This window comes from Numida meleagris, chromosome 6, assembly GCF_002078875.1.
Source record: "Numida meleagris isolate 19003 breed g44 Domestic line chromosome 6, NumMel1.0, whole genome shotgun sequence".
Taxonomy (NCBI): domain Eukaryota; kingdom Metazoa; phylum Chordata; class Aves; order Galliformes; family Numididae; genus Numida; species Numida meleagris.
The window spans coordinates 53,067,248-53,138,416 of NC_034414.1; the positions used below are offsets into that span (position 1 = coordinate 53,067,248).

A 71,169-nucleotide genomic window follows, 5' to 3' on the forward strand; every position below is an offset into this window, starting at 1 on the left:
GACAACAAAAACTCTTTGTCAAGCAGCAACATCTCTGCATCTCATCCTCAATGGGAACCACACTGGCTCTGCTCTTGCTAATGCAACCTTCAGGTAGTGACTAGTGCTCCCAGTTCGGTACCACTGGGCACTCCCTAAGGGTCTGCCCTGTTCCACTGGCGAAACCATTAGAGAAGATGTTCATTAGCACTGGTTCCAGCAACAAGTCCTGAGGAATGATCAGCTGCTGGCTGGGTTTTTCCTTGCCCAGCCATTTGCATCATCTATTAGGTGATGTCCACAACAGCTGTGATGTTTGCCAGACTCTGAGTGGAAGAGTGGAACAGGAGCCTCTACCCAAGGGCTCTGTCTCCCCACAGGACAATAGTATGCTGAGGAATTAAAAACTCACCTCCAGGGCCTGGTCCAGGTAATTAGCTCACCCACACCATGGGAGGATGGACACTTCTTCAGGCAGCCCCTAACAGTCAAAATGAGTCCAGGCTGTCAGCATCTTATTTGCTATATGGAAATGGCCAGCCTGTTCAGTCAGTGCTCTGCTTCAGTTATCTTCCCTGGGAGTGGTGCAAAATGCCTCAGAAAGCAGGTCTCACACATTTGTCTGTGCCTGTCTGCATTCATACGCCATCAGCCAGGTCTGCTGCATCACCCTGGGCCCCACCAGCTGCAGGGGCTCAGCACTACCCAGCATTGTGCTCATTTGGTGCTCTGAGTATTTTTCTCAGCTAAGAAAATGCTCTTTGCTGGTCTCAGACACACACTGAATGGCATTTGGAGTAAACACCTGCCACTGTCTTTTTTTTTCCTCCTCTCCTTTTCCTGGTAACATTATGTTCTCCCTGAGAGGAAAAACATTATCTTGGTGCTGGGATGATTCAATTACTCAGCAGTAGGTCAGAGAAAAAAACAAACACTGAATGCTGCCTCTTACATCCTCTAAGAAAAACCTTGCTAGAGCATGGAGAACTGGAGCTTCAGGCAACATCTTACTGGGAAGGACCATAGAATCATGGAATCATACAATCACCAAGGTTGGAAAAGACCTCTGAGATCATCCAGTCCAACCATCCTCCTATCACCAATATTTCCCACTAAACCATGTCCCTCAGTACCATATCTAAACATTCCTTGAACACTTCCAGGGATGGTGACTCCCCCACCTCCCTGGACAGCCCGTTCTGGCACCTGACCACTCTCTTGGAGAATTTCCTTATATCCAACCTGAATCTCCCCTGGCACAACTTGAGGCCATTCCCTCTAGTCCTATTTCTAGTTACAGGGGAGAAGAGGTCGACCCCCACCTTAGGACCAGTGGTCCTGAGCCAGCGAAGTGGACTGTACCCTCCTTTAATGCCTTTTCTTGAAAAAGGAGATTGATAAACAACCTGTGGCTATGCATTCCTCTTCTCAAAAACAGCTGCAATAATTAGCCTTAGTACCAGTCCTAACTATTTGTAAACCACTGCTTGGAGGGAAGTGTGAAATTCAGTTAGCACACAAAAATCCCAAATTTCATGAATGACTGTGCCTGCATTTGGAGAATCTCATTCTCCCAGCACATTCTGGATAAGCGAGAGGCAGCTACAGATGTCTCCTGCAAAACCCTCCTGTAGACTGGCATAAAACCTTCCCGTGATTTCCTTCGAAGGAAGATTGTGGCAGCATTCATTACCTCAGCTTGACACTTTCCCTGAATGTTGGCACACACAAAGCGTTGCAAAAGCTGGTGAGAAACTGCTTTCACAGAAACTTTCATGCCAGACCTGTCCATGCTGTCATCACATTGTAATAGGAGAGGAGAAGCAAGGAACAAAAATAATGCCCAGGCAATTAGTCAGAGTAGATGAAAAATGAAGGGAAAAGAATGCACTCGTAAGAAGCATGTCAGGTTGGGTCTTGCTTGGGGCATGAGCACATGGAAGAATGTGGCCACCAAAAAGCCCTTTTGCTGAGGTGTGCCTGCAAAGTGCACTTTGGGAATAGGCTGAACAAAATCCCTCCTGACTGAGGCTGCTTCAGAGCAGACTAGACTGTTCTTATAAACCTCTGAACTGCCAGAGATAGTGACACCCCAAATATGTCACTGCTACCTGAGCCATGCCATAGAATCACAGAACCATTAAGGTTGGAAAAGATCACTAGGATCACCCGATCCAACCCCAGCCCACCCCCACCATGCCCACTGTCCCTCAGTGCCACATCTCCACAGTCCTTGAACACCTCCAGGAGTGGTGACTCCCCCACCTCCCCAGGCAGCCTGTGCCAGCACATTGCCACTCTTTCTGAGAAAAATTTTTTCCTAATATCCAACCTGAACATCCCCTGGTGCAACTTAAAGTCATTACCTCTCATCCTATAACCTTGTCCTATGATCTGTAGCAGGTCTTCCCCAAAGTTCTCTCCCCATGGTTTAAGTAGCCCAAGTGATGGCCAGTCTGTCACAGCTCCAAGTTAAGATCTATTGTTCTGGCAGTACTGAGTGTGATAATCTGTTCCTTCCCAGATCTCCTGCAAGGTGGGTTTCTGGCTGAGTTGTCCATTTGTTTTCTCTGCTTTATAAGAAGCACAAATCAGTGACTGCACTGGCTTATTTCCAGTGCAGGCTCAGTAGTGCAGTCCCTTAACTGACCTGCATATGTACTTTTGGATAAGGCTAAGCTAATCCATCTGGGACCTCCCAGCTTGCAACCACCCTGCCCCCTCCTTTTGCCATCATGGTCTGCATGCACAGGAAAAATGCATCAATGCATTGTTCAGAACAAGCTGCAACAAGAGGCAAGCGTGGTCAAGGGCCCAAGACCCCAGAGCAATGAAACAGCGTCAGTGGATGCAGCCTTAGGCACCTACTCAAAGGTGGGACACAAAATATTTGTGTGTGTGTGTTTGTGTGTGACAAGCTGACTCTCGGACTGCTTTGTTTGATTTTCTGTATGGTGCCTAGATCAGATTCCCCTCAGGTCAACAGAAACCTTTTCAGGGATTTCAGTGGGAACTGTGTCAACTTCAGCAAAATTTTTCAACAGCAGAAAATACAGACATCATCAGAATTATGGTATGTTTTATGAAGATCCTAACTTCTACTTCCTCACTTGTAGTTTAAGTGGAGGAAATATTTTCTTAGGGAGGAAACCACCCCATCAGAATCATAGAATCAAGAATCACAGTGGAGATGTTGAAATTCAGCAACTGGTGGCTTATTTTGCTGCTATCACATCTGAAATCAGTTGAGATAAGAACAGAGAGAAAAATATTGTCTGAGAACTGAGATAGCTCCTCCTGTTCATCTGCCAGCTGTGTGCTTTGTAGGATTTGCTGAGATGGACTATAATCACATCAGTGGGCTGGCATCTATCTGCAAGTACTGGCTTCTGAATGTTGAGCAACACTGCACTGTGAACTGAAGCAATTTGGCAAGACCGGTTCCAGGAAGGTTGCTCTAGGATAACCTTGGTTTTTATTCCTTAAAACTTTTCAGATGCCTGTTGTTTGGGCTGAAGTTTTATCCTCTTTGTAAACAGGCTAAATACATGGAGAGCTAGTCTGGCTTTCAGAAACATGTCAGAAAGGAATTTACCCAGCAAGGTGAATGTGAAGGAGATGTTGCTTTGCTCGTGCAAAAAAAAAACCCAAAATTTTCTTTCTCATTTGGCTTAGGAACAAGACCCAGAGTTAAATGGTGAAGAAACTTTTGGGTCATGACTGTGAGTTTTCCCAGGAGCATGAAAACAGGTTCAGGTTTACTCTGGCTTCACTGGTGCTTGCAGAGAGCCAGAGATAGCAGGAGGAGAGAAGACATCCACACATTAGGCATTTGAGCATGGTTCCAAATAACTTTTATCTCTCCCTCAGCCACGCTATACCATGTAAGTAAAGCTTTCAATGAGTAGTTACTGAATGCACAGTGCTTGTCCCCCAGGAGCTGCCTGGGAACCCTGGAGCCCAATGGGCAGAAGGGCAGAACGCTGCCAGCTGTGCTGGCACTCAGAACACAGACATCCTTCCAGCAGCTGAGCTTTTGCAGACAATTGCCTCTGAGCATCTTTTACCAGAAACCCAAAAATGAGAGGAAGACATTGGTTTTAATCTCTAAGTCCCCCCAGCTCTAGTTGCCTTGCTTTGCTCATCATTGCACTCCCTCACCCCAAGTAACCTGCTGCCCAGAGGGATTTTCAGCCTAAATTAAACTCATGGATGCACAAGATGACTGTGGAGTTGGCCTAGTTTATTAGGGGGAAAAGAGCAAGGATAGGAGCACTAGGCTGACCTTGCAGTGTAATGACAGTGAAGTCTTGCTCGGCCACTCAGTGGTATTCTTGCCTCTGTGGGGAAGACCTCAAGGTCTCTGGCCTCAATTAATATTGTTCTTTGCTTACTCTCAGAGTTCCTTAAACCCTACTTAAAGCTGCAGTGGTGGTTGAGTGAAACCCAACATCCCAACAAAGAGCACCTAGACAGGAGACTCCATGGAAATCCAGAAGAAAGGGAGGAAATGAAAAACCTGAAGCATCTTCACCTTAGAAGGTATCTCTGTTCAAAGAGGGGATATGGCACAAAGCTGGGAAGAATCTGAACTCATTTCCCAAGCACTCATGATGGGCTGTCTCCTTCATCTAAAGAAGCTCTGGGAGGCTTGGGGTGCCAAAGAGGCAAAGCGACAGGAGAGTCTCCAAAGCAGGAGCCATTAGCAAGAACAAAGCAAGCTATGAGATTTTATCAGTCCCCATTTCAGAGCAGGACAAACTACCTCCTTAAGTGCCTGCCAGTTTGGTTTTCCCAAGCTGGGCTCCTGAACAAGTGTTTTATTAGAAATCTTGTCTAAAATTTGAGCTCATGCCTTGTCTGCCAATCAAGTTTGTAGAACTTGATCTCGTAAAAAAAAGATAGAAATATAAGGAGATACATGCATGTAAAATACCTCTCTGCTGAAATACCAGCATTTGTTGTAGTAATAGCACAAGCAACCAGATGGGGAAGAGAACCACGTGTCACCACCTGATCCAGGATGAGTACTCTATGCTCAGGGGCTAGAAGTTTGGACGATGTGTATAAGTAATGTAGGGAGGACTGATTGCGATAGTTCCTCTTTCAAAGTTCATAGCATTGCAAACGGGTCTGATTCATACCCATCTCAAGTCACTCCCCATTGCCCCCCATGCTTTCTACAACCAGGCCAGACTGCACAGGAAGACCATTTGGTATGCAAGTATCACTTCTCTAAAACCCTACAAGAATCCAGAACTAAAAATATGATTCACAAAACCAAAACAGAGCAAAACAAATCTCCATGCAAAACCACAGAACCATACCCACATGATAGGAAGGCGGTGCGCTGTCACCAGGTTGCCTCTAGGCAACGATTGGCCATGGGCCCAGAGCAGAACCTTACACAGGTCTGCAGTCTTCTCCTTTGCCCATATAAAGTGTGTTTGCATTGACAATGCCCAAACATACAAAAGTCTGAAGTTTTAGCAGCAGGATATGAGGACTCTTTGGGTAGACCTGGAATACATCTATCCTCACATTCTGGGATGGGGAGTTGGTGTTCCAAAGGCCTGTGCTTCACTGAGTGTTCATTTAGAGTTCCTGGATAAATACAAAGTGACAGCAAGCACATCTCTTGCTCAGGTTGTTCACAAAAGGCCCATCCCTTGTATCCGATAGGCATTGAAAGGCTCTTACAAGGCTTCCTCCTCTGAAAGTTTGGTCTTCTGCCAGTGTAATGTTCTTCAGTGCAGCCTGATTTGTTTCCATTCAGGTGGTTTGGGTTAGTGAAGTCCAGAAACAGGACACGGTAGAGAAAAGGCAGACACTGACAGCAGTGGTTGGGCAAAGTAATGCGAAGGAGTACTGCCCTGGTCATTATAAGGAATCAACGGTCTTGCCATGGTTGTGGGGAATTCATTGGCACCCCAATGACTGATATAAGGTAAAACAAGAGTTACAAGCTTGCTTAAAAGAGATTTCAGTCTCAGTCAGGGATGCAGACACTGAGCACTGCAGATTGCCTAAAGGAATGCAACAGCAACAGGGAAAGCTCACCTAACACTAATAAATCAGCCTCTGCAAGCCAGACTCACAAAGATTAGAACTTCACTGCTGCATCTCCATGGAATTCAAAGGAAGGCACAAATACATGTTCAGAGCAGGATGATGCGGGGTGATACAGATCATTTCGCAGTCAGGGTGATCTGGGACAGAGCTGTGCTCACATGGCCCCACTGTATGGTTTTTGTGTAAAGAGCAAAGAACACATGGCAGCTAGGAAACGCAAATCAGTTACAAGCCAGAAGACCAAACAGCAGTTCCATCTGGTGTGATCAGTGTCATTTACTCCCCGTGCACAAACCGGGTGTAAAGGACAGGGAAGTCAAACATCTTTTACATGATATCCCCATTTTAAACAAGGTATGACTCAAGACGGTAAGAGGTCATTGTCACCTCCTCTCCAGTCCCTTGGAAAAGGAGAAGGTTTGGAGGGGAAGATACATTTGGTTCTTTTTCTGAAGCAGCTTGAATGCTCAGCCCACTCAACCTGGGACACTTCTGTATGTTAATACATCCCATAGCCCAAGAAAGCATCTTGTTGTCTGATATCAGTACTCCCTCACGAGAGCAGCCTGGGTAACCAGCTAGACCTCCATTCATCACTTGAACAGAGCTGACTTCAGTGGAGCACGGCCAAATATGAGAGGCTCCAGACTTACACTGAGCAAATACACCGCAAGCGAAACCTGAATAAGCCTCTATCTATTTGACATATCAGGCACTTGCTGTTTAATTATACAGATGAGTAACACCAATGAAAGGGTGCTTTTTCTTTGCAAATTTGTTACAGGGGAATGAACATGAATTAGGTTGTAAAACAAAACTGTGGAGTAAACAGTGTAATTGCTGTCTTCTCATCTGTGGCAATCAATGATCTGTAAGCCACTTTACATGGCTGCCCCAAGCCATTTCACCATCTTGCAGTCTGAGGGCAATAAATAACATCTTTACAAATGACAGAGAGAAGAATATGTACTCCATTGTGGCACCCAGAGAGAGCTGTGCTACATCAACAGGGACCTCAGCCACATGAGTAAAATCTCTTGTTGATGGAGGAAAGATGGGCAGAGTGAGGCACTTTTGGTAGAGGCAGGCCTTCACTCTCAAACTTATTCATTAAAGTCATTGGAGGGGACATTTTCCAGAGGTCACAATTTGTGCCAAACTTCCATTTTTTAGAAGTAAGTGGTTTTTACTGAGAGTTAGTAGAACACTCAAGCTCTTACGTATGTCTCTTTGGCATGAGCTTTAAGTGCAGCAGGACTCAGGGGCCACGAAGAGATTTACATGATTTGCAGGGAATATTTTGGAAGTGGGAATGTTTCTTGATGGCAGCTGAGGATACAACTGTAACCCCCCCACCTCCTTTCCCACCCCCCCGGTGCAATATCTCCACGCAGCACAACCTCCTCATGGAAGTTGTGCCCTATATACCTGCTCTGTATAACAAAGTTTTTGTTTTAGATCCTGACTGCATAACTTCCTTAATCAAGCAGTCTTCTCAACCACTGCTGAAAGGATCATCTCCCAGTCCTCATTCCTCCTTCCCTTGGGTGCAGCCATGTTGCACCTCGCTGGTGCCCAAGTGTCTCCATATCTATGCAGCCATGTTGCAGAGCTGTTGAGGAAGACGGCCAAAATGAAACCTAGTGTGCTGAGCAGAGCTGCCCCAGCAGATCAGAGGCTGAGAAAATGTTTTTTTCGGCTGTTGTTCCGTAGTTAGGGACATATCTTGAACCTTTCCCAGAAAATGGAGAAATGAAATAGGTCTCTGGCTCTGACACAGAGTAGCACTGAAGCAGACCCAACCTTTCCTCTCACTCAGCTGAATGTCTGAGCCTCTCTCTGCAGATCAGTTGCCTTACGCTGCTTACCAGTGTCCATTTTCAGCATGATTGGCTCCAGCACCATGACCATGGTGATGGTTGGGATGTCCCTAGAGCCTGAGTTCCCACAGACAGAGGGTGGCTGAGGATACCAGGCTGGGCTGGATGCTGGGAGTGTGTTCCTATCCTATAAGACACTGATAGTGTATTCACAAATGAGTAGCAAACACAGCACGTAGCAGGTTGAATCAGTGTAAATCTCTGACTTTCTAAGAGGACATAATCTAAAATATCTGACTTATGCCAGAGAGGGAGCTGATTTAGGAGCTCTGTATACCAGAGTGTCAGGAGACTGACTCCCATTGTATGAAGCACCAGAGGCTTTCACCCACCCTATAGTACTGGTGCCTTGTGAGACCTGCAGCAAAAAAAAAAAAAAAAAAAATCATGTCAAGAAGTATTTGTTTCCCCTGGAAAGAAATGTATTGATAAATCCCTCAGAGGCCTCTGTGTGAATGAAGAGCTTGGTCTCAGTCAGATTTTATCGGGGAAATACAACAGACAGGAGTCTCTAGGACACCTCCTCTTCCCACAGAAATGGCTCTCCTTTCCAACTGCATTCACCATGTGGTTACTGGAACACATTTTGAGCAACAGCCAAGATGATGGTCCATATCCCACTGCCCAGCCAGTGTGCTGGAGGGAAACTACATGATGAAGAGAGGAGATTTTGTTTCTCAATCCCCAGTTATGCTTTCTAGCATTCCAGACCTCTGTGGGGCAACTGAGTAATTTCATCACCTTGCTGAAAAAGGAAACAGAAGGAAGAAGATGAGGTGGCGGGCCAGGCTGCAGGTGTGAGAGGGTCAGGGCTTGAGCTCACAAAGATGAACAGTGCAAGAGCAGCAGCTTTGCAGCAAGCCACCCACAACTGACCACAATCAATGCAGAGCAGGAAAACAGATCTCTAGTGTGGTGGCCCAGTCACAAAACCTCCTTACTTTCATCTTCCCCTTGTAACTACGCTTTCTGCTCTGTGGCTACTGGTGTGGTGCCACCAAGAAAGCCACCAAGATGGAAGGAGACTGGCAGGCAGTCTCACCACTTTCCTAGCAATCCCAGCATACGCAGTCCTCTCCTAATTTTAGCAATTTATTTGGCAATGTCCAGAAACCCTTTTATATCTTCCTGGAAATTCAGGTAACCAGGTACCTAATGGGCTCTAAAAACAGTCCCACCACCATCCAGGTGCAGAAGTGCAGACAGATGTTGGGTTTCCTGGCGGCCCCAGTGGCTGTGCCACATTAACACCTTCTACTAGACAGAATTTGATAGTGCTTCCTCTCCGAAAGGTGAAAACCTTGAAAACCTTCACAGACCTTTCTGCTTGTGATCTCTATCAGCATCTTCCTGTGCTAGCAATGCTCCAGTTTCAGCAGCACCCTGTCCCACTGCCATGGTGCATAGATGAGTGTTTGCATGATTCCCTGCTCCTAACAGCTCTACTGTTTGCTGGTTTTAACTAGAGTCCAAATTTACCCCCTCCATACTCATTCCTTATTCTAAAAGTGCCCAAGATTCACAGCTTCCTCTTTGACTTCTTGGAATGTAATCTCAGCGACAGCAGAGAAAGTATAAACCTCATTATCCTCCGTGTAATGCACTGCCTTTACCCACACAGAACTCCAAACAGTGACTTCCCATTCATTTCACACCATGTTTCAGACATTCTGCATACATCTTGGTTTCTGCTTCTCTTTCTTCATTTGACACAAATTAATCTCTTTTCTATATCCTGTTCTCACCAAACTGTGGGTTTCAGTTAAAAAGTGCTAAAGGGAACTTCTCTTTTGCTGAATTCTCTTGCTGTTTGTTCATTCCTTCTCTCCTCCCACCCTACAGGTGACCTGAGCCTGTCTGCACTGCCCTCATCTGCTCCTGGGAGAAAGGCAAGGCTCCTTCTCCCTGTAGAAAGAACAGATGCTGCCCCCGGGTCTGACCCAAGGCCTGCACTTCAAGGCCACCCCTTGCTGGAAAAGGCTCCAGCTTCCTTGTTGGAGCAGGGGGTAAGGTCCAGTAGAGAAAACTGCATAGGTTTTCTCTATGTGGAAAAAATCATCTCTTTCCAGTCAGAAATCTGAAGGCAGCTATCCTGCTCCATCCTGGTCTGCTATCAAGCTCCATCCATGCAAAGAGATTGGAGTATTTGCGTGTTCATAAAGGTTCTAATTTTGATTAGGTGAAATAAAATTGATCTTCCTCCTCTTTGTCTCAGGCCCACAGGAAGCTGAGCTCAGAGCAGAAGCAGTTCTGCTCCTTTGCTTATGAGTAATGCAGGTTTGAACTCAATTCTCAAAATACATGTCTCACCAGCTTGGAGCTGCTTGACTCCGGTTATTCTTAGCCCTCAAGTCACTGTGATAAGAAGCTAAATTAAACTGATTTCCAACACAACAGCAACAAAAAAAGCATACTGAAATGAAAATATTTATCGTAACTGCTTCTGGAAATGAGAAAGCGTTCTTCATTTTCAGGGGAAACAAGATGATGGTTCGTTAAGAAACCACTTTAAAGCTGACACTTTACTGGTCTGGACCTTCTGGAGTGAAAGATGAGTGCAATGTGTTTGCAAGAGACCCTGCCTCCATACTCTCATCTCCGTGGCAGAGAACACACCAGGCACGTGGGATCCCATAGGGCTATCGCAGTACATGACTGCCCATGAGCAAGCTGCGTGCTCAGGGAGAAGATGGAAAGAAGAAGTCAACTGAGTAAATCCCATGCCCAGCATGTGAGATGTGACAAATCTGCTGTTCTGATCTGGGAGTGTCTTACACAGACATAAACATCTCCAGCAGGGTGAGCTCAGTGGAGAAGCAGCCCCTCTTCTGGCAGAGCTGTTGGTGCGGGTTGGAGATGTGAGCTATGTGTTTCCCATTCATTTTCAGCATCGTTCATGGTGCTGGAAAACATTGCTCAGCTCCTACACCTCTCTCCAGCTTTTGTCTTACAAATTTGTCAGATAATGCCACGTTGAAGCTTTTGGTTTTGCCTTTTTAAAAGCTGACAGATTTAAAGACCAGTTTTCCTAAGCTCTTTGTGAATGTTTTAATAAATAAACAAAAATTGAAGTTAGTATTAAAGGCACAAAGATCTCTCTCCCTGCATATCTCATGCTGTTTCTGTCCTTACATCATGGCTTTTACTACATGAATATTCAGGGAGCTCATGGCAGCATTTAGCAGCACCAGCAGGATCTGGTCTGATCTCCTATAGGACAGCCTTTGGGATTTAGGTCTTCTTGATCCCCTCCACCCCTGTCTGCTGGACATTCACTTAAAGTTTAATAAAAAAGAGAGTGGGAGGACCAGACCAAGAGATCTGTAACACAGACCTGTAGATTTGTCACATCTATGATGAGTTTCTCTGGACCACACAAGTGTTGGCACTGCTTTGGCTTTGCAGCTGCCAAAAAAAGCCCATTGCAATGACCTATTTCTCACTTTGGGTCTGGCCTTGCAGGGAGAGGACTGATTTCTCCAGCCCCAAGGCAATTCACTGCACAAAGCCAGGGCCACAACCACAGTTTTCAGTGTTCATCTAAACAGTTGGCGATAGTAGAAATGAAATAAGCACATAGCAGCACAAACTGCTGGTAGCAGGAAAATGAGAGTTAGACAGACGTTTGAAAGCTCACCAGCAAGCAAGGTATATCCTGCCCTACCCTAAAACCGTCCTTTCAAACTTTATGACTCAGAGGTTCACCATGAATCACTCCCTTTTTAGTTTCCTCCTGCAACCAACAGAAGCACTTAATGCTACCCCGGAGAAATGTGCAACGAGAACCAACTGTGGGCTGGGCCAGCTGTGGGGTGACGAGTCACCAACATGGGGCAGAAATGCAGCCCACCTGGGGGGACATGCAAGTCTCTGTGCTGCCTAAAGCCCAGGCACCAGGACTAAATATGCTGCTTCCTGAAGTGAATGCAAAGCTCTGGGGCTACTGATGCTGTTACGAGGCTGGAAGGAATGAAGGATTAGGAAGTGGAGGCTCATACTGCACCAAGCACTGCAATGGGGAAAGCTGATGATCCTCCTTATCCCACCCTCCCAGTAACTCCAGCTCTGTTTCGGCTCCACCATTCAGAGCTTATTCAAATTCAGCTCAGTATTAGTCTTTTCTTTGAGTAGTTTTCTGATGAGTAATCCAGTTACATCAGTGGCTGAGTCACAAAAAGCAAACCTTTATGCAGCAAGAGCAAGCTATGGAAACTCCCTGTCACATCAGCTTTATGACCGCATTGTTCAGACAGTTCAGAGAAAGCAGCTTCTCTATACCACAATTAGCTCAAAATTTGCCAGTGGAAGGGAATGAATGTTTTGAAAATGTTAGCAAGTGATTAGATGGTACCTTAATTGAAAAGAGCAGAGCCAGAACTGCACATGGGAAGGGGGACTGATTCGCCTGGTCTCATGGGATGTAATCCCATGGGGAAACAGATCTTCATGCATTTGCAGATTCTGTTGCCATCTTCCTCTTTAACCTTGGGAAAACTGGAGTTTCAAGGCCTAGTACTAATCTGAAAGAAACTTAGCACACAATTTGCCCAATTTTTCAGCTAGGGGGGAGAAGACAGCACTTAACCATGGGACCATGTACACCCTATACACAATGTGGGACTGTATCCTACCTTTGGGAGTAATGAATGCTTAGGCAATAAGGACAAGGCATACTAATCCTATTACTTCCCTAATACACTTGCAGTTTATGGGCTTTCTTAGCATTACATGGGATCTTCATAATTAATATCCCCAATGAACTTTTCTCCCTTGAATTTGCCTAACCACTTTCTGAAGTCATTTATTCTTCAGCATGTACGCCAGAACAGGGAGTTCTACAGTTTATAGGCAGACTGTGTAAAGAAGTATTTTCTTCTTTCTGTTTGTTTAAAAGCTGAGTTGTCAGAAAAAAAAATCATTTTGAGATCTCAGGTTCTCATCTGGGGAAAATAAATCACTAAATAAACAGGTCTCTATCATTTTGTTCTTTGTTCATCTTCTCCATTGCACTCACTACAACACAGTCCCTACCACAGCCCCCTTCATTCTCCCCCCTTCCCAGTCATCACAAAGCATTCTCAAGTAGGAGCAGTCCTATTTCTTCTCCCATTCTTGTTGCCATTCTCCATATCCTTTCTACTTCATCTTAATTATTTTCAGCAAGAGAGTTAAGAACTGCATGCATTGTGTGTGCAGCATCCCAGGTGTGAAAGAAAAACGTTTCTAGAGGAGCTTGTTGTTTCCCTTTTGTGCTTTCTTCCTGTTGGAACAATACCTAACATCTGATTTGCTGTTTTCTCTCTGCTGAGCACTGAGTTGACATTTTCATAGGGTTATTTGTGATGAGTCTAAGCTTTTCTTTCCGAGTGGCAATATCTAATTTTAGACCTCACCACTGTGCATGGTTACGATTGGTTTTTTTCCTTAAGTACATGAATTGGATCTGCTATTTTACCATTCAGTCAATAAGCATTATGAGATCCTTCTGTTTTTCTCCCCTGTCAGTTTTAATTTTTATTATTCTCTGTAAACTCTGTATCATCAGGAAGTGCTGTCATTTCCTTACTCACTTCTCTCCCAGATCATTTATGAATACACTGAAAAGGAGCCCAGCACATATATCTACAGCAGTTTATTAGTCCATTCTCTCTCAGTTGTGAAAACCTTTTCCTTCATATGCTTTAATCATTAAGTCATTAGTCCATGAATGTGGCTTCCTTTTATAGGCTGAATGATTGTTCATTTTATATCTGTCCCTTTGGCCACACTGTTATTCTCATCTACCAATTTTCCCAGGACATTCTGAAGCTTTCCAATCTACACTTCCATAGCCCCATCCTGAAGGACTTGGCTGTTGAGTTCTACAAAATACAAACAAGCCAATTTATAGGAGCACCATAAAGCCTCAGCGCTGATGGTAGTCAAGTATTTATGCATTCCAGAGGAAACGCAATATACTGAGTCATATATGCCACCAATCTCCTGCTGGAACAGATCTCTGTGTTCTTGGCCCAAACACTGAAACATACCAAAATTCTCAAGTTATTAGAGAATGTTTGCGTGTGGTTATGCCTTGTGATGTACATAGGAGACAAGTCATTCATGCCAAGCTCTGACAACTGCCACTGTGAAAACCCTTGCCTAATGACAATCAGTGGGCTGAATGTGATCAAAATGTCCAAGTAAAATCTTTTTCCCCCATTAAAACAACTGATGATTTTGAAAGAATCTAATGTGGATCGCTTTCTTCTTGATTACATGTAGTTATCCAAACAAAATCTCAGATGTTTACATTGCTAGCACACTGTGCCTTAGGCCAGCAATTTTCTGTGTTTCCAGTACAGCAACATAAATATTCTTTGCATTACGAGCATAAATCACAAAATGAACTGAAAAGCTCCCACAAAGCTTTGTGGACAACTTACCACAAACAAATCTGCAGGCAATCACTGCCATATGTGATTAAGCAAGTGCTGCTACTCTATTGTTGGAACACCTCAGACATCAAAGGATGGGCTTGGAAAGCTGTATCTTCTTCCTTTTACACAAGGAACAGAAGTGTAAGAGTCAGTCTATATATTTACTGTAACATGGAGTTCAAGTTACCTACAAAGACCAAGTTCTTCTTTGGCTACTTGTTTGCTGGCTATAAATAGAACAGGAATTCAGCCAAGAAAAGGTTTTTAGAAGAAGTTACAGGGACAAGAAAGACAGGTTTAGAATCAATAAAGAGATTTCCTCTATATTGATGGCAAAATCTTTTATTTCTTTGAAAATGAAATGGAAATCCTGTTCCCTCAGAGTGGACATTAGCTTGGCCAGGAGAAGGGAGACTCAAAATAAACATTTCCTTGTGGTCAGAATGTTAACAGACTGGTTACATCCTCACACTGAATCCAACTATGACCCTTTTTTATTTACATCGAAGCATGATGTATGCATGTACAATAGCCAAATTAAAAAATATTCCAAGCTATTGTTGAGTACAGGTTATGGAGTCAGCCTTTGTTCTGCTGCAAGCACCAGCTTTGAAAGAGAGCCTTTGTAAAGGAAAATGGCCTGCTGTTTGTGTCAGTTTCCCTGCCCAAAATGAATTCTGCATTTCTCCCAAAAACACACACTAGGCTTAAGTTTCCCTCTCACAAAGGGGCTCTGTCTGGGTGCCTTCACTTAGAACACAGATTTTATTTATTAAAACTGAGCATGAAATGCAGTGCCATGTTGATACTTACCATGCAGAACATGCTGCTTCTCAGCAAGCTAGGACGGTGGAAATAGTGATGGTGGGCTTCCTTCTCCTGCCATCGTGCTTTCATTCTTCCACCACCTTGGGTAACTGTCACCACCATCTTAGCACCAAAGAGCCCCTGAAAACAAAAGACTCCCCTCCTTTGCTCAAAATCAGAACAAAGATCTTCTGGAGAGGCAGTAAGACAGTCTTTTGCAAACATCATATCAAAAAATATAGTGAAACGGGCTTTGCAGATGGTGGGGGGCTACCAGCAGCTCAGAGGAGCAGGTGAGAAGAAAGATCAGAGGCATAAGAGTAGATGCACCACGCTACACCAAAGTCTCCATCCAACTAGCTCCACATTTAGTCTCTTAAGTGGTCAAACCAGATGCCTCATACTTGCTAGTCCTGTCTTAGTATAGCTTATAATGATACACACCCAAATACCTCCCCAGCCTCCAGCATTTTGCATCTTAGAGACTTCCAGATCCACAGGTAGTATCTTAATAGCCCTCAGTCCTTTTTTCTTCCATGAATTGGTCTTCAGTGATTTTTAACATCTGCGACATCCTGCAGCAAGGCATTTTACAACTTAATCTCATTTTATGGAAGAATCATCTCCTGCTATCAACTTCTGTCTTGAATTTCTACTAGTTTTCCTTGAGGATCATAACTCTTTTGTTGGAAAAGACACTATATAATTGCATTATGCTCTGCTGGATCCAGCCAGAACACCCAAAAATTTGTAGGTACCAACTCTTCCCAAAGATCTTTTTCCAGAAGCATGAAACTATTTTTGCTACATCTACACCTCCAGTATTTTGAGGAGGGCAAAGAGGCCAAAGCTGTGACATTAATTTGGTAGTAATTTGGCAATAATTAGTTCCTGTAACATGCATTTTAAGAGAGTTGCTTTTCTTTTGTATGGCTGTGGATTGGTCCTCCAAAGGTTGATGGAGTTTCCATCACAACAATCAAACCTACAGAGCCCGTGAACCTTCATCTTTTTTTTCAATGTATATGAAGTATACCAAAGACACAAGTATAACAAAGACACAAGTTGTAGGGGGAACCAAATATACACCTAAGAAACAAGGAGGGAACCATTGGGAGTGTGACCTAGGTACAGGTACATCAACCAGAAAAGGAAAGTCCAAGAAGATGGACTACCTCTCCTAGTAAGCAATACAGGCAGGCTGGTAACAATGGACGAGGAGAAGAACGAGGTACTCAACAACTATTTTGCCTCAGTCTTCACTGGCAACTGCTCTTCACACAGCCCTCAGGTGAGTGGGTCAGAAGGTGGGGACTGGAGCAGCAATGTCCCTCCCACTGTAAGCAAGGATCAGGTTCACAACCACCTGAGGAAACTGAACATCCATAAGCCTAGACATAGTAAAGCTTCTGATTCTGTCTCCCACAGTATTCTCTTCGAGAAGCTGGAAGCCCATGGCTTGGATGGTTATACTGTTTGGGTAAAGAACTGGCTGGAGGGCTGGACCCAGAGGGCGGTGGTGAATGGAGTTAAATCTGGGTAGCGACTGATCACAAGTGGTGTTCCCCAGGAGTCGGTACTGGGGCTCATCCTGTTTAATGCCTTTATTGATGGCTTGGACGAGGGCATTGAGTGCACCCTCATTAAGTTTGCAGATGACATCAAGCTGGGAGGAAGTGTCAATTTGCCTGAGGGTAGGATGGCCATACAGAGGGATCACCACAGGCTGGAATGATGAGCTGAAGCTAATTGTATGAACTTCAACAATACCAAGCGCCGGGTCCTGCACTTTGGTCGTAACAACCCCATGCATTGCTACATGCTTGGGGAGGAGTGTCTAGCAATCTATGTGGAGGAAAAGAATCTGGGGGTCATCCGGCTGAATATGAGCCAGCAGTGTGCCCAGGTGGCCAAGAAGGCCAGTGGCATCCTGGTTTGTATCAGACATAGTGCAGTCAGCAGGACTAAGGAGGTGATCATCCCCCTGTGCTCGACACTGCTGAGACCACACCTCAAGTGGTGTATTTCAGCTATGACACCGTCATAGCAGCTATGAAACAGAGGGTCATCTCCACTGAGGCATATTTTTATGAGTGCTCTTGTGAAAATGCATAGCTAATGGTGGTGATTACGTTGAAAAATAGTGAGTTTTTAGCTGAGGATTTTCTCTATCAAATAGTGTTATTGCATTCTTTGTAGCTGTTGTAGTTCCCATGAAAATAAATATGAGGTATTACTTTCGGATCAATCATAAGAGCAGCTCTTGGTCACCATCCAAAATGGGAGGGCAAAAATGTGTATCACAAACTTTTTCCATTTCTTCAGGCTACAAAAGGATCTGTGAGTAAAAGGAAAGGATAATATGGGACCAAACCCGTGAGTGGTCGCTGAAATCTGCTTCTGCTATTGCAAGCAAACCCCTCATCAATTGCTTTTCATACAGCAATGAAGCTCTCTTTTAACTCAGCCTAGGGTTTCTTTTCCTTTCATCTCCTGACAGAAATATCACTTTTCTGACTATTAAAGAACCTCTTCCTATCTCCAGAGTACATGTGTTCGTTCCTCATTAACACCCATTTATTCCTGTGCCTGTACAGTTCACAAGCTTCAGGAGCTGGGGGGATTTTGTTCCTGCATGGCACAGACACCTTTCCTGAAATGCTTTAAGATGATCGCATCACCTCTCAACCTTCATTTTGTTACCCTCCATCAACCAAGCTCTTTTAATCTCACACTGTAAAACACCACTGTCATTCCCAATCTCTTCATCCTTTTCATTTTACATTGACCATTCTGAGAATTATTGAGAATTACCCACAGCATTACAAAGGATGCCTCTAGCTGAGTTATTAGCAGTGGGGACCTCCACTCCAGCAAGCTGGACATAAAAGCAGAAGGCTCTCCTTCCAGAGCTGGAAACATTTCCAGACTGATGAATCTTAATGCAACCAGCATGAGGTAGCCTATGAGGTAGGGACAGGGAGCTCATGCCACCTGCACCTGCAGTTTGGTGAAAGATATACCACCAACGGATGACATAGGTGTATAGATCATCTGTGAATGTCCTCTCCAGGGTTTGTAACCAGTCCCCTTACCCAACACAAGTGACAGAAACAGTGACTTTGCTGTACCTGGAAGAGTATCAGGCACACTGAGTAAGATAAATTTATAGGGCAGCCAGAGCACTGAATCAGTACAAAATGATCATAGAATCATAGAATCATTAGGGCTGGAAAGAGCATCTTGTCTAGCTATCAACCCATGATGACCTGTTGGTCCATACTTTGAGAAGACTGGTGTGGCTGGATGCATCAGTGCAAGGACCATGGCACTATAACGTCCCACTGCACAGGAAACGTGTCCATTAATCCTGTACAATGCACTAGGCTGCGATCATGTGTATTATGTGGAAATCAGGAGGCTTTAACCAACTCGTTAAGTGCAGTGGACTTGTGTTCTGGAAGCTTTTAGCCTCTTCATAACCACATGCGAGATGCAATCGTTGCTGTGGAAATAAACAAGATGGCATATAGAGAAAGAAATGCTATCAAGTGGGGACGAGGCAATGGGAGCAGATGAGCCCTTATGGAACAAAGGGCTCTCTCTTTCTCCAAGCATCGTGTCTAACAGAACAAAATATGAGGCAGAGTGACTGAAAACACCTTAGAAAAATTGACTGTGCTTAGCTACGTTATATAATAGGACATCAGCAGGTCTTTATCTAAATTACACAATCGGAGGCACATCAACCATTCTGTGTTTCCAGCCTTCATAAGTGTTCTTTTTTTTAATCTGCCTCCCATTACAGCATCTGAAAATGTCTGCCTAAATCCTTGTGTTTATATGCACCATTATTGACTTACAAACACGAGATTGCTCCCCAGCGTTCTTCCTTAATCTCCTGTGGCTCAGGGAACACGAAAACACTGAGATTATCGTGTATTTGATATTACAGATAATGTCTTCATCTTCAAGGCTCTAAACTCTCCCGTGGCCCCTCCGTCAGGAAAATTCAACACTTTGCAACTCAAAACCAGAAAGCACTTTTCTTCTGCGTCCTGACCTTTGCTGTAACCATTGCAAATGGATGGAGTGGAGAAACAAAAAGATCCCAAATCCTTCTGTGCAGCACATGCTCTTAACCTCGACCGCTGCTGGAAACAAGTTCTGCTTTAATCCAGGCAGGGACAAACACAAAAACAGCTCTCGTCATGAGACCTTGGGACGACAATTCCTGCAGCTGTGCAGTGATGACATTCTCAGCACAGCAGATCTCTATTTAAATCCAGCTAATTGCTACAAAGAGGAATGTCTGCAGAAACGTTCACATCTAACAGGCATTCCCGAGCTCTTCTCCAGCTCTGTCTCCATGTCAGGAGCCCTACATGTTATTGTACTCCTGAGGATGGAGCATAACCATAAGTAAAACACAAGGAACTTGATGTGGGTCCCAGAACAGCAGGAAGGAATAGCTCAGAGGAGAAAAGAGATCCAAATTTTGACGTAGATAATGCAAACACAAAGCAGGGAAGGCCAAGACTGATTGGACAGTAGTTTGCTCCACTGAATTATTTATTTTTTAAGAGCTCAACCCAGCTGCAGTCATGCTTCTCTTAACCCTTTCAACATTATTTGCTGCAAGGCTGAGCAATGAGGGGCAGCTCTGCTATCAGGATGGGAGCCTGGGCCACCCCCACGGTCACAGCAGTTTTGGTGTAACCAAAGGGTGACTTAGTGTACGTGGTAGACTTCACATGTTTGGAATAGAGTTGGAGTGATAGTTCTAAATGGAAATGCCAGTACAGACACATAAAACTTCTTTGCTGCTTACATTCCCTCTAGGCAGAGATCGAGGAGCCCAGGGAAAGCTCAGGCTGCTTTTTGAAGATACAAGATCTCAAGGTGCAAAGCACATTGCAGATCCACAGTGCCCGCATCCCCTCGGCCACACCACGCCTGCATCCAGCCCTGGACACACATGCACAATGTGGCTTTATCCCAACAAAGGAGCATTTTTGCGCTCACTGTTCGCCCCCGTGCTCATATCTGCTGCGGTCATGTTGGTGGAAACAAGGAGCTTTTCCACAGAGTCTCATTTTCTCTCCTTGTCTTGTGTTTGCTCTTCGCTCCTGCACAGTGGCTATCATTTTTCTTCCACAAGCAATTTTTAGGGTCATGATCACTGTCCATCTCATGTCTAGATGAGGAAGCATAAGTGACAGATGTCAAGCGTGAGAGTAAGGACGAATTAAGCAGTGACACATGGGGAGATTCAGACTGTATATAAAGAAAAAGTTGTTTATGATAAGGGTGGTGAGGCATTGGCACAGGTTGGCCAGAGAAGTGGTGGATGTCCCATTCCTGGAGACACCTAAGGTCAGGCTGGATGGGGCTCTGAGCACCTGATGGAGCTGTAGGTGTCTCTGCTCATTGCAGAGGAGTTAGACTAGATTAACTTTAAGGGTCCCTTCCAACTCAAAAAATTCTACAGTTCTATGAAAGGAAACAAGCTGTCTTGTCTTTTTTCTACCCTGAGTATAAGGCCATGAAGAGATGGTTTCCTGCACACAGCATTGAAGCTTCCCTGCCCTTCCATGGCCCTATGGACATATGTGATAAAAAGAGTAAATGATCCACTGCCCAGCACATGCAGACAGTGTAGGAGAGAGGGCTCCAACCTGATGCTGAAAATGCCCAAAGTGGTCTCATGCAGGAGGCAGAAGGAGGAAGAAGATGCATGGGTCCCACCATGGTGTGAGCAAGGCGCCCTGCCTGCCCCCCATGCAGCCAACCCCAGCTGTGTGCCAGGACAGCCCCAGGAGGAAAAAGGCAAAGGAGAAGAAAAGTGGATTCGAATATGAAAGATTTGTGGTCCCTATTCTTCACACATCGAAGCAGCAAAAACATACAGAAGAGAGATGCTGGCTAAAGCAAAGACAACAGGAGCAGCAAAAGATAATCAGTATTTCCTAAACAACAAATAGCTCTTTCAAAATCAGGATAAATCCTCAGAGAAAGATTTCAGGAGATACATCCATTTTTTCTTCAATGCGGATTTGTGAAACAAATGATGTACCTGTCTGAGTATCACATAAGATACTGGTTGCAAACATTTCTTTTAAGTAGAATTACTGATGAGCTATGTGTTCTAACTGCCATCCTCAACAGATGCAGCCTTCTCCCATTTCTTTCCTCTCTCACTAGAAACAAAGCAGCATTTAGGAGCAAAGAGTAAAATCTCTGGTCTCATTTTCCAATTTGAAGCATCCGAGGTGCTCATCACTGTGTTCTTCCCCTGTAACTATCCTCCAGGCTCCCGTAATCGCACTTAGCAGCATGAAGCTTGGCACTCACCAGCTTGCAGCAGCTCTCTGCAGCACACTGATCAGGATTTTTGTGTCAGCTCTCCCTCTCTTCCCATGCATAATTTTTCCTGCCTGTATGGCAAAGCCACAAGCGCATGGCTGCCCCAAACCAGCACAGAGACGCTACAGGAGGCAGCATCCCAACCTACAAAGGGAAAGGATCTTTGACACCAAACTCTCCCCACTTGGCTGATAACACATAGGCTTAGCTCCAGCACTACACCACTCATCTGCAGAGCTGAAGCACTTTGTTAAGGCTGGGGGAGCTGGGGCTGTTCAGCCTGGAGAAGAGAGGGCTCCAGGGAGACCTGAGAGCAGCCTTTCAGTATCTAAAGGGGGCTGTATGAAAGGAGGGGACAGACTCTCCTGCAGGGTCTCTTGTGATGAGACAAGGGGAAATGGTTTCATACTTAAAGAGGGAGATTTAAACTCCCTCTAAGGAAAATGTTTTTTTACAGTGAAGGTGGTGAGGCACTGGCACAGGTTGCCCAGGGAGGTGGTGGATGCCCAGCCCCTGGAGACACCCAAGGTCAGGCTGGACGGGGCTCTGAGCACCTGGTCGAGCTGTAGATGTCCTTGTTCATTACTGGGGAGTTGGACTAGATATCTTTAATGGTTCCTTCCAACTCAAATGATTCTATGATTCTATGACCTAACTGCAGCCTTCTAGTATAAAGGGAGCTTATAAAAAGGAGGGAGATCAACATTTTGCATGTTCTGATAGTGACAGAACAACAGAGGATGACTTTAAACTGTAGGAGGGTGGGTTTAGATTAAATATAAGGAAGAAATTCTTTACTCAGAGGGCAGTGAGGCCCTGGCACTGCTGCCCAGAGGGCTGTGGGTGCCCCATCCCTGGAGGTGCCCAAGGCCAGGCTGGATGGGGTCCTGGGCAGCCTGAGCTGGTGGGAGGCAACCAGCCCACAGCAGGGGGTTGGAGCTGGGTGGGCTTTAAGATCATAGAATCATAGAACTAGCTAGGTTGGACCTACAAGATCATCCAGTCCAACCATCCACCTACCACCAATAACCCCACTAAACCATGTCTGTCAACACTATATCTAAATGTTTCTTGAACACCTCCAGGGACGGTGACTCAACCACCTCCCTGGGCAGCCCATTCCAGTGCCTAACCACTCTTTCAGAAAAGTAGTGTTTCCTAATGTCCAGCCTAAATCTCCCCTGGTGCAACTTGAGGCCATTCCCCCTCGTCCTGTCACTAGTTACAAGAGAGAAGAGGCCGACCCCCAGCTCACTACAACCTCCCTTCAGGTAGTTATAGAGAGCGATAAGGTCCCCCCTGAGCCTCATCTTCTCCAGACTGAACAATCCCAGCTCCCTCAGCCGCTCCTCATAAGGCCTGTGCTCCAGACCCCTCACCAGCTTTGTTGCCCTCCTCTGAACACGCTCCAGGGCCTCAATGTCTTTCTTGCAGAGAGGAGCTCAAAACTGGACACAGTACTCGAGGTGCGGCCTCACTAGGGCTGAGTACAGAGGGAGAATGACTTCCCTGCTTCTACTGGCAACACTATTTCTGATACAAGCCAGGATGCCATTGGCCTTCTTGGCCACCTGGGCACACTGCTGGCTCATGCTCAGCCGAGCATCGACCAATACCCCCAGGTCCGTTTCCTCTACACAACCTTCCAGCCACTCTGCCCAAGCCTGTAGCGTTGCCTGGGGTTGTTGTGGCCAAAGTGCAGGACCCGGCACTTGGTCTTGTTGAACCTCATCCCATTGGCTTCAGCCCAGAGATCCAGCCTGTCCAGATCTCTCTGTAGGGCCTCTCCACCCCCAGGCAGATTGACACTTCCTGCCAGCTTGGTGTCGTCTGCAAACTTACTGAGGGTGCTTCTCAATGCCCTCATCCAGGTCATCAATAAAGACATTGAAGAGGACAGGTCCCAGCACCGAAGATCCCTTCCAACCCAAACCATTCTATGATTCCATGACTCTAAAGGCAAAGACACCCCTGTCCTCTTTCTACAACGCTAGCAAGGAAGCAGCCCAGCAGCACAGACTGGCACACAGGCTCGCTGCCCGAAGCACCCGACTCGCGTCTCAGTCCCGGCCGCGAGCAGGGCCAGGGTGGGGGGGCTCAGCCTTCACAAACTTCCCCACCAGGACCGCAGCCGAGCCCCCCTTCGTCGCCCCGCCCCCGCCCCGCCCCTAAACCGGGCGCGGCCGCCGCGGGCGGGCGGACGGGCAGAGCCCGGCGGGTGCGGGCTCCGGCGGACGTTGTGTTCCCGCTGCAGGCTGCGCGCCCGCCGGCCGCAGGAGACCGCTGCGGTAAGGGCATCGGGACCGGGGGGATGCTCGGTAGGAGCCAGCGGGAGGAGCTGAGTTGAAATTCCCCCTCCGTGGATTGCAGCACGGCCGGGGGTCCTTCTCCCAGGCTGTGAGCAAGGCGGTGCGAGGGGAAAGCCCTCCGTGCCCGGTCGGAGGCATCGCTCAGCCGCGGGGGAGCCTCAAGTGCGACGGCGCTGCGCGGGGGTGGGACGCGGCGCGGGGTGCGGTGCCCTGTGCCATGCACCGCCGGTGATGGAGCGGGGAGGCGGCGGCACGGGCCGGTCGCAGCGCTGCGATGGGTTGGTTGGTCCGGAATGCAGCAGGTGCGAGCTGCGGTCCGCTGGGGCTGCGGACAGCCGCTGTCCGCCCCGGGTTTCGGCTTTTATCTTGAAACATTCTTCAGATTTAGGGCAAGGTCTCCCAAGTCCTGCCCGGCTGTACATACTTCCCTCCACGTCCTCCCTTTTGCTCAACAGCTCTGCGCTGATGAAGTGGTTTCTTGCAACATCAGCTCCGGGAGCTGAATTCCAGAGGCTGGGGGCGGGGGAGGCGTACTGGGGTATTCTGATCTGCGAGAAGTGCCCCAAAGCTGTGCCCACAGTGCTGCGAGCCGTGCATCAGGCTGCTGAGGCTGGGGAATTGCTTTGAGCAAACACTGCAGGCTGTGCTTCTTGCCCGGCTGTCTGTGGGGGAACTTCTGACTGAAGTCGGTTATGAAGAAAAGTTGGAGTCAGCCGAGTCACAGTAAGGTCACAGCCATTCTATGGAGCTTGCTCACGGCCTGAACTCTCTGGATGCTAATCCCATTTTCTCTTCCATCCCCATAAGTTTGGTTTTCCACTATGCAGCTGCCAAAGTTGAGGTGGAGTCAGGGAGCTGCAGGCATTTGGGAGCCTGGGTAATGCCTTTTGGTGCTGTTCTAAGTGAATAATCCCCTTCCAGGCTGCTGTCCAAGAATTTTGCTTCAAAAATGTGAATGCTGTACAAGAGCCATTGTGTAAAAATCATCTGAATGTGGGACAGGAAGGGACCTGGCAGGTCAGCAGATTGGGCACCAAATGATATTACGCCTTTATTGCACACCGCTGCAGTTCGTTTCTCCCCACTCTCCTGGGTACGTTTCAGAACTTTGCTGAACAGATAATATAGTATTTCTTCCAATTTACTTCTTTCTCTCACTTTATATTGGCACTATGATTATTTGGTTCTCTTACTTGTGCTCTTTTCCTCTCTTATCAATACAGAAATAGTTGCTTGCTTTGCGCTGTGCAGTGGCAAACAAGCTGGGACTTGCCTGCTCCCATAAAGCAGGCTTCCAGCTGCTGCAGGTCCCCAGCAGCCCCATGCTGTGTGTCTGGCTCCTGAAAGGATGTAAGTGAGCTCCAGGGTACATCGGGTACCACTCATGCCATGAGTCCTCACCTAGAGATAGATCCCACCTCAGCAGTCATTGCAGTAAACCTCCTCCTGCCCCAGCCCTCCTATCAATCCAACTTTTACAGCATATCCCCATGCTCTGTGCTGCTGCACTCTCCTCCCAGCTCTCTCCTACTTTCCTGCTTTGTCTCATGACAGCTCTGTAAAGGGAGATGTGGGGTAGGACAGGGTCTCCCCCACTTTCAGTGCTGACCCCACCACTGCGTCCCTCCACGTGAGTGGCTGTCTGCTCCCTGTAGATATGTACCCTATTTATTGCAAATGTTCGCCTTCCGTGGCTTGGCTCCCAGCTTTGCTGCGAGCTGTGCAGCAGGTGTCTGCACTTTAGAGGTGTTGGAAACTGAACTCTACCCCTTCCTTGTGTGCCAGCTACGCCTGATAGAATTCTCAGAGCGACCGAGTAGAAAATTGTTCTTATCGGAGCAAACTAAGTTGCATATTGTCCCTATTTCCCCACCATTTACTTCCATATCTCCAATTATATATTTTTTCTGCAACAATTATTCTGCTGATGAGGGATTTTTAATCCACCATTGCACCATAACCAGCCATGAGATGGGAGAAACTGGGCAGTGGATAGCAACGCAATGCAATAGGTTAGGCAGCAAACAGCATTCACAGAACAATTGAATCGTTAAGGTTGGAAATGACCTCTAAAATCATCTAGTCTAACTGCCAACCCATCACCACCATAACCACTAAACCATCTCATAGAACTGGAGCAAGTCATGGAACTTCAGCCAGTCTCAAGGCTTGTATCCGAACTCAGACTGTGCTCCCAGTTAAATCCTTGCTCTTGCTATTTGCAGTAAGGTCTAGCAATAATGATTCAGTGGAAGTAGCACCCACTGAATCAACACAGTTAACTCGTAAGATTGCCCAGAGACGCTGAGCAAATCCAGCTCCACGCAGTGCAAAATGCCACAGTGGGCAGATGCAAACAAGCCCATCATAAAGAGATATCTGCATTCCATTTGCTAACACTGTAACATTGTGTGCACTGTTTTATCTAACTAGGTGAGAATGGGCTAAATTTTGTGCAGCAGCTCTATACAGCCTTGCAGCCCGGTGCACCTTGTTCAGGAGGGAGACTCCCCAAGATGTTCAGTGCCTCAGGGCGAGTGTGACTAGATGCTTCTGACCTAATCCATTCTAATCCTTCTGTGTTATCCACCAAACTCAAGATTATTGCAGTGTTTCTCAGCAATGCACATACAACAGAGCAAGCAGGCAATTCCCTATTTTGTTGCACTGAGAGCGCCTGGGTGCCAGGCTGGCAACCAAGATGCTAAGACCAAACTGAGAGAAGGAAGAAAATGAGGTCGGGTTGTGAGCCTTGGCTTTGTCCTTCTTCCAGCAGGTGACACCTTGCTAGTAGGGCTGTTGTAAGCTTAGGTGTGGGTCTTGTCATAGCGTTCCCATTCCAGCTGCAGAGGCGTGATGGAAGGAGGGGAACAAAGAGCAGTATGGGAGCACTTTGCGAAAAGGGGTCACTGCATTTGTGCAAGGAAGGTTCCTAGTCAATGCTGCGTATCGCCTGGTTCTCTGTTCCTAGGAAAAAAATAACCAGTGAGCAACAGACAAGCCTTGTCATTGCTACCAGATGTCATTGGCGGTAGACAAGGAGGCGATTTTGTGGAACTGAATGTAGAGACAAATAGGGTGTGTGGAATTCATGAGCTACTGAGTCATCGCCTGTGGTGTGCAGGAGTGGCTGCAGTTAGAAGTGATTGTACAATGTGGCAGGTTTGCTGCTGTTTTGTTACCGTATCCCTTCTGGTCTGCAGAGATCTTTAAGAGAGGGTCTGTGTTTAACAGCGCAGTGATTTTTCTATTTGATGTAACTAGCGGTGTTCAGCTATTTCTGGTAGTTTGATACCTGCACTGACATTTCACAGTGCTGGAAATACTGAAGCCACAAATCGATGAGAATCTTAAGCAAGCAATGTGTTTGCAGAAAGCTCTGTAGTGTTTTGTGGTGTATTACTCTAGGAAACCTGCTGAGCTGATAAAGGGGAGTGGGCAAAGCCAGCAGGACTGGGACTTGGTGGGTGACACTTTGGTTCCAGGATTGAGTCACTCAGCGGACTCCAGGGTGTTTTAAGCTCCCAGAAAGTAGCAGCTCACTTCAGAGGGGACCTTGTTCCAGCACTGTGTCCAATAAAAGAATTAAGGCAAGTGAAGAGCTGCCAAATCTTGGTAGGGTGACACAATCTACTTGGTATGGGTATAGTGGGTGTCGCCAGGTGGTGCTATTTAGCATTGACTTCCCATTTATTATTCTTACCATGACCATTATTTTGACTCATTGAGTGTTACGTGGTATTAATTTGGGAAAATGGTTAAAGGCAAAGAAACCATTTGCTCTTTCCAGTGCTGCTCCATTGGAGCCTGTTGTGCAGTTGCTGTCAGTCAGTTCTTTGTGCTAGGAGGACTTTCCCAAAAGAGACACAAGAGAAACTCCATTTGATAGTTTGTGTAGCTGCTTAGAGCATACACAGCTTCAGTGACACTCACTTCTCCCCTATCCAAAGCATTCTGCTGCCTTCGAGCCAGTGGTGAATGCAGAAGTGAAGACAGGACGCTGCTGTTGACCAGCTTGGGGCTACGTGGGTCTGTGCGCTTCCAGCTGGGAGAGCTGAGTCATGTTTTAACGAGCAAGGAGAACTGGGGAACTTGAGCTGTACTGGGATAGCTCCAGGAAAGTGTGGGAAAGGAGGTACCCTGGCTATAAAACCTAAATTTAGTTCTCGTTTAAATGGAAGATGTTTATGATTTTACCCTGGCGTGGATCAGGCGAAGTAGGAGCCACGGGGTGTGCTCCTGCCCAGCTCTGAGAGCAGCAGGGACATGGGCACAGATGCAGCATCAGCCCTATTTCCCCTGCCCGAGGCAGCAGAAGAGGATGACATCAATTCTCTTTACCTATTTATTTTCAGTTTGGCTGGTAGGTCTGTTTGTGTTGATGCAGCTAAGGAATAACTTTGTTACCCTCTGCTCTGGCAGTTAAATCACATTATTTTTAATAAGGCAGCTATCTTCGTGCTGCTTCTGCTGTGCTGGTTTCTACTATCTGGAAACTATCTGCTTCTCATCTTCCTTTGTTTCCGCTCAGCCATCACACCGTGTGCTCTGAAAGCAGTGAGCGAGGCGTTGGCGTTAGGTCCTGATGGAAGCCTCAGGTAGAAACACAAGTCCTTGCCCTTTAGATATTGATAAGCATTGACAAGATCCCCTCTCCGTCTTCTGCAGGCTGAACAGCCCCAAGGCCCTCAGCTTTCCCTCATACAGGAGATGTTCCAGGCCCCAGTAATCTCAGTAACCTTCCACTGCACTCTCTCCAGCAGTTCCCTGTCTTTCTTGAGCTGGGGAGCCCAGAACTGCACACAGTACTCCAGATGTGTCCCAACCGGAGCAGAGGGGCAAGAGAATATCCCTCACCCTGTTGGCTATGCTCTATTTAATGTGGCCAAGGGTGCACAGTCTCCTCCTTTGTCTGCTTCTAGCTCAGGAAGGGTTGATTCATTTTCTGAAGCAGATTAATTATTTCCGCTATTTAAAAGAAAAGAAATCCTTTAGAGTTGGTCAGCTTAACACCACGTGCAGAGTGTGGTAAAGAAAAGCATTCCAAGCCTGAGTAAAAAGGTCTGTGTGGAAGAAGCAGGTGTGGGTTGCAATATTTACCAGCAGCGGGCTCTGCAATTTGTGAAGTGCTCATGAGCATGTCTTGCTCCTGACTTCAGTGACAAACAGTGCAAACTTGAGCTTGCCGCCGAGGTGAGCCTGGGAGCGAATGTTTTTATTCGCTGATGTACATTCATGACTTGTTTCCCTTCTGCTTTACATCACAGCGATGTGGCACTCGGCTCCCCAAGCAGACGAAGCCTGGCCAAGCTGCACCGCCGCTTCCTCCGCCGGCTGCTCCCCAGCCTGCTTGGCTCCATGTGCTGTTTATGCGCTGATGCACTGTAGCTCCAAATTTCAGAACAAGCTGTCCAATATTCAGGAGTTATTTTGTGTTTTTCCAGTTCCTGAGGTTTCTTTTAGAAGCCTGGGGATAAATTCTGGGTTTTGTTATTTCCATTACTGGGAGTGCACTGAACTCACACAGCCATGCCCAAGCCCTATACATGACCTCTATTTAGCTGGGAGGAAGGCACGGCAAAAGACTATGGCAACACTGAATTGTTTTACAAGCCTGCAGTTCCCAAATCCCCATTCTTGTAACACCTGTAAACAAGTGTGGGAGCAAGCCTTGCAGAGATGAATTACATATAAAATGATATCCTAACATTAGTTGTGTATTTATCTACCAGAAAGAGTGTTGATGCACTGGCACAGGCTGCCCAGGGAGGTGGAGGAGTCACTGTCCCTGGAGGTGTTCAGGAACCGTGGAGATGTGGCACTGAGGGACATGGTCAGTGGGCATGGTGGGGGTGGGCTGGGGTTGGACTGGATGATCTTAGTGGTCTTTTCCAACCTTTATGATTCTGTGATTCTATGATTTCTTTGCAAAGAAAAAAACACCGGTATCATCACCTTGTTTCTGAAGTGTTTTAAATGGTTGCATAAGAAACACTAAAAGAGATCATAGAAGGTCCCAACTTGGAAGGACCATTGAAGAAAGTGTTAACGTAAGATACCCTACATTTATGTTATACCTGGTTATGTTATTATGGTAAAATATATCATGGGACTATTTTGTCCCCAGCATGAGAATATCTCATCATAAACCTCCACGTGGCTGGAGCATCTTAAAATCTCTTCATATTAATTACAGGAATGTGACTTAGAACTGGAATAGGAGTTTTTAGGAGGGATAGCTTTAGTTCCTCTTAAAACAGTGCTGTATAGCAATAAGAGGTTAAGCCACTCTGTGCACTGATTACTGCTTACAAAAGAGACTTCAAACTTTTTCACCAAGCAGTGAAGAAAATAGTCTGAAGGGATGTTTGGAGTGATTAGCTTTGAAATAATGCTAAGCCAGTCTCCTGCTCTATTCACAAATTTGTTTCAAATGCCTCAAATGCTTGAATTTTGGAATTAGCACCAGGGCATGTTCTCTGGTTGCTCTTAGTAACACCTACAGCCATACAGCTCCCGGGCAGGTACCTGGGGCCAATCTCCTTAATGTGTGCTGTGTGTATCTCGCAGTGCCATTAGGAATCCTGGCTGCGATCAGCCTTATCAAAACAAAAGCACTCAGGCTGTTTGCTCTCGAGCTGATGGCTCACTGCGATGCCAGCCACATGGATCATTGGCGGTTCAAGTGGAAAAGCCAAGTCTCCTTAGGAAGGAGTCACATTTGCAGCCTGTTTGGGGAGCAGCTGGAGAAACGCAGGCTCTTCAAGGGCCCTTCTGTTGTCCCTGTAGCTTTTTTCAGTGGATGTCCTCAGACCTCAACATGGATCTGAGCAGCTTTTTGGCTCAGTGGTGCGTGCAACCTCCTGCAGAGCTCTTCTCTTCCTCCTCATGCACTGCAACGCATGTGTGCAAGATAAAGAAGCTGAAGATGTAGCCAGTGTGAGCGCATGCATCCTGTAGAGACCCATGCATGGGTCTGTGCCGTTTGCTTTGGGTAAAACTGCTGATGCAGGGTTGATTGATTGATTGATTGATTGATTGATTGATTGATTTTGCAGAAAATGTGGTCATCTCCTGCTCAGTGAAGCATGGAGTTCATGGCGTTTCCCCAGCTGAAAGCACCCTGCCCAAAACAGGATGTGTTTTGTTATAGGAACTTCCTAGAAGAAATGTGGACCAAATGTTTTTGACATTTAAAATAAATCTATCCCATTAGATACTATGTTCCAGGAAATATGCATGTGCTGGCAGCAGCATGGTCCTTTATTTTCATTATCTGAAGTATCTGTCAGATAGATACTTTCTTCAAAAGGCCTTTTTTTTTTTCCCCCTTTACCATCAACTTCAGTGATGTATTTAGCAGAAAGGCAGCTAGAGGTCGGTGATTTGAGGGCTGGAGGTAAAATCCGTTCAATCTCTGAGAAGAGAATTCAGCTGGCAGAAGAGGGAGCAGCCCCCTGTGAGGGTGCTGAGATGTCCTCCCCAACATCTGCCCCCACAGCAACTCTGGACCTGCCTGTCCCCTGTGCCATGCGGATCACCATACATAGGACAGATGCTGATATCAAATTATCTGCATTTCTTCCTGGCACCTTCATTTTCCTCCAGAGACCCCACAAACACATGCCCATTCACCTGCCTTTGCTGTGGCACCCAACAAGTGGTTGCAGAGAGCTACTCCCCATTGCCAGAACTGTTCCTGTACTGGGGGCCTGCAGAGGGCCTGCAGCTATGGGGCTGCTTTTCTGCTTTTTAGCCTGATTTCACTGCTTCTGCTCTCTTTTTTATTATTATTATTATTATTTTTTTTACTTGGGAGTCAGTGCAGCCTTTCAGAGAACAAACATTTCTGGCATATCTTGCAGGTCCAGAGTTCAGACAAACCTGATGGCAGCTGATAGCCCTGTAAATTCCTTCCCTTGGCTGCCAGAACAGGGTTTTGTAGCACCAGCAAGCCTTTCCTGCAGGATTATTGTCTTCCTTCTTCTCTGGAACCCCACTGTGCATCCACCCCATGATGGGAGGGCTGGGAGCTGCGCCTCAGGAGTGCACAGTGAAGTGAAACTCATGTGCTGTTGTAAAAGCCATCACGGAGCAATGTTTATCTTGGACTGTAGTGCTTCCTACAGCGGGATGGAGAACTATGCTAAGTCATTTCCTTGGCATTGAATTGTTACAGCGAAACTGCCTTAGTTAGAAAGCACAGGGCAAAGGCTTCCCTTAAAGTGAGCTGGATTTGAACCTAGGGACAGGAGGATTGGTGTATTCCAGGGCTGGGTTGGATGGGGCCCTGGGCAGCCTGATCTGGTGACTGACGTAGTGGTTGGCAACCTGCCCACGGCAAGGGGCTGGAACTAGGTGATCTTTGAGGTCCCTTCCAACCCAAACCACTCTGTGATTCATTTCTGATGCAGCCAGAACTGGTGCAGCAGTGCTCCTGGACACAAGCACTGAGTTTCTCCGTTAGGGCAGGGAACTTCATCCTGTGGGTGATTTATTCTGGTTGGAGGCCCCGTGGAGGGAGAAAAAACAGCATCTGAAGTGTAATGGCTGCCACAAGCCAGGCAGCAGGCTGATGCCAACATGGGCTGTGCTGAAATATTCACAACTCAGTAACAGCCAGCTCTCGGCAAGCACCTCCCAAGAGGGTGAATCCAGCCATTTCACAGCTCTGTGAAAACCCAACCAGAAGTGCAACAGAAAAGATTTTCTATTAAAATGAGTTATTAAAATCCTCAGAGCCTTCTTGAGCTCAGGCCAAGCTGAGGTGCAGGGGCATAGGAGTGCCTGGAACAAGCAGCATTCCTAAAGCCACATCCCTGACGTGGAATGATGTCTGCTGGGTGGACAGCTCCACTGGAGACATCACCCCCGGGTTATGCAGTCCTGGCCCTACCAGCACCTCCAACACCTTGATGACTTTGCAGTGCTATAGGACCCAATGCCACAAAGCCTTGCAGCCATCAAGGGTGGGGACAAGGATGGCTCTCCATCCATCCCACTCTGGCCAACTCCATCCCACCTTGGCCAACTTTCTTCCTCTTTTCCAGTTTTATTTATTTATTTGTTTGTTTGTTTTACCCTTTGCCAGATCATTTTCCTGCTCTGAGTCACCCCACATCTTTTGTTTAGAGCCCAGGGACTGCACGCAAATCCCAGTCACCAGCACAGAGTGAATGAAAGCGTTGACAAACGACATGCAAATGCCTTTCCTGGAGGCTACAGAAAAGTTATTTGCTTGCACCATTTGGCAGACTGGTATTTACATATTATTAAATGCTGACATCCTGTTGAACTTTCTTGTAGCGTGTGATTTGCAGACAGTCACTACTTTGAGGATTTAGACCTTAATGGCTGAGGCCTGCTTGGCAGAGAACATGAGCTGAGGGCTCTCAGGGCTGTTTGGAGAGGATCCTTTTGGGTGAGAGAGACCGGAGAATAATTTGGCTCCAGCTCCAAGGTAGGAATTCATTTTTCTGTCCTCTTGGTTTCCTGTGGAGGTGTTTAAAAGAAAAAAAAAAAAGCAATTGCAGAAGGTTTTTGGCTCTTGTAGTATCTGTTTGTTTGACAGCTTCCCACTGCGAGTGAACCGTGAGAATCTTAGAAAGTTACTACTGCACTTTGCATGTTGCTGGGTAACAGTTTCTGCCTCTCATGTGGGCCCCAAATCATCCTCATAAATCGCATTCTAAAATGCCAAATGGCGCTGGCACTGCTGGGACAGGAGCTGTGGTGGCCCCAGACATGCCATAGGGCCCAGCAGGTGTTCCTTGGGACCTGGACAAGAGTCGGGATGCCATGAGGAAGCCCTGGTAATGGGATACAGCATCATGCTGTGGGTTCTGTGGGTTGTGCCCAGTGCAGGAGGGAGCACATCCCCTGTGTGCATGGGATGGGTGCAGGCTGCCACGCAGCATCACTGACCCAAAACCTGTGGTACCAGGTTAGGATGCTGCAGGGCTCTCATCTGCCTGGGAAAGCTTTTAAAATTGGTTTGGCTGTTAAGGGGAGGATTGGGTGTTGATTCTGGCTGTGTTTCCTCAGTAGCAGTGGCCATTTCTGACTGTTGCACTGATTTCTTTTAGACCTGGCTTGCCAGGATAAGGCATAATAATAGGTTACCAAGCATCTTCAGACAGTGTTACTGTTGTAACTCTTCTTAAACTCATTTTAATCTAAGCTAGAGCAAGCTTTAAATATAAATAAGACTTTCAGTGGCTCTGAAGATCCTATCACAAACATCCTTGAGCATCTCACTTGATTGTGATTTGTGTGTGGTTCCTGCAGCAGCCTAATGATTTATTTACTTGTTTGTTTGCCGGGGAGGAAGCAGGCACAGGTGATTATTTTTTACTAGTGTAGTTAATCCTGGCTTAACCCCATCATTGCTAATCCATTTTGAGTGAACGTGGTAACCACTTGTTTGTGCAAGGTATCACATGATACTGTAGCTTATATCTGGCCAGGAGAGAGAATCATAGAATCATTTGAGTTGGAAGGGACCCTTAAAGGCCATCTGGTCCAACTCCCCTGCAGTCAACAGGGACACCTACAGCTCCATCAGGTGCTCAGAGCCCCATCCAGCCTGACCTTGAGTGCCTCCAAGGATGGGACATCCACCACCTCTGTTGTGCAGATCTTGCCTCTGGCTGGCATGACTCAATTTCCCACCAGATTCTTAACATGAGCCCCTCTCATTCGTACTAACAGCAATGGGCCCGCACCAGGGACCAAACTGTGTCTAAAATAGAGTCTCCCCCCTCTTTCAGCATGTGGGAGGATGATTTCATTAGTTGGTGTGCACCAAGCTGCTCAGACACCGCACAGGAAAACACAATAGTGCACATGAAAGCAGGAGGAGGAACAAACCCATCAGGCTTTCTGAAGTGTTTTTGGAAATGCAGAGCCGGGATGTTGTTTCTTTATAGTGACTGAGTAGACTGACGTGTTGCAAAATACAAAGGCTCTGCGTATTCCCAGCAGTGGAGTGAAAACTGGAACTACTCAGAAGCAAAACCTATCATTAGCAGGCAGCCAAGCACAGCAGCCTCTCCAGCATCAGGAACAGGCACAGAAGGGAGGGAGGGGCTGAGCAGCCCCAAAAGAGCTTTTCTTAGGGCCAAGGGTGTGCAGCAGCCTCACTGAGAGAAGTGAAGAGCTGTGATTTTAATGATGGCAGTGCATGAAGTCTGCCCTCCTCAAAAGGCATTCTCATCCCAATGGCATCCCTGCGTCTGGCAGAATGGGTATTGCGTCTGCTTCCAGAAAATCCAAGTGATTCTGAATCTGTAACTTTTCTCACTTTCCTTCTCACCCAGTTCTATCAAGCTGTCCTGAAAAATCATCCTTTTCCTGTCCTCCCAGGTCCTTGCTGTGATCCATGGCATCCTGGAGGCGTGTAATAATCGAGACTGAAAGCTGTGCTGTGCAGCTCTGTTCTCCCCAGCATCTCAGGGTGGAGAAAGTATCAACATGCCCTGATTTATCCCCCACAGATGTCATCTCCTGGGGAGCTGGCTTTTACTTGGAGGAGAGAGGGGCACACAGCGCTGCAGAGAAGCATCTGATTCAGAAGGAAAGGAAGAGGAAAGTTTAAAGAACCAGGCTGAATGGAAGCAGGGAGCATCATGGCTTTGCAAACAGATCCAAACAGTTAGCACTGCGAACTGCAGTATTTCTGCTGCCAGGAGCAAGGGGATGAGTATTTATGATGACTCTCCTCAAATTTGACTGCTTGGGAGTACTTTTGCATTCAGACTTCTGCAGGCATTATTCCCCACCAGGTCTAACCCAGCTCTGAAGATGAGAAGCAAGATCAGCAGGGCGCTGCTTTTATCCCAGCGTGAGCTGTGGGTGTCCCAGTGCAGGGAGCAGGGATGGCATCAGGACATCTGTGAGGGAGCAGCACCTATGCTGTACTGAGGGTGCAGCTGGGGAGGGCACTGTGCTGCCAGCCAGAGGCTGGGGACATCGCTTCCACTATTGCATTGCAATCCATTTTAATCTTATATCTGTCTCAATCCATGGCCATCATTTACCTGCTGGTAAGCTCCTGTGGTCAGAGATGAAAGGTGAAGCCAGCAGCCCTCTGAGGATGGAGCTGAGCAGCTTCACAATACTGTGCTTCATGGAAAACAGGGGAAGATGCTGCATTCATAATATATCACTCATATCCATGTTTGTAAACAGATTTATCACACCATCTGCAGAATTGTGCTGCAGTCTCCATATTTGTTTTCTTTCCATTTATGTAGCACAGCTCCTATTTAATTAATTTCATTTTTTACAGTTATATATATTAGCAGTCTCTTTTTTCTTCTTCCCCACAAAAAAGGAATACACTCTGAGGGAGAGAATATTTAATCAATCAAATTTGTTCAGCTCAATGCATAACAGCTCAAGCCTTTGCTGCTCCAAAATTTACCTGCCTGGTTTGCTTCTCATCTCTTCACATCTGTGTGGAGCAGCTGGGGAGGAAAGGATGATTTAGAACAACTCCGCTGACAAACAGGATGCGCTGTTGGTATTTCCTGTCTCCTGTTGCACCGGGTTAGCTTAATTTTCAGAAATCAGCAAAACTTAAGGTCAATAATCCTATTACAATCTCTCTGACTTCCTGTCACTGATACTGTATATAAAGATGTATTTGTCCAACATGGAGAAACAAACCAGCCCGCTATGTTATCTGGTTTGATATGAAAGGTTTAGTCATATGCAAATAAAAAGGTGATTTATTGAGTATTTTTATAGTCACTGAAAAGTCACTGAAGTCACTGAAAGAGAGAAGCTCGCAGTCAGCAGCTGTGCAACCAGATTCTCTACTTGGTGTTGGTGCACACTTTCACTCTGGGGAGAGCAAAGAGCATGGGCTCCAGCTGAGCCAAGAGGAGGGACAGGTCCCACCCAGGGCATTGGGGTGGTGATGGGGCTGAGAGCATGGGCTTGGCCCAACAGGTTTTGGAAGAGGACCCCTGGGGGCAGGAGACTTTGCCTCCCTCCTTCTGGACAGAGAGGATTTCTGTTCTTCTTTGCATTGTGCCTAGCCTGAATTCCTGAGCTGGGGTAGAGGAGGAGCTGAAGGTGACTAAATCCAGTGAGACTTTAGCCAAGAATGAGGAGTGAGTAGGCTGTGGTCTGCAGACACTGATGATGATCTTAGAAACTCAAGCCTATACTTTGGCAGGACAGTTGTTATTTTTTTTTTCTTTAATGGCCGTTTTTATTACTTATTAGCTGTACAGTATGTTCTCAGATGATATATTCACAGTCTCACGTTTTTCAGTCATGGCCATTGCCATCTGGGTGCTTGGCCAAGAACTTCCCCTCTGCAATAACGTTTCTCCAGAGCTCAAGAAGTGTGTTAGGATTTTCTGTGACCGTATCCAGCCAACTCTATATCCCTCTGACCCTACCTCAACACAGCCTTTAATGCTGTGAGCTGTGATTTGAGGTGTCCTGCCAAGAAGTATTTCCCAACACTTTGCCCTGAGGGAACTGTTTGAGATATCTCAGATATCCCATCCCACCTCACCTTGCATCCATCCAAAAGCCATGTTTAAGTCCATAACATCATGCTCTCAAGCCTATTGTAAATGAGTAAGCAAACATTTTGGCTTCATAGCTAGAAGTCCTTGTGCTGGATTTGGTAATGGAGGGCAAGATTCTCCTGTAATCCTTCAGTCTACCAGATGCTGCATTTTGGGGACAAATGGCTCCTAGGTTATTTTGGTGTCTCCATGTGGGCTCACCAACCCAGGGAAGCCAAGGTGATGATGGCATGGCAGGGAAGGAGGAAGCATTAAAGGTTGGCTTTGGGGCACACAGGCCAGCCCCAGGTTTGTCCTCCTTCTGTGGAAGAACTGTCCACTCTGATAGTAATTCATCTTTAAAATTATTGCATTTCGTTTTGAAAATGACTTGCCTAAATCACTGAGGATCTGAAAAATGAGGATCCTAGTTCAAACATTAAGTCTAGCATAAAGGGTTAATTTGACTGGGCTTTGATCTTTCTCTGTGATGAATCAACTCCTCGCTCTCCTTGCTGCTGAGACAGACCATAGGAGATGGACCTTGAAAGGATGTGCTTCATCTTCAAAAAGCTGTACTGCTGTTTTAATAGCCTTTCCCTGCAGTCTCTCTGCTTGCAGCTTGTTGGGGTCTCACATTCGCATACACAAGCACCACATTTAGCGAACGTATTTGCTGCAACAGCAGATGGGAAGAGATTAAGTGTGCATTATAAAATTAACCTCTGCATCATTCAAAAGAAACAAAAGCAAAAAAAAAAAACAAAAAAAAACAGGGTAATTGGATGCTTATATGAACAGGATATGCTCAAATGACTTCTACATCTCATTACAAATACTTAGAAACTGCACAGCATTTCCACTGCAATGAGATTTCAAAGTGGTTTAATGGGCAAAAGGAGTTCAGAGCTGATAATGCTGCTTCCAACATTATCCTTTCACTGCACAAAATAGGTAGTGGCTATTGACTGGTGGAAATTGGCTACTTAAAGCTGTATTTACTGACTTAGATGTGCTAAAAGTCTCTTTACAGAGTTTTCAGGGCCTGAATATAATATGTGTCATTAAGGAGGGGATGTATTTAGTTTCTTCAACAGAGGACTGGTTCCAGTGTGTGCCTGGCATGCTGGAGAGCTGGCATAGGAGCAGGAACCTTCTGCGGTTGTGCTTTAAGTCCTGACCCTATGAGAAAAACATTGCTGCTGTGGGGTTGGTACTCAGTCTAAATGGACTTCTCATATTGTCTTTTCTTTTTCTTTCAGGACAAACAGTTCATGATGTCAATCAAAAAGGAAGGTGCCCACAAGAAATGGGCTGCCCTGAAGGAGAAACTCGGGCCCCAGGATACCGACCAGTCAGAGGCCAACCTGGAAAATGCAGAGCCAGAGCTGTGCATCCGCCTCCTGCAAATGCCATCGGTGGTGAACTACTCCGGGCTGAAGAAGCGTCTGGAGAACAGTGACGATGCTTGGATGGTCCAGTTCCTGGAGCTCTGCGGATTGGACCTCCTCCTGGAGGCTCTGGACAGGCTGTCTGGCAGAGGGGTGGCCAGGATTTCCGATGCCTTGCTACAGCTCACCTGCATTAACTGTGTGAGGGCAGTCATGAACTCCCGCAGGGGCATTGAATACATTGTGAGCAACGAGGGCTACGTCAGAAAACTCTTCCAAGGTGAGGAGACATCTTCTTGCCACGCAGAGTGTGGGCTTTTTCTGTTGCTTATCCTCCTGCCCTGCACTGGGCTTCTTGGAAGTTGTTGATTGCAACTAATTAATGAAATTAATTTCTCTTAAAAATAAGCGTGTTCTGAAATGGTATTGCTTTTGCCACTTAATGCCATATAGATGGGCTCATTTTTGCACAGATGTCTTCATAGTTGATGAGAAGCTGGGAATAAGCACTGCCTTAGCCATACATGGTCATGAGAAGTCCAGAACCCAGCTTCTCAGCAGATACTTGCTATTAGTCCTTGTGAGGCCCAAAAGCAGAAGGAGAGACATTAAAAGAGCTTGGAGACTCATAGCCTCTGAAGAAGAGGGAGAGTGCAATTGTTTAGACTCAAGAGGTCCTTTAGACTCAAGGTTGGCCATGGAGGTGGTTGGTGCCCCATCTCTGGAGACACTCAAGGTCAGGCTGGATGGGGCTCTGAGCATTTGATTGATCTGGTGTCTGTGCATTGCAGGGAGGTTGGACTAGATGGCCTTCAAAGGTCCCTTCCAACTCAAACTATTCTACAATAAGAGAGTCCATTTTCCATGTTGCCCAGTCTTTTCCTTCTAGAAAATGGCATATAACACCATTCAACGTTTCCTGCCATTCATTTGGTAGGAAACTTCTCAGGGCATCTCCTAGGGCTTGCTTGTACAGCACTTCTTGACAGTGGGGCTGGGAGGATAACTTCTGCGTTGCTCCACAGAGCTGAGATCACAGCTGCACCCAGATACCCTTATTAATAGCTCTTCAAAATGCATTTAATCTGAAAGATGGTTTGTTCCTCTCTACAGTTTTCAAGTCCTCTTCCTTTTCTTCCATGCTGTATTTTCATAACCAGCGTGAAATACAGAACTGGCATTATTGTACTGTGAAAGACAACAGGATATCCTCGGCTTCTCAGCAGTCTGGCTTCTTTGTGCACCAATAAACAAAAAATAAGATAACCTAATCCATTCCCTCTCACCTCCAAGGGCTCAGAGAGAGATAGTAATGGAAGAAAAGGGAATCCATGAGGACTGGAGAGAACAATTGGCCTGTTTGATATGCATGTTGAGTGATTCTGTACTAAAAATAAGATTAATTAATTGGGGAAAATGGTTCATCTGCTGTTCTAGAAAACACTTGCCTGTGAAAATTGGAAATAAAATGCGTAACTGCAAGTGCTGAGATCTTGGCTGCTGTTACAGCATTTCCACTGGTACTTGGAATAGGTGAACAGCTACATGCAGCACCAAAAAGCCAGTGGGTTAACTGAGCTAGCATTTACTGTTCCTACTAGAAGTCACTACCACACATGGCTATTGGAGTGGGACATCTATAAATGAGGATATTTTTCTTCCTGTCTTTCATGTATTGGCTGCACTCTTTCACTTTTTCTTCTGCCACTAGCCATAAGCCTTGTAGCAGAAGACACTGAGATTCAGAACTTTGCGCTCTTAAAAATCTATTTTCGTTTTGTTTTATTTTGTTCTCCTCCAGCACTTGACACAACTAATGTCATGGTGAAAAAGCAAGTATTTGAACTCCTGGCTGCACTGTGCATTTACTCATCAGATGGCCATGGTTTGGCTTTGGATGCCCTGGACCATTACAAGGCAAGTTTTGAGCTGCAGGAGGAGAAAAGGGTTTGGAGTGAAGGTCACTTTTCATCATTTTGGTAAGAGAGGCAGGTATTTACAGAGGAATTTGTAGGAATTTTGGCCTCGCCAGCAGAAGCCCAGAGGCGTTACTCTGTGATTTGTCTCTGGGCAAAGGACTACCACCAAGAAGGTTCTTTCTGTCAGGAAAAGCACTAGTGAAGTACCAAGGTACATGGTACCACATCCTTGGGTTTCACTGGTCACAAGCCCAGGTAGGTGCATCAGTTAGCAGAAAGCAGAAAGCAGGAGAAGTTTCACAGATGTCCCCTGCTGACCAGACACTGTTCCATGATAAGGATGCTGCTACATCTTCCTGTCTTATGCTCCAATGCGTAAATTGAAAGTGGTTTTAAGAGGGTAACCCTAGTTGAGAGCCTGCACTAAAGAGGTAGACATTACTGAACTGTCTAAACAGAAATGTCACTTGTGTTACTAACAGAATGTGAAGAACCAGCAGTATCGATTCAGTGTCATAATGAATGAGCTGTCCAACACAGATAATGTGCCATACATGGTGACACTGCTGAGCGCTATCAATGCCATCATACTGGGGAAAGAAGACCTAAGAACAAGAACACAGATCCGAAATGAGTTCATAGGTAAGGGTATTTGTGGCACCTAAGTTTCTCCAGAAAAAACATCAATGGCCAAGCAAAGGGCAGTTTTGTGGCTTTATATTTAGATGTATCTGTATTGTGATTAAAGAGGGCTGGGAATGAAAACTGCAAATAATGCAGCTGGAGTTCTATTTTTATGTGTGTCTGTGTGTTCTCTGTTCTCTTCATCAACCTTTCTTTAGCCAGATGTATTTAACTTTGCTGCTCTCCCATAGTTTTGATCTCTTCTAGCATCCCACCACCCCTTGATATTCTCAAACGCATCTTTATAACCAGCCATCTTTCGTGGCCACTTTTCATTATATTACAATTCATCATAAAAGGACATGAAGTTTGGATTCACCACAGGTAATATGTACATCTGTGCTGGTGAGCCTAGGCTCCATTTCCTTCTGTGGAGAAAAAGGGACATTTGATCTCACAGTTCATCTGACTTACTTTAGACATCTACTTTGGAATTAGAAGACTTGTTCCCTAGAAGTGCCAGTGTCCCTCTGTAACCCCAGGGGATGCTCAGTGGCTCACTTAGCTGCAGACATGAGCTGCAAGCCTCTTCAGTTAAATGAATCTACCTACTTTGACAGATCCAGGTGATCTTCACTTTGACAGATCCAGGATAGCTTCACTTTTTATTTCTGTAAAAAGCGTTTATGAGAGTCACATTATATAAAGATCATAATAGATCAGTGCCAAGAAGGTCCTAATGCCAATATATATATTTTTTTTGTTCTCCCAGGGCTTCAGTTGTTGGATATCTTAGACAAGCTAAGGTAGGGATCACTGTTTAAATTTTCTTTTACAAATGAGATTCACAGTAACATAGCTGTGGAAGTTCAATACTTAGCAGTCTTCAGTTGTGTGAGGTATACACGGGTGGAGTGAACCACACAGGTATGCACCTGTTACATGGAACTGGAGACATTAGGCCAATGTTAAGGTGCTCTCATCAACCACAATGTCATGAGGACAGCTGTTGTTGCAGATAGCATTGACAGAGGCTTTGGCACAGATGGAGTACAGATCAGCAATGCCCATGTTGAGGCTGCGTTTCAGACTTAACCTGAAGTGATGCCGTGGGCTCACTGAGCAGTTGGTGTATTCAAGCCCCTCACTGCTGGTGTTGATCCTAGAAGCATTCAGCTATGACAACTTTCTAATCCATATCTGCACATATCTGACTTCAGAGTTTCATAATTTTAAAATGATGTTCCGTCAGAAACACCCATGATAAATTCTAGAATCTTTTATATGTGATTTGCAGTTATCCATGTAACTGGAACTGCTCTATCCAAACCCTTAAAAGTTAAGGAAGAGAAGGTTTGTCAATACTGACAGCCCGCACAGGTAGACTTCTCTTGCACTGAGTCTCTCAAGCATGCAATGTCACTGGAATACTTTCAGTTTATGTTGACTATAAGAAAAAAAAATTGTGCCAGCTCAATTTCACAAAAGGTAGAAATGCCACTCTGTTGTTACTGCTCCAAGGAGAGTTCCATACAAAGCATACTCTGGGCCAGATTATGCCATGAATAGTCCCATTCATTTCCATGTATTGACTATACAAAGGGGTGTATTCAGTTCGAGAAAGGATACGCTGATGGCATTTGATCCTCTATAAATAAGGTCAAGTTGGGCACTTCCAGCATGATCCAGCTGAGTCTGAGAGGCAAAGAAATAAAAGCCATTTAAAGAAAAATAACTATCTGAAAATCAGTGAAGAGCTCTCCAGTGAAAATGAGTTCTGTAATATTTTAGAGACATAGAGGAGGAGGATCTGCTTATCCAGTGTGATACATTTGAAGAGTTCAAGATCGAAGATGATGAGGAATTATTAAAGATATGTGATGGGATAAACATGAATGATCACCATGAGGTGTTTTCATCTCTCTTCAATAAAGTAAGTAGGCCCTCATGTGGGCTGCAGAGACCTGCAATGGCGAAGTTGACAGTCTTTGCTTGCAACCAGTCTGGCGCACAGACTTGACGTGATGGAAAGCTGCCTTGTTTTCCAGGTGAGCCGCTCCCCAGTCTCCATCCAGCTGCTGTCTATCCTGCAGAGCTTGCTCCACTTGGAACCATCCCACCACTCCAGCCTCCTGCTGTGGGAGTCCTTGGATGCTGTAGTGAACAGAGCCCTTTTGCTCGCCAATGACAGTAAGAATGATATACATCTAGCCTTGTAGTCAGCTCTATTTTTCCCTCCTGCAACGCACTCCCCCCAGAGTTGTTCCCTAGGTATGTAGCAGAGACAAAACTATACCTGCTGCACAGGCTCATGTCTTAATGGGAAGCTCCAACCATACAGCTGCCTGTGGGAACTGGCCATATTTAGCATTGGACTTGGGATTCACCATCTTGCTTTAATGGCTAATCCCTGGCATTGTAGTGAGCTTTGGGCCATGGGAGTCAATGAGAATCTGCTTTCATTGGCATCCTGCCACTGGGGCTGGCTGGCCTTGCTGGCAGGCATGCTCAAAACAGTGTGTATGAGATAGCACCGTGAGAAAGAATTTCCCTTTAAGTTGAAAGTACCATTGGATAAAATGACTCCAGGGGGTGGGCCGTGTAGCTCCAGGTCTGTGGGAGCTAAATAGCATGAACAACCCACTGGGCATCATCCTCTTCTCTGACCTCAATCCATTTCTCTAGTCCAAGGAAACACAGTTGAAGAAGTAATTGAGAGGCTGTTATCTATCAAGAAACATCCAAACAAGCAAAAAAGAGCTGAAAAACGTCTTTCTGGGAATGCAAATGAAGGCATCCAATCTGAACTAGAACCATGCACAAGTGCAGTTCAGAGCCTGGTGGGATCACCAAACCCCTCCAAAGCACCAGCAACTCCCTCAGGGGCACAAGCCTGTGAAGAGAAGAACTCGTCCTCACAACTCTCAGCCTGCTTCACCTCACCACAGACCTCTAACCCTCCACCCAACGCTGCTCCTGCCCCACCACCCCCACCGCCTCCACCCCCACTGCCTCCACCCTTGCCCTCTAGCCCAGCAGCCATGCCCCCCACAGCCTCCATGAATTCGCCACCAGCCCCACCGCTCCCTGGCATCCCTCCTCCTCCACCCCCATTGCCTGGCATGGCAGTCATCCCTCCTCCTCCACCCCCATTGCCTGGCATGGCAGTCATCCCTCCTCCTCCACCCCCATTGCCTGGAATGGGGGGCATCCCTCCTCCACCCCCATTACCTGGCATGGGGGGCATCCCTCCTCCACCCCCATTGCCTGGCATGGGGGGCATCCCACCTCCACCCCCATTACCTGGCATNGGCATCCCACCTCCACCCCCATTACCTGGCATGGGGGGCATCCCTCCTCCACCCCCATTGCCTGGCATGGGGGGCATCCCACCTCCACCCCCATTGCCTGGCATGGGGGGTATTCCACCTCCACCCCCATTGCCTGACTTGGGGGGAATCCCACCACCTCCCCCGCTGCCTGGCATGGGGGGCATTCCACCACCACCCCCACTGTCTGGCATGGGAGGCATTCCACCCCCTCCACCGCCATTGCCTGGCATAGCAGGAGATCACATAGAAGCTGTTGTGGCCTCCCAGTTCAGCTGCCCTCTCGGCTCCATCAGGCCTCCGTGCAAGGCAGTGAAGACACCAACATTGAGAATGAAGAAGCTAAACTGGCAGAAGCTGCCCTCCAACGTGGTGAGAGGTGGGTGCTTCTGGCATAAAGTCACAACTACTATATAGGAGGGGAAAAACTGCTATTTCTGAGTTTGTCAGGTTTAGCTGACTCCATATTTCTATTACATGCCGAGCTTAAATAAATAGAAGCAGCATGGAACCACTAATATAATAACCATTCCAACTAAATCAATAGTTTGTAGTAGCTCATTTATAAATGAAATTGTTTGAAATTAAAGAAGGGGGAAGATTGCCCTAATCCACCTTGACATGCCTTAAGCTTGAGTTCTCAACAGACTCTAATCTGAATATATAAAAGTCATGCATAAGAGTACGGGTCAGGATAAGCTCGCAGTTGAGGAAGGACATTGAAATAATTGGTGAGACATGAGAAGTATTGACTTGTTTCTTTGATTTCTTGGGTCACATTTCCCTCTCCTAGCAGATCCAAAATGGAACATGAAATATGAGAGGAAGCAAGGACAAACAAGGTCGGTTTTGCCCAAAACAAGCAAGGCATAGTTGAAGTCTAAATAAGGCACATTTTTAATCATGGGACATATAATTGTTGGGATTATTTCAGGAGAGCTTTCTGCAGCCTTGTTTGGGTGATGTTTTTTGTTTTTTAAAGAAAAAAAGAGGTTTAAGAAAGTGCAATGGGGGTTAATTCAATGCTTAACAAAATGCAATAGGGATTTATTTAAGCAGTCCTTTTGCCAGCATAACACAGAGATTTGATTTCAAAATCAAAAATATGTCTCTTCTTATTTAATTCATCTTCTGAGGAACTTCCCTTCTAGCAACTCAGATTGCCCAAAGAGCCAGGAGCTTTGAGCTCTGCAGCCAGTCTTAATCCCTTGTTTTTTTTCAGAAAGTCACTCCATGTGGGCTTCTGTGAGCAGCAGCAGTGAGGAAACCATAGAGCCCAATTACACAAGCATAGAGCAGCTGTTTTGCTTTCCACAACCAACCCCAAAGGAGAAAACGGCCGCACCAGTGAAGGCAGAGCCGAAGGAGGTGAGGGGACTACTCTCATTCTTTCGAGTAAAGACTGCTGCAGACAGCTCATCTAATAAGAGATATCTTCTTTTTCCTTCATGAAGATCACGTTTTTGGACTCCAAGAAAAGTCTCAATTTGAACATATTTTTGAAGCAATTTAAATGGTAAGATATAGCCAATTTTCATGACAGTTGACAAAACTTTGAGTAGGTTGTGCATAGTGTCTGTCAGGTCCTCAAGAAATCTATTTTCGACGATGTTCTTTTTGTAGTCTGTGTTACTGTAAAATCTGATTATTTCACAGTTTGTCAAATACTCTCTTTAAAATACTGGGCTTGGGTGTTTAACTGTGTTTTTTCATAAAGTGTTACAACTCCATGTTACAGATAGAGTTGTAGCACAGACTCTTAGGGTAGCTTTGGCTGTGAGATGCCTCTGGAAGTCAAACTCTTTCTCAAATCAGGTCCAAGAGAGAAGATAAGAATTCATTTTTTTTTTAAGGTAGTCACATACCCAGAGACAGACATCTGAGTTGCAAGATTGATCTCTAGTCTTAAGTCATTTGACCAGGGCCAGAAGCAAATTTTGTGCACAGCAAGTACTTGAATCTGGATCTTCCAGGTCCCAGTTCGGGGTTAATCACTGGGATGTATCTTTCCTTTCCTTTCTCTGTGACCTTCACTAGGGAAAGCACAGAATGCTTGTGCAAGTACTTGCCTCAGTAGCATGTGGTTGTGGAAGAGGGACGTTTGGATGACTGCTGCCTGTGCTTCTCTCTGCAGCTCCAATGAAGAGGTGGCTGCCATGGTCCAGAATGGGGATCGAACCAAGTTTGATGTTGAAGTTCTAAAGCAACTGCTGAAGCTGCTGCCTGAAAAACATGAGGTCAGGAGAGAAAAATTGCACCCTCAGATCTCAGAGCTGAATGTGCAGTGAAGTCCTGCAGTCTTGATTCTTTATTTCTCATTAGATAGAAAATCTGAAGGCCTTCAAAGAAGAGAAGTCGAAGCTAGCAAACGCAGATCAGTTTTATCTTCTTCTCCTTCAGATTCCCAGGTAAGGATGCTCATCATGAATATCAGCCCAATCTTTTTCTGGATTTACCTATGGGAAGTTCAGGTTTCTATATTGGAGTCTCACAGACAAATACCAACAGATGCAGCTGGTGGATCTACAATTCCACCTTAGCCATCCCTTTCCATTTATCTTGCATGAAAGGCTATCACTGCTGCAGCACCTCTTCTCTCTCTGAAGTACAGAATCAAAGATTCATTAAAGTTGGAAAAGAACACTAAGATTACCTAGTCCAACCCCAACCTATCCCCACCATGCCCCTCAGTGCACCACCTCCACGCTTCTTGTGCACTTCCAGGGATGGTGACTCCACCACCTCCCTGGGCAGCCTGCTCTAGTGCCCAACCACACTTTCTGATAAGAAGTTTTTCCAAATATTCATCCTGAAATTAGCAGAAGATGGACCAGACCCGGGATCAGACCAGCCCAAGGAGGCCTTATAATCTACTGAAAGTCACTTGGGAAGCCAAATACAATGCCAAGAAGGGGGAACCTATATCTTAGACTGCCATCAGTCTTCTCTTTGCTGATCAAAGTGCATCAGCAGAAACTACATCCCCATGTTGCCAAGGACTGGTCCCTGTCTAAAGTGGCAGCCCTCCACTAGCGCTTGTCTGATGTGGATGTGGGAGAGAGCAATGCTGTGAGGTTGCCAGGCTTAGAGGTGATGTGGGAAGAGAGCTGATGTGTTGGCCAAGATTGTGGTGCCTTTAAGCTTTTAATCAATCTCCATCCTTAGCTACCAGCTACGGATTGAATGTATGCTGATCTGCGAAGAGACTACTGTTGTGCTGGACATGATTCAGCCAAAAGCTGAAACCATCCGGAAAGCATGCGAAGGTAAATAGCCTGACCTTAATTCTGGATCTTACTTAAGACAGTCAGCTGTAAACCCCCCATAAAACCCTCTAGAGCTCTGCAGTGAGTCTCCCCAGCACCACAGCTTTCCTGCAGCCTCTTCACTGGTTTGCTGCAGAGTACAGGATGCAGCTCTGGGTGTCTCCACTGATTATCAAAGCCTTTAATGTGACTGGAGACCATTTTCCCTCAGCCTCAGGCCTGTTGTTCTGCAGCAGCTGTGTTCTTCTGAACCACTTTCAACAGTGAAGTGTTGTAAGCTTGTCAGAATTTCCAAAAGAGCTGAATCTAGAGCTAATTCATTACATTAAGATCTTCACACAGCAATTTTCTCTGCTTCCAGAAAAGCATATCCCAAACTTCCCCCCAGAAAGCAGTGATACTTTAGTTTTTCCCTGCCTACAAAAGTAATCAGAAGAGAAAGTTTGTTATTTTGGGCTATGTATTGCTGACGCTCAATTTTGTGAATACGTGGAGGAATTATGCAATAGGTCTTTTTTTCTGTGGCAGAAATCTCAGGTCCCACTGCTGAAAACACTTCTTGTCAAATGCTGCTTGTCTTAAAGAGCTTCTGCTGTAGGCTTCTCCAGCTGGAATTACAGCTGCCTGCTGGGATAAAGCTCCTCCCAAAAATTCCCTGTGGTCCACTTGTCCTTTTAAAGCTGTTCCTGCCTCAAAACTGAGTGCTTCGGAAAGTACATCTCTGCAGCACCTTGTTGTAAGGGCAAGGACAGGGACTGTACCCTTCATGCGTGATAAGCATCTTCACCATGCAAGACCAGGAAAAGATGGAGTGTGTCTGGTTTTAGCAGCTGGCAGGTAGTTGGAGTACTGTCAGAACTGGCTTTGCTGCACAGCTGAATGGAGTCTGCAAGATTAAAGTTGGAGCCTTCGTACCCTCCCCCACACCACATTAAATCTGGGTACTTCCAATTGATTAGAGTCCAGCTCCACATCGTTTTCCATTAGGAATGAGAGACCAGATGTGAATAAAGAAAGAAATATAAGCTAGCAAAAACTTTCATTAAGGCCAGCTACTGGGATTGAATCTACTTAGAATCAGTTTCTCTGCAGACCTGAAAAGTCAGATTTGGTTTGATGGAATTCAGAATCCCACTTTTTATTCAATTTAGAAAATGCTCTGGCTTAACTGAGGCTTTTGTTTAAAAGCCCTTTATGTTTTTCAGATCTTCTGACCAGTCATCGTCTGCCGCTCTTTTGTAAACTGATTCTCAAAGTTGGAAACTTTCTGAACTACGTAAGGACTTTGTTTGGCTTGTCCTCCACCCATCAACAGAATATATGAATGATCTTTGCATCTAAGGCTGTAATTTGGACACAAGAGTTACATCTGTCTTTTTTTTTTTTTTTATCTTGTAGGGAAGTCACACAGGCGATGCTGATGGGTTTAAAATCAGCACTTTACTCAAACTAACAGAAACCAAAGCAAACCAAACCCGCATTACGCTGCTCCACCATATTCTGGAGGTACTACAGTCCTGGGCAGAGGGGAAAGGGAGGCTTTTTACCTTGGTGAACCGTTCCTCCTACTCTAGTTTCAGTTAATGTAATGCACTCTTATTCATTATCCTCCCCAGCTAGCCGCAAGTTAAAAGCATTGGGTCTCTTAGGCTGGTGGAAACTGCTTGTGGGCACTACTCGGCTCTCAGGGAACTCCTTTAAGTAGTTTTGTCCTGCTTTCCTCCAGCATCTTTCTCCACACTTGCTGGAACTTCCTTTGTTCATACTTGTGCAATCTTTGCTCATCAACAGCTTCAAACCGCAGAGCTTGTGGTCCCCAAAGCCATCCTGGCAGCTCTGTACCCGTTCATCCTTTCTGCCTTTTCATGGCTTCTCTCTTCTCCACCAGGCTGTGTTTGAGCTTTTCAAACTCCCCACTAAGTCCCCATGGCATTCTTATTCCATGCATTGCTGCTTGTTTTGTTTTCCTCCATATTCTGCTCTGCCACCTTCATTCATCAGTTATGCATGGTTAAAGCTCCTCTTTAGTTCATGGTAGCTTCAGCAAATGCTACCATGAAAGAAACTAGGCAAGTAAGATTCAAGCCCTTTTAATGCCCTCCTGGGACCATAGGAACTATCAGACTGTATCAGCCCACAGTCTTGTCTCCAGTAGGTGTCTGAGAAAGGGGTAAAAGAAATTCCCTGTGAGATAAGACGAGAGCACAGCAGCAGGTTAGCTTTGCTTTGAACCATGTGTATTTCTAAACATCCAGCTCTCTTGTATGTTTGTCCTTCTCCATCTCTGCAAAAAGGAGGCCAGAAGAAGGACCTAGTGCAGCTGTCCTTCTGAGTACTGCCTCCTCTCCCAGCTTGCACCACTCAGTAAATAACAGTTATTTTTCTTTTCTGCTTCAGGAAGTAGAAAACAGCCACACGGACCTACTGGAACTGCCAGAGGATCTTGAATATGTTTCAAAAGCAGCAGGGTAAGATTGTGTGTCACTTCCTTATAATGAAAAACAAAAATAAATCCCATGCATATCAGCAATGCAGCAGAAATTAGGACACTCACAGCTGGTACAGCATATTAATAAGATAGCATCTTACTTAGCTTTAACCAAAAGGTTTGGTTGATGAGTGCTTACACCTCTTTAATATATTATAGTTCTTCTACAGCTGGTACCACTTAGGGCTGACATTTGCAGTGCATTTAGTTAATATAGCCTCACGGGCCCTTCCACAGTCTGCACTGCATTTGCTGTAGCAGGAACTTCTGAAGTGCCTTTGACCAGGGAAACTGAGCAAATGCTGAGCACTGGGAGTGGAGATAACCGTGGGTGGACTCTCTGGGTGCTCATCTACTCAGTGCATGATGTTGTAGGTGGACTGAGCATCTTTCCATAAGTGCTGTGGAAGAAGGCTCTTTTTCATGAGCTCAGAATGTACAGGGTTGAGGGTTCAAGCTCAGATGGGAAGCATAGGGACAACCAAACCAGCTAGGCCTTGCCCTCTCTTTTGTAAGTGCATGATTCTGTAATGAGAACTAACACAGGGCATCTGTGTGATTTCAGAATTAATCTTGATATTATACGCTCGGAGTCCAGTGCCAATTTAAAAAAGCTGCTGGAGCTCCAGCGAAAGGTCTCATCAGCAAACGACGATGTGAAACAACAGTATGAGAAACCCATCCAGGTCAGTCTTGGACTTCCGTTATAGCTTCCACCTTACACACACAAAGCCAGTGTGCTACATGTAGCTGAGAATGCTCACAGGAGGGTGAAAAATATTGCCACAAGATGTGCTCTCAGATTTGGAAACAGGCTGTAATGCCACACAACTCACTGGTGTTTGTTTGCCCTAAACTTACCTACCTTTGGTGATGCCATTTTCTAAAGCCTTGCCTCAAAGGCTCTCCCTGCTCTGCCTCTCCTCACTATGTCTCAGTCAATCCGTTCACCCTCTGTGCAAGTCGCCAGAGTAATCCCCTTCTCTTGGGATGAAGCTTTGCATTGGGCTTTCTGTGTGTTGCTAAAGCCACCCCTGCAAACTGGCACAACACAGTCACCAGGAGCAAGGACCATGTGCCATTTCTTCCCACCCCAAAAGCTCTCCAAGTTCTTACATTGACATCCTTTTTCTTTATGTGCATTTCACTTGTTATCCTCTGGCTGATGTTTCACTGTCTGTACTAAATGCATTTCAGGATAGCATTGATACCTCCAGAAAACTGGAAGAAGATTTTGAAACCATTGACAGGAAGAGAGAAGAACTTGCAAACTATCTCTGTGAAGACCCAAGCAAGTTGTCCTTAGAGGATGTATTTAGCACCATGAAGACCTTCAGAGATCTCTTCATCCGAGCCCTGAAGGTTAGTGACTGCGCACAAAGATGAGCACATCATAGTAGTGCATTTCCACTCCAACAGACCTAGGTGGGAGAGGTCCAGGGGGGAGGCTGCTGGTTATGGACCCCTTCTTATGGTACTTGGCTTGAGGTCACCTGGTGAACAGGTATCTGGTCCCTGCTCCACTTCATTCTCACGTAGTGCTGGTGCTCCTGGCCTGACCCAGACCCTGGTAACTTGGGATTTCAGGGCAACTTCAGCTGCATATTCACAGAGATGCTTTCATAGAGTCATGGAATATCCCAAGTTGGAAGGGACCCATAAAAATGATTGAGTCCAACTCCTTTAGAGCTAAGTGCATAAATTTTAGAAGAACAGAATTATGAAATGTAATCCTTCTCTTCAACTAGAGCAAACAGGATCAGAAGGGGGATGTACAGTCAAAAGGCCACTAGTTTGAAAGAAATTATGGCTTCAGTACCATACACGTTTGCCTCAGATGAATGTCAGTGAGAGAAGCTGCACACAGGTAGCTGTGTTAGGCAAATGACCACTGCCACTTTCTACTGGGACTGGTCAACATCCTGCACAAACCAGCAGCCGCCCTTCCACTCTCTTGGCAAAACAGTCCTCCCTATGCCTGTTTTATTTATTGTGAGGATTTCTCTTCCACCTTTGCAACCATCTGCATATTGTCTTTCTCTTCATTGGCTCTCCTAGCAGACATTTAGCCAACCTTCTCATGCCCCTGTTACCTAACTGCAGGAAAACAAGGACAGAAAAGAACAAGCTGCAAAAGCAGAGAAGAGGAAGAAACAGCTGGAAGAAGAAGAGGGGAAGAGACAGAAGGGAGAAAATGGAAAAGTCAGTGAGTATCTGAAAGCACATCAGAAAGGAAAGGGAGACTTGCAATCCCAAATGGGCTGGAAGAGCTGATGAAAGCTCTTTGCTGGTCCTGCTTTAATGACCAGTAGAGGTAATTTATTCTCTGAATTTCCAAGTGCGGGCTGTCTAAAGGCTTTTAGATATCTTACTGGCCATAGCTAGAAATTGACTTTTCACAGTGGCAGCTGGGCAGAGAAGTTTATTTTACTTTTGATGACGGATCAGGAGAGGGACAATAATAAAATTGAAGCATTTCAGTTATTTCAGCTTTTTCGATTTCTAAACAAACTTTTTGAATCCTAAATCTAACAACAGACATTTGACTTTTCCCAAAAAAACTCTCTACCTACCCTTGAATAGTCTTGCTCCAGTTTACCCCAGGCTGCAGACATCGCAAAAGTCTTGCAGATGCCCTGTTTATACCAGGGAAGCAGTACCAACCCCAAGTGATTGCACTGCTGCGCAGTCTGCATCCTTCCCCTCTCAGGGGCACGTTTACCACCTGTCTCTCTCTATCCCAGTTAAGAAGGGGTTGGTGAAGCAGGAGGATGTTTGCGTCATTGATGCACTGCTGGCTGACATAAGGAAAGGATTCACGCTGAGAAAGACGAAGAACAGACACGAGTCGGATGCACTTCCTAAAACCTTGCCTGTGGAGATCCCAGAGGAGAGCCGGTCTGGTAAGGACACAGGCCCAACTGTACCTGCAGCTATTTCTTCCCATCTGTCTGAGTCTGAGCCAAGCACGCAAGCAAGTAGCCTTCCAGCATTTGGGGCATCTTATTTAAGGAGGCTCTGCAGCCAGAGCTGGGGACGTGGGGCAAATAGCCCTGAGCTGTTGACAGCCAGATGTGCCTTGGACCTGCATGGCCCAAGGCCACATGGCCTGCATGTGCATGGCCTTGTGTCCACACTGATGAACCCTTTGAGTCACAGCCCATGGCTCAGCCACAGGACCCTACTGGTGGGGCACTAATGTCATCCTCACCTGTCTCCCCACGCAATCAAATCTCTCTAGCACAGCTTGTCTTCGTCTCATAGTCTACTGTAACCTGTCCCGATCTACATTTGGGAGTCTAAAGCAGCACTTAAAATAGGAGTTGAAAGCCATATCTGCAGAAGGTCCCCATTCACCCAGGTGTTTCTTAGGAGACAGCCCATTGTTTTTCCTTTTTTTCGCTCATGACCTGAGTACCAGTTCACATTACAGTCCAAGGGCACTGGTGTAGTAGAGCCTGACTTTATGGCTCTCCTAAACTTGCTTTGCAAGGGCTAGCAGGAAATTTTGAAGTGTTTGTGCAGACCAAGTCAGCAGTGCCAGCTGGTTCAGGACCTCTTCTTGATACAGGTTTTCAGACACCCTGTGCAAGTCCACAGACTTCTATGGGCATCAACCAGTTGACAGCAGGGACAGCAAAACACCTGCTGAAAACAGGGCATGCCCTTTGCTGAACCAGAGCCTTGGAGTCATACTGAAGTGACCACGTGGGGCAATGGGAGGGAAGGTGGGAGTGCTAAGGAAGCCACTCTTCCTTGGCTGTAGGATGAAAGAGTGCTGCCTGTATAGAATCACAGGATCACTAAGGTTGGAAAAGACAACTCAAATAATCTAGTCCAACCATCGGCCCATCACCATGGCTGCCTTAGGATTAGTGCAACCACTGCAGGCAGCAGCAAGCTTGTAGCCTCTCTCAGTGCCAGAAACACCATTGTTGATCTCATGCTTTTTGTTTAAAGGGAAGAGCATTAAGGATCCACAAGGAGGAGGACAGCAGATGGATGATAAAGCCAAGCAAAACAACGGTCATCCATCAGAAAGCACTCTCTCCTTGGCTGCTGCCCTTCCAGAGATGGGTAGAGATGCTGGAGATGCCTCAGCTCCAAACCAGGCATTACCTGAAAATAATGCTGGAGGAAATTTGCCACCAGGGTCTAGGACAGAAGGCCCCTTGGTAAACTTAGTTGAAGCTGATGGAGCTGGGCAGGGTGCTGGGATGGCAAGCCTCCAGCCAGGCTTGGGAAGTGGTGCCATTTCCTTCTCTGCTGCCAACATAGGTGCCAATATAAAGTTTGTGAGCAGCAGCTCTGGTGCTGCTCTGAGAGACCAGCTTAATGGGTCCATCTCAGAAGAGCAGGACAACGAACGCCCAGGTGATGGCTTGGAGAGCTGCAGACTGGCTCAGGACACCCAGCTGAGCCAGAATGGAGGCAATCCCAGCGGCACTTCATCCACTCCCTGTGATGGTGCTCATCAGGCTGAGTTGAAAGAGATGGCAAAGGAAAACGAAGACCCTGGTACAGACTCGCTGTTGGACACTTCCCAAGAGAAATCCTTCTCGGAGGAGCCAGCCACCGACTCTTCTTGTTCGGCAACACTGCCTCCAGGGGAAACACACACTGACAGGGAAAAGCAGAGGACATCTGGGAAACGGAGAAAGAAGAAGAGGCACAGCAAAAGCTACTCAGGTAGCCTATATAGCCCTCGCGCACTGATTTAAATGGGGGGGACCTCCTAGTATGTTTGTAAGCATTGGTTCCTCCCGGATCCAAGGTCTGATGCTATCCCTAGAAAGCCCTTTGTCCTTGTGTTTAATGGAGCTATTATTTTTCTAACCTGAAAAAGATGTAAAAAGAAAAACATAAGCATGGTTCATTCTTTTGACATTTATAAGTAGTTTATAAATGGGTAAAGATGAATCAATAATTAAAAAGCCCATTACGCATAGTAAAGATGGCAATAAGCACATCTGTCAAGCATGCTAAAGACAGCTACGAGGCACGGTTATGTGCAAACAAGAGCTCCATTAGACTCCAGAGCTGTGATTAAGAGCAGTTAATAGGGGATACTTAATCAGCAATCACCCCTCTCAACTACTTATAAATGCATAAAGCCAGAAAACAGCAGCACATTCTCTCCTAAGCTCCCTCACAAGAGCACTTTGCCTGCAGTAACTTGAAAATCTGCCCCAGGTGCACTTCTGGTGGTTCCTTGGGTCAAATTCCCTCAGACTCCACAGATCTAGAGACAGCTTTTGGAGGTGGATACTTGAATCCTGAAGTCGAGGTGCCTTGCAGGGAAGACACATAGATCTCTCAGCCTTCAGAAAGATACAATATACTGTCCAAAGCTTGTTTTCTGGGTTCAAGCAGATGGGCAGGAAAGAAGTGGAAGGATCTCCTTATCAGTGTTGAATGCTTTTACTGCTAATGAAGGTAGAGCAGAAAGTAAAGGAGAATTTCAGTACCCGCTACTGAGAGAGATAGCATGGGCTGACCATCTACCATGGAGAAAGTTAGCCTGGGGCTTTAAGTACTTATGTTTCTAACATGCACCTTCCTCTAGCTAAAACCAAGACACTAAACAGAAGTGTTTTCCCAGAGCAGTGGTTCCTAAATTTGCTGCAACAAAGAGAGCCCATCCCCATGCTTCCCTTTGTCTGTAATGAACCCCTCAACAGCCATGGGTTCCCTGGTCATCCAGGGGTTTCATCCTAGGAACCTCTTTGCTGCTGGACAGTGTTTTCATTGTAAGAAGTTCCCTGTTGTTACATTTACCTTGCCATGATCAGATCTATTTAGTGTGTCTCTTTTGTTTAAAAGCAGAGGTTGAGACTGATTCTGGAGATTATAAAACAAAAAAAGGTTGTGTGGTACAATGAGGTATGTAAACTTGCAAAGGCATTTGTATGTGAACTAACCCCAGTCCCTTTGGGACTTTACAGATCTAATCAGTATTCAGCATATCAGCTAAGCTTTTTGTCTTTGTGTCTAATCACAAATACATTTAAAACAAATTTGCTACTCTGATTTTCTCTGACCAGGGTGTTGATCTTGTGTTGAGTGGAGTCAGTGCTGATCTCCCCACAACACTGGGTCACATCCCATATGTCCGTCCTCTGTGTCAGCAGCAGCCAATTGCCTTTCTCTGCAGATAATTAAAAGACAATATTCTAACCACGTGAATCCAGCTTCATGTGATAAACAAAGTCCTTGCTTTGATCCCGTTATTTTTCTCAAAAACTGTAAAAATGCAATTTCAGTACCTAACTCCTGCGAAGAACGACGTTTGGCTTGCTTGTGTGTAGCCACTTTCTATAGCACCATAAACATACAGGCATCTGGAAAAGGAAATAAAACACTGGGCCCAGGGAGAAATACACACTGGGACAAGATACCAGCTCCAACTCAAAGACGGGTTCGATTCCTCAAGATACTGCACATAAGATAGTGCACTCGAGCAAGCAGACCATGCACACCTCTCATTTACCTTCATGCATCTTTCTAGGACAAGGTGGAGGAGGGGATTTGGCTTTTGTCACTGAAAAAAATAACATGTATGTACCAAGATCCCTGCAAGTTCCCTCCAATGGGCAGCATAGTTGCCTATTGTGAGAAAACTTAAGGAGTTTCAGGCCAAGACTTTCGTTTGCATGTTTTTATAGCAAAGGGAAAGAAAAGCAGGAAAAATGTTTAATCAAAACATCCACTGTACTGAAATTGCATAGTTACTCGTTGTCCTTTCCATCCTGATGAGCACCTCTTATGAACTGAATCGATGCCAAATCTCTCACTCTCTCATTTTCTGAAAGGAATGTGTTTATTCTTTAGCATCCCCCATGAGTGTGGGGGCCGGAGCCCCTAGCCCTGGGGGCATGGAGTGGAGGAAGCTTTGCAGGATTCCCACATGGGGTTGCTTTTGTTTCTGCACCTGAAGCATCATTGATAGCAAGCAAGAGAAAATGAGAGATATTGGGTAGTTATGCTCCTGACTACTGCTGCCCTCTCCGCCCCTTTTGTACCACATTTCAGAATTATGCTGAGGGCAAAAGGGTAGCAGTACTGTCAGTGTAAAAATCCTAATGAAGATTTACAGCAAGAGCAGAAAATAGTAGCAGCAAAGCCCAGGTAAGTAATACATGAGGACCCGTGATTATGCTGCACAGGGAGGGCAGCTGGAACCAGGAGTTGTGTAACTCAAATTATGTATGTTTTAAGCACAGGGATTCAAGCATGCAGGTTTGGAAAAAAAAAAAGATATTTTTAACAAATGGAGATGCAGACAGCTTCAAATTCTCCTCTGAAGACATAGGAAAGCAATACTTTGGAATGCATGAAAGAACAGCACCTTTTGGAAGTGACTGAGTCAGGCACATCCTTGAGATGCCACCAGCGCCCACAAGTGCTCACTGCTGCAAGGGCAGTGGAAAAGCAGCCCTTGAAATCTTCAACTCCCCTTTTCCCCTCATTCCCTTGTCATTTGGAAAGGTTATTGGAAACAAAATCCCTTTGCTTCTCTTAGTCTACAGCCATGGTGTTTCCTCCCCCAAATGCAGCTCAAGCCTGTTCCTCTTGACAGCCTTAGCAAACCTGAAGCGCTCCCCATCACAAAGATGGGAGAGCCCAGGAAAAGAAGTTCATTATTTTTTCCCAGGGTGATTCACCTGATTTATAACCCTGTATTTTTTTCCTTTGGAGACCACCTTTAAGTTCTTGGTTACACTCTTGGTACAGGATATTCCTCTCTCTCTGGCTAGAGCTAGAATTTCCCAGGTTGAAGTGAAGCTGTAGGAATTTTCCTTCTTATACAAATGCACTTGCAGTGATAAAGGCTACACCTCCTTATTCCTCCCCCACCCCCCAATCCTTTAGAGTTTCTATAAAAGCAACAGAGAAAGGACAGGATCTGACCTACCAGGAACAGCCTGTGACTATGAAATAATATTTCAGAGCTGTATAAGGACTTAGGAAATCAGCTATTCAGTCCTCTCCTCTTGACCATAACTTGTTATGCAGCAGTTTCTGTATTAACATCATTATTCTTTTATACCCAAAGAGTGGTATCTCATGTTATCTCTAATGTACTGGGGGTCACCTTGTGTTTCTGTGTGTCCTGGCAATATCTGAACACATTTCCAACCAAATTTGAAAAAGGGTTTGAAGAAGGAATGTTTTACAAAAACTGACAGTCAGAGGGCACTGTATGGAGGCCTGGACACAGGAGGAGCTGCTTGAGTTTCCTTGTATTAGGCCCTATGGAATCTCTCCAGACAAATGTTCATGCGGAAGACTCCAGTCCCACCAGTCCCCCAACAAGGATGGGGACAGCACAACATCTGTGGGCAGCCAGATTCCATGCTTATATGTCCTAGTGCTGAGAAAGTTTTTCCTCATACAAACTCCCTGTAGGAAGAGGTTCAGTCAGAGGTCAAACAGAAACACAATTCAACTTGAAAACACAAAAGTTCATAAGCAGCCAGACTCTGGCAGTTCTCCTGCTCACAATCCTCCTTGATTTATTTGGTAGAAAATAAAGGATAAACCAAACAACTCGCATAGGCCAAGTGTTCAAATACCGCAGCCTGGTGAGGCTCGGAGGGAAGAGGTAAAAACAGAAGTCCACAGTGCTGTCTGCCAGCAGCTACAACACACACGTGGGCACACTGGCTGTTCAGCCTCTCCTGCAAAGTAACAGAGTTGGGGAATCAAGATCTTCCTTTGTTTTCTTTTAATTTAATGTTTTAATTTTAGACCACTAGATGCTTCACCTCACCTCCTGCAGACTCTGTGGTGTCTGTGGGCTGTTTTCTAATGAACCTAAGCAATTCAATCAAGCTAATGGCTATCTTCCTGTACAGCCTTTGCCATCATGTCAGTCATTAGAAATGGTATTTCCTTCAGCTACTGAGGGTGACTGGTGTTTAAAATTGACAGCGCAGAAAGTTTGTTTGTGCCCTCTGAAGTCCCATCCTCGTGGCTATGACCCAGCTATGTTCCCCAGTAGCACCTCTCACACGAGGTGGAAGATGTTCTTCAACTGCATGAAATACCATGCTTAGGCTTCATTTGATATCAGTTGACAATGACACCCAGGCCTAAAGCACTAGTTAAAATGTCCCTTGGACAAAACGAGTGTCCAGATTTATTAGTTCAGCAATTTAATATGTTGAGGCATATACCAACATTCTGCTGGGAAAACACTGGACTTGTGTTGTTGCCTACCTCAAGAACAGAGCTGCCCAAACTCTTCAACATCAGTATCAGTCCTGGGAATGCGAGCAAGGTTTTTAGCAAATACAAAAAAACTGGCAGAGCTAGAAGTTTAAGTTACCTGAGGAACGCAAAACCAGTTAGTACCCCAACCAATGCACACACCAAACCAGACCACTCTCATTTTAGAGGTGCAAACAGTTTGTATTTTCTCCTCCTCCTACAGGTGTCACAGCAAGGCAGAAGAAGTAACGGAGGCCCAGAGACACGCTAACTTATCCCCACAGCACTGCCAGCCTCTTGAAGCCAGGCTCTGCATTACCGGAAGGCCTCCTGCCCTGACTGGATGTCACACTCCTCCTGACGCAGCCTTCCACCCTTTGCCCAAAGGCCCAAGGGGCCATCATGGAGGCTTCAGCACCTTCAGCCCGTGCCTTACACGGCCTGTGTCGTGCCCCAGTGCCTGTGGGGACATGGTCCAGATCGATGCATCGGCAGGGAAGGCGCAGGCCTCTCAGCCTCCATCCCTAATGCACAACATCCCTACCTGCTCTTAGGCCAAACTCCTCTTAGCACAACAGCAGAATGTGGCCCAGCATTCAGCCCTTGAGAAATGTTAAAAATAGCAGTGCCTCAATTAAATTGTGGGTATTAATCCAACAGTAGCTGTACCCTCACAGAGGGAAGCGTTATCCCTCGTCTCATTGCTCACAGTCAGTTTATATTCGGCCAGGACCAAGACCCAAAATGTATTTGTGCTCGCAATCATTTAAAGCAAGCAAAATCAGTTACAAGAACAACAACTAAAGTATGCATTTTGGTCAACATATGGCCATGTAAACAGTGTCTGGCTCCCAGATAACACATGCAATTAAGTTGAAGCATGGCTGTGGTCCTGTGGTAATCTCATGTGCACAGCTACATACATAAACTTTTGGAGAAGCAGGGCCCCAGTTCCTGTTGAAAGAAAAGAGTTTTCCAGGGTACTGCGTTAAACACATTTTCAGCTCATCCTCCAGTAAGTCTCTGGGTTTAAATACCATTCTCAGCTGCCTGCACTCTAAAGTCTTTGCCTTCAAGCTGCAGAACATATATTTTCACATTACTTTTGCTTTGAAACTGGGAATGTGCAGTATTGTGTTTTTAAAGATTCAGAGCTTTATTTCTCAAGTTTTGTAATAACGTTGTATCATAGTTTTGTACATAGCTGTCAATTTAAAATGATCTCTGTTTGTCAAATTTATGGTGTGATACTGTGCTGAAACATGAATCAAGTGGAAGAGATTGTTACATTTAAGAACTATGCCTTTATATGGTAACCTGCTGCGTCTAGACTAATGTTCAGGGTAAACCTTATTTTGCTTTGCTCCATAGGAATAGCAACATCCTTGCAACATTGAAGACTTTGCTGGACCGAGGTAGAGGTTATGCCAAGAATTAAATTACTGGTTTATTTAAACCGAAGCACTGTTACTGAGAATTGTTAACAAAAGCAGAGATGTGTTTGGAGTAGGTACACGGGCAGACTCAGCCCAGGAAGCCTTGCAGAGCAGCACAACCCTGTTGCATCTGAAATCGTGTTCCTGGCTGGCAGAAGCAAGCTGCAAAACCAGATAACCCGCCCCAGGTTTGACATGTGAGAACATCATGTCACATTTAAAGTTTTCTCCTTTTTTTTTTTCCCCCTCTGTTCCAGTCTCTGAGTGCATCACCCCAAAATCAGTTCTTGCTGTCATTAATCCAGTTTCTCCATTCTCAGATTAGACTCCAGCCTACAAAAATCCGTGTAGCAAACATTTTTCCAGCAGCTTTGCCTCCCCCGTGTTGCCAGCAGGAGCCCACAGCCCAGACCAGCAGTGAGCAGCTAGCCTCCTCCACCCCACCCTGCTGATTTATCAATAGGAATGAAATTGCTGTCAGTATTTGGGAACAAGCAAGGCTTTTTGGTGTTACCTGCTGAGGGCCTTCAAAGAGAGGGCATTTGACATTATCTTCCCACTGCCTTCAAGCGTTTATGGAGAAACTGGTTATTTTGAGCCACTGCTGGTTCTTTGTTCTGCAGCCTTTTTTGAAAACTATAATAAATTGTCTGTTAAAATCAAATCCCAATCAACAGATCAAAGCACAGTATTTATAATGTATTACTCCAAAGCAGCTCTGCTTCCATTACCATGATTATTTAGCAAGAACAGGGGGATGGAGTCAGAGCAACTCAAAGAAAGATGCTGAACTGGGATGTGCAGTTTTGCTCTATTTGTGACTTTAAAAGCTCATAATCCAAAAGATTTTTCAGTGTTTGTAAGACCAAATTAGTCGCTGGTAAAAGCAATGAAACTTGCAGCTATTTTAACAGGTATGTGTTCGTTTAAGCCAACAGTGAGTTTGGACCTCAGAAGAGAATTCTTGTGGTTATATTACAGCAACTGCACATGGAGTCCATTATGTAAACAAGCCTGTGAACACCACAAGTTTCTAGCTGTCAAATAACTGCATATTCCTTAAATAACCATTGTCTGGACAATAAGAATGAAGTTACGGGAGAGATCTGCAGAAGTTTTTTCCAAGTACTTCACATCAAAATGTGGATATGTTTATAGGTTGGAATTGGAATTTCAGGGCTTGGGTTTTTTTGTTTGTTTTAATTTCATTACTGAAAATATCTCAAAATTTAGAATAAAAGAAGTCAAAGTACTTAACAAGTCTCTTTATTTTGTGGAAATTATTATTCACCAGAATTTTTCATGCATACAAGTTTTGATATACAAGCTTACCAATATTAAAAACCAGCTCTGTACCAATCCTAGCTCACTCTATCTGTAAATGTGACAGCAGTGACAGTCATGAAATATGAGGTAACAAGATAGTCATGGAGCTCTGCTCACCTAATTCTACTGAAATCAAATACAGTCATGAACCAACTCCATCATGAACTGTATTTTGTTCAGTCACCCCACAATCACACTGCGGGCAGGCTATGAAAAACAGCTTTGCCATGTTTAGAAACTTGACTACAGAGCATTAGAAAATAGACAGCAACAGTGATGGGACCTCTCTGAGTCTTATTAGTGAGTACTCAAAACTACTATGTAGCGACAATATTGCATTGCAGGATTTGCAATGGCAGCATGGGTCTGTTGTAAAGAAAAAGGTTTCCAACAATTTAGTGTAGAGCACATATCAGACATTAAATACCAGATTCTCCACAGATCACTGCAAGTTCATCAGCATTTTCAGCACTAAGTTTAACTCACTCTTTCATCCATGCTGATCTAGCACTTAATTCACATTGGAGACTCTTTGCTGCAAGATGGATAATTCTGCAAGAACTCGGCGTGACAATTCACACAGAGCCAGGCACCAGCAGGAATCAGCAGGAGCTCTGATCTTCTCTAATGGAGACTTTAAGCAGACTCAGCCTACGTTACTCAAAGTCAGAAAAATCACTTGTGACAGTCAGTTCCTATCAAGTCAGTTTTGATAGACTCCCAGACTGTCAAAGCAGGATTTCTTCTAGCATCAACACACTTTGCTTTTGACATCTACATCACAGTTACAGTTGGCTTGCCTAGTTCTCGGCATGCAGAACCTGATATGCTTGTTTAGTACTGAAGTAGCTTCATAATCTGCAATGAGTTTAGCCATGATTTGGTGACAAGTAATTACCAAATCCAGCAGTCAGAATAGATGGAGAGTAGAGGAAAAAAAGAGACTGCACAGGAAAAAGGGTGAAAAATCTACATCTGCTGCTGTAATCCTTTGAAATCCAAAAGTCTATTTTGTGATTGAAATAAAACCCAGTGCAGCACACAATGTCCAAGAGCTATCCTTTGTGGCCAGCAGACCTTTCCTATATACATTGCCACATCTCGTAATCTCCATTCTACAAGGTTTTCATGGCTCAGCCAGACAAAACTAGAGATGAGCTGATCTCTAGTAGTGGTGATGACAGTCGTTCTCTGAATGAGAGCTTGGATAAATGATGTGCAAGGTACTTCCCAACAGATATTTGTTATTTTCTTGATTTCACAAGAAACTGATATAAGAGAAGCAGAGTAGTTCAGAAAAAGAGGAGTCCTAGGATTCTAGAAACTCTTTCAGGTGTATACTTTGAGTCTCTTTGATGAAACAGTATGATAATGCTCAGAAAGATACGCCCCCAAAATAACAGTATGTTCATTGCATTGGCAGTCCTCAAACCCATCCTGAATCTCAGACTCTATGGGTACGAATGCTTTGTTTCTCTAAAATATCACCTTAATAGGAGGGATCTGAGGGAGAAGAAAACTGAAGGACTTTTCTCCCTCCGGGTACTTTCAACAGCTCTATTTGCTTCCAGAGGTCTAGAGGATGGAAAAGATACCCTGATTTCCACAAGACACATCTACCTGCAGAAGTCTGCATAATGTCACCTAGATCAAATGACAGCAAATATAGTAACCTCTTCCAAACCAAGATCTATCCCAAATCTAGCAAACGTCTAAAGATGAAAGCTATTATATCCTGTCAATAATCCCTTCATGTATATAAGCCCCAATTAAAGCAACTGCTGAAATTCCCTTTCATTTTGAAAAGTTCATCCCTACTCACCACCAAGTCCTCAGTCCTGCAATACATCTTCTACTCTCTTCACACCTTTCACACCCTATTACATGGTTCCTTGACTGAAGTACCTCTCTGCTTTGTCCCAGGGCACAATGACCAGCTCAGAGGTCTTAGCACAGTCTCACTCCACATTAGCCATCCACAGCTGCTGCTAGCCCAGGCTCCACCTACAGCAGATCCCAAGGTTCCTATCTTTCTGCCAGCTGCCAAGAAGCGCAGTCAGCTCCCATAAAGAAGTTTTTGTTAACTCCATTGCTAGGATTGAGCCTGCAAGCGTCAAGCACATAGACTGGCAGCTGTGGCCACAGGCAAGTCATTTCTCTATGCCGCAGTTTCCCCATTTGAAAACAGAAGTAATAGTATCCCTTGAAACATTTCAACAACTGTTGATGAACAATATAACAAAGATTTTTTTAATAATACACGAATAAAATCAGTAACATCAAATCACATGATTGTCATCATAACAGAGTCAAAACGAAAGGAAGAATATAATTCAAAGACCTGAAACCAGATTGAAGAAAACCCTTGAGAGCCATAGGAGTATGGATGAAAGGAAACTTTGTGACAACAAGGAATTAAATAAACATTGTTTGAGCAAGAAAGGATTTAGATCTCTAATTTCTTTAACTTCTTTATCATTGTAATAATCTTAAATATCAAGGATGAATTACACCTGTTGAAAACTCATCATTGGAGGATAAGACATAACAAGTCTCTTACTGCAGTCAGGAATCCAAACCCAAACCACAGCAAGTGTGGACTATCAGGAGGCAATGAACAATAGCTCTGTACTACTGAAGGACCTTAGTCTTGCGTGAATGAGTGATTAACACTATCGCTGGCTGAGTAATAGCTCACTTTTAACTATTCAGCAAACAGCATACCCTCGATATACCCTTCATACCCTCTAAAAAAACAAAACATGAGAGCACTCATGTGGCCCAAGACAGAGAGGTAAACGGATTTTTGGATCTAACTTAAAAGCTTATATTCTATGCTATCAAAACAGAGCTCACCTTTTTGGGCTAAATAAGAAGCATGCATATTTTCAGTATACCAGTAAGCAAATAGAAATGAAAGCCTATATTGCGGTAGTCCTTAAACGAAGTACTGAAAACAACGTCAAAGTTAATTGCAAATTAATTGATTTCAACTGGAACATCAGAGTTGAGATGGTGAACTGAATCAGTCTCCATTCTCTGCCTTGTCTAAATGGTGCCATGCAATTACCTTGCATTCATAGCTTTCAGGAACAAGCCAGTCCTTACTTGGTTGCACTGACACGCATGCGTATATTTACATAAGATGGTAAAATTTCTTTATATCCATGAGCACATTTGAACAGCATCAGCAATGTAAGTTATAGTTGCTTTGAAGCTATACTAAAGTTCTAATCTTCCAAACAGCATGAATTTCTCTAGTCTCAAAAGTATAATCTTTTATTACATTATTATAAACCTACTTATCATTCAAAGCATATTTGTTGTTTCTTGTGTGATATTTCTATTTTATAAAAAAAAACTTTACACAATGCCTGTCACAATTTAAAGGAGGGGTCTAGTTAGAAGGAAAAAAAACTTCCTAATTAGTGGTGTTTTACTGATTCTTCCAATGACTTAATTAATATAAATAGGCAGCAGAATTTTAACTGTATTATTTCTAATCAGATTTTCTGTCATTTTACTCCTGATATTCCTGGCAGAAAGTGAGTTGTGCCTCAGTAGGTTCTTTCATAGTGCCAAACCTCTCCCTCATCCCAGTAACGTAATAACAAACATCTGCACAAGTTCAAGATAGTGAGGCCTTAAGGGGGATATATTAAGTCATTTACATAAATTAAAAGTAATCCTACTTTACCTTTGGGAAAGTGTTAATGATTATTTGTGCAAAAAAAAAAAATACAGATAGCAACTACAAATTAATTCAAGTAATCAGCAAATACAGTTAATTCTCATTTTCTATTGTATCTCTTTGGCTTAGCTATTTTAACTACCTTCAATTTTATGTGTAAATCGAGTTATTTTCCAGTTGATTTAATATTTAATATTTCTTAGTGTGAGTCATTTATCACTAGATTATGATTAAAATTTAAAACAAAGGAGTTATATCTTACTTATGCATTGGATCCAGAAGGTTCACAGTTTTACTGAGGCTGTCATTAGAGCTGGACGCTATCATCAGTACAAACTGCTAGGTTTTGAAGACAAACTATTTCAAATTACAGGAGATGCTTTATAAGAGCACTCTGGAATAATGATGCCTCAATTGTAGGTTTTAATGCAGCTCCCTGATAGAATTTTGTCTGTACAAGTCATTACTTAGAATTGCTGGGCCAGGAAGAAAACGGTCATTCATAATTATTAACTTAGTCCTTTGGGAGTATAAACATGGTATTTTCCCAACAAGACTCTGATCCTGTGCTAAGCATAAAAATGAAAGTGTTTATCCAGCTGACTCCATCAGAACCACATACGCTGTTAATATTTGTTTTGTTAAAGGCTTGTACAAGGTCTGGGATAACAGAGATCTTGGTTTCCTTCTGCATGCAGTCTCTGTGCCACTTCTAGGACGCAGGTGGTTTGCTCATCACTCCCTTATCAACATGGGGTGTTTCTACCAGTGTTGATAGACACTACTACGGAAATTAAGAAAAGAGTGAAATTACAAGGCAACTATAGCTACTTGAGTGTAAGTGTCCCAGGATGCTATTTAGCCTTAAAAGATACAACTGTTTGCAAAAGAAAGAATAATTCAGTCAAGAAAATAAGACCACAAGCCAGCAAGTATCTCTGCTGACTTCAGCAGGTCCAGTTTTATGCTTAAAAGTAGGCATTCATATAAATAGACTTCTGCATGGTCTTTTACAAGAAGCTTGGAGAGAAACTCTGTCATTTCAAGTCAAAAACAAAGAGTTATCCTAGATTAATATGTGGTTTAAGGGTAAAATAAAACAACGTTATTTATTTTTATGCTTACCAGTCATTTCCTTAGTGGGGGGGGGGGGGGGGGGGCTCACAAGCGTTTAAGCAGCTCAGCCTGAGTTCTCCTCAGCTGCAGCTTGTTTAATTTATTAGGCTAATGTTTCACTCAAAATCCCCACCCTCCTGCAGTCATTGTAAGTTGCGGTAATGTGGCCTCTTAGGAATAAGTGAGTGTGTTTCTGTTGTCTGAGAAGTCTCTTACATACATCACCTGTAGGAGGAACCCATTTTCCTCTTCAAAAGAGAAACCCCACTGAATGGCTGAGCAACACGGGCAAAAAAGCAACCAGGTAGGGATTTACAGTGCTGATAGCATTTGCTTTTCTTATCTTCCTATGCCGCAACAAGAAAGTAGAAGGATCAAGAGATCCAAATGAACCTTATGCCTAGATGTACTGTCTTGCTACTGACTCACAGAACTGAAACCACTGTGAAATGCCTCTTGTGAAACAGATAAAAAAATTTTTTTACTATTTATCTCGATGGGAAGGTGACTGCTAATTCTCTGTCTCTCTGTGGGTGTTTGCAGTAACCAGCAGCTATGGGGAACCTTGCTAATTCATGCATTTCCTTGTTGTCTCGTAGGGCAGCAATATGGAAGGGACAGCAAGGGACACCATGAAGAACCTGCTAACAAGCAAGCAGTGTATGAATCACCGCAAATCACTACCCAGAAGATCTGTTGAGAAGGTGAACAAATGCATTCAGGTTGACATGGACTTAGAAGAGGAGAATCCCAGTGTGGATTTGACCCTTTCTCCAAAAATCTGCCTTTCCAAGAAGCCTCAGCAATGTCCAGGGCACATATCACCATCTCAGCAAGGTGTCTCCTCACCCTCCCAAGGGCAGCCTGCCATGCCAGCTCTGCTACCATTGCTTCCACCACCTCCATTCCTTCCTCCTAGGTGTAAGATTCCTCCCCCACCCCTTCTCATGCCTGGCATAAATGCACCATCACTCCCACCTCCCCAGCTGTGCAGTAATCCTGAGTGCAGCCATCTCGCTTGTGGATACAGCGAGCAGCCCTGCCCTAAGAAGACACCGAAGCTAAGGATGAAGGTGTTTCACTGGCAGAAGCTCCCCTCTGATGTGGTGAGACGTACGTGCCTATTTGTAACCACCAGGCTGATGCTAATGTTGGGAGCTAGGCCTTGGCTCAATAAGTCATGTCATACAAGTGGTCATATTGATCAACCACAGTCCTAAAAAAAAAAAAAGCCAGTAATCACAGATAGGGAAAGCCAAATCCTTCACAAATAAGTGGATGATACAACAGTTTGGGCAAAGCACTGAACTGAGGCTCTGTGGCTGCTAAAATGATCTTTTCTTAATTTCCACATCATTAAGTGATGCTGTGAAGTTTAAGTTAATTAGCTTAGGGTTTACAAAGCACACTGAATTGCACTGAGTGGAAAGGTGTGTTGAAAGGCAATGCCCTGAGATTCTTTGAGATTTTTTTTTCTAATGAACTCATGGCACATCATCCCCTAGTGCTGCTTCAGCTGAAGCTTTTACTTTTTTTCTTTTCTTGCACAGCCAGAAGATGGATCAGCCAGGAAAACCCTCCTCAATAGGGCTGAGGAACACATACGCTCAGGGCAGGATGTAGCCTCCAACTTCATTTTGTTCTGACCACAGCTATGTGGTTTCTTACCTTATTTTTTTCTCCATGAAAAATAACACTAAGGTCTGGGGTTAACATGTGATCTGACAAAGGGGTTTGCTTGGCTGGTTCCACTTTCAGCAAGGAGACTGTGAAGTCAGTTTCCAACTATGCTGCAGCTTTTAGAACTCGTAATACATCTTGTAAGAGTTCTCCATTGTGCTTGTCACAAAGAAAGGGGAAAATCAGAGAGGTAAGAATTTGCTGCTATGATAAAATATATAAATACACATGCTAAAAACAGTTTGGGTTTGAGTCTTCTTTCCTAGGTCATGATCCAAATTCAGACTCAACTCTAATGACTTCAGTTACACTATTGCAATCTCTCCTGAAGAAAAAGGAGGTGAGACCCTTTGTTAAAGATTCCAGTGTTGTAGATAAGCTCATACTTTGAGGTGCTGTGTGTTATTCAGGTGGCTTCTAACGATCCTGGCAATAACACAGGATTTTGGAGTTTTTAATTTCTGCCTGGAGACACCAAAATTTATTTAACTGGATACAACATCCCCTGCGTGGTTATCACAATTCTGCATTGTGTAGCCCATCAGTAGTAGTAAAAAGAATTTGGAGCAGTCCATTGAGTTCATCTGCTGCCTTCACTTTGGTGAATCACATGTGGAAGTAGTCTTCCGGGTTTAATTATCCTTCAAACGTTTGGGAGGTTGTCTTTGGTATATGCCACTCATCAGTCATTAACAGTAGACCAGGACTAATGAGTGTCATAGAATCATCTAGGTTGGAAAAGACCCTCAAGATCACCAAATCCATCCATCAACATGACTTCCAAAGTCCCATCATGGAACTATGTCCATTAGTGCCATGTCCATGCATTTCTGAAATACCTCCAGGGTCACATCAACTTACCTTCTGAAGTGTTTTCTTTCTACTTGTGTCTTCTTTCTCCTTCTACTTTCTACTCTTGAAGTGCCTTGAAAGCATTCCTCTCTCTCTCTGTAGTCCATCTTGAAGTGTTGATCTCTTCTAGAAAGCCACTCCATGTGGGCCATGGTACCAAGTGGCAGCAAGGAGCTTGTAGAGCCTGACTACGCAAGCTTGGAGCTACTTTTCTGTGCCTCGCCAACAAAACCTAAGGAGACAACAAGACCAAAAAAGAAGTCAAAAGAGGTACATGGGCTGCTCAATTTTTGTACAGCCTGGCAAATGTGAAAAGCTTATTTGCTCTTTATTGTTGGCAATCTTCTATAATAAGGGAGAAAGGCTGGTGTATTCTGGTATACTTTGCCTACAGCTGCCTTGCAGAAGGCACTGGAGAGGTTCAGAATTAAATATGTTGAAGTAACTCTGAGTACACTGCTTACCCTTAGAAGGGAAGAACTTGAGAATTACATTACTAATTCTTAAAAAATGAAATATTCTAGGTAGATCCGTTCCCTTCTCTATGCCTTCGCCTCTCTCAAACATTATTTCATGTACTTTTGTAAACTGTTTGATCAATGAAGAATGATGACAATGTTATTGCTAGAGAAGAGCGAATCTGGCCCAACAAACAACAGAAGCTCTAAAATTTCTGTTAAAATTAAGGCAGGTGACCGCATTTTTCTTTTTATCTTTTGGCAGGTCACATTCATTAGTCCAAAGAAAAGTCTCCTACTGAGTATATTTCTGAAGCAATTTAAGTGGTAAGATTGAAGATAAGTGTATTTGTTTGATGTGTGTATGTACGTTTCAGATATTAAATGAAATAAATTTAGCAGGAATATTTTATAACCACTACCTTTCCTTAGCAAGGACTCAAGATTCCTGACTGGACATTTCAAGTTACTTAATTTTTAAAGAGACATCTTGAGGAGTTCAGGTCCATAAATCATTCACAATTTTTATTCAATTTTTCTATTAATAGAAAAGACTTTCTACAATAAAGCAAACTGATATCTGGCAAGTCACAGTCTTCACACTGGAACGAAAAGAAGCAGAAGAAAGGAATCTATATTAGTGTCTAGCAAAACCGAATTACTTTAAGAGGCCCTGAAATACTGCAGGATAAAGTCCATGGATGCCTGCCTTTTTGTGCAACAGCCCATGCTAGACGGCCTTCAAAAAAGAACCTCAGCCTTTATGTTAAGAATAAACCATAGATGGTCTGAGGAATCTTTTGCAAATTCTTTTTCCATTACAGATTCTTCTTCCCAGTGGGCAAGAACCGTGAATAACCTAACCCAGTTGCTATTTCTTCTTTCTGCATGATTCCCTGGGTAGTTGCGAAGCTCTCCTGAGAGCAGCTAGTGGCTGTGTGTTAAGCAAGCTGAGCCCCATCATGACGGATGAGGCTGCCCTACAGCCAGGAGCTGAGCTTTCTTGAGCCCAAAGCAGAGCA

The 71,169-nt window shown here is 45.0% G+C and overlaps 3 protein-coding genes and 1 long non-coding RNA gene across 7 annotated transcripts in view; 3 read left to right on the forward strand and 1 right to left on the reverse strand.

Moving 5' to 3' along the window:
- LOC110401316 (inverted formin-2-like) lies at positions 23,693 to 42,102 on the forward strand. Its single transcript, XM_021402278.1, has 5 exons — positions 23,693 to 23,811; positions 38,621 to 39,029; positions 40,551 to 40,666; positions 41,151 to 41,310; positions 42,065 to 42,102. Exons 2-5 carry the CDS (start codon positions 38,633 to 38,635, stop codon positions 42,100 to 42,102), a joined length of 711 nt encoding a protein of 236 aa, XP_021257953.1. The 5' UTR covers positions 23,693 to 23,811; positions 38,621 to 38,632.
- On the forward strand, positions 42,397 to 55,096 carry LOC110401854 (inverted formin-2-like). Its single transcript, XM_021403372.1, has 16 exons — positions 42,397 to 42,401; positions 43,084 to 43,225; positions 43,341 to 43,482; positions 43,978 to 45,000; positions 45,844 to 45,989; positions 46,076 to 46,137; positions 46,756 to 46,858; positions 46,944 to 47,029; positions 47,787 to 47,887; positions 49,093 to 49,163; positions 49,286 to 49,393; positions 50,285 to 50,355; positions 50,941 to 51,061; positions 51,573 to 51,741; positions 53,120 to 53,278; positions 54,336 to 55,096. Exons 1-16 carry the CDS (start codon positions 42,397 to 42,399, stop codon positions 55,094 to 55,096), a joined length of 3,270 nt encoding a protein of 1,089 aa, XP_021259047.1.
- The window catches only part of LOC110400744 (inverted formin-2-like), a 14,682-nt gene continuing 10,775 nt past the window's right edge, over positions 67,263 to 71,169 (forward strand). The window contains exons 1-4 of one of the 3 annotated variants that reach the window (XM_021400894.1): positions 67,263 to 67,461; positions 67,757 to 68,270; positions 69,820 to 69,959; positions 70,413 to 70,474. In XM_021400894.1, coding sequence (XP_021256569.1) covers positions 67,429 to 67,461; positions 67,757 to 68,270; positions 69,820 to 69,959; positions 70,413 to 70,474 — 749 coding nt within the window. In that variant the 5' untranslated portion in view covers positions 67,263 to 67,428. Of the gene's footprint in view, positions 67,462 to 67,756; positions 68,271 to 69,819; positions 69,960 to 70,412; positions 70,475 to 71,169 lie in introns of those variants that run through there. The other 2 variants (XM_021400895.1, XM_021400896.1) reach the window with 2 other exon arrangements.
- LOC110400748 overlaps positions 68,715 to 71,169 on the reverse strand; it is a 22,942-nt gene continuing 20,487 nt past the window's right edge. For both annotated transcript variants that reach the window (XR_002440047.1, XR_002440046.1), the window contains exon 4: positions 68,715 to 69,921. This is a non-coding gene — a long non-coding RNA (uncharacterized LOC110400748). The remainder of the gene's footprint in view (positions 69,922 to 71,169) is intronic.

Coding starts and splice junctions, on each gene's coding strand:
- LOC110401316 (XM_021402278.1), top strand. CDS start 38,633: ATGATGTCAATCAAAAAGGAAGGTGCCCACAAGAAATGGGCTGCCCTG. Junction 40,667..41,150: donor ATGCCCTGGACCATTACAAG/GCAAGTTTTGAG, acceptor TGTTACTAACAG/AATGTGAAGAACCAGCAGTA. Junction 41,311..42,064: donor GATCCGAAATGAGTTCATAG/GTAAGGGTATTT, acceptor TTGTTCTCCCAG/GGCTTCAGTTGTTGGATATC.